The sequence below is a fragment of the Molothrus aeneus genome, chromosome 17 (genome assembly GCF_037042795.1).
Source record: "Molothrus aeneus isolate 106 chromosome 17, BPBGC_Maene_1.0, whole genome shotgun sequence".
In the NCBI taxonomy this organism is placed as follows: Eukaryota; Metazoa; Chordata; class Aves; order Passeriformes; family Icteridae; genus Molothrus; species Molothrus aeneus.
In genome coordinates, this window is record NC_089662.1 from 1,242,309 (window position 1) to 1,296,297 (window position 53,989).

Below are 53,989 nucleotides of genomic sequence, written 5' to 3' on the forward strand. Positions count from 1 at the left end.
CAGTGGGGAAAAGTCCTATTCTAGCAGTGCTGCACAGAAACAGTCACAGTCAGTTCAGCAGCTCTCTACATACGTGTCAGGGGGTCCCATTTTAAAACAAACCCAGGAGTCAGTGGCTGGGATGGCTCTCAAAGAGGTGCTAAGGCACAGCAGATGGACGAGCTGCTTGGTCAGCTCCTGGAGCTGGTAATATCACCTGACTGAGAGGCAGTTTTAGCTTGTGCCATGACTGGATGCCAATAGCTTTTGGAGCTTTAATGTTTCTACGGGGCAGAGGACTTAAAATCCTTAGGAATTCTCCTTAGCTGGAGAATCCATAGAAAAATCATTTAGTTGAAGCTCACTGATTTGCTGTGGCCTGTTTCTGAGACATTGCTTCTTTATCCCTTTGCTTTCTTCCCCCCATCCTATGGAAGAGAACATTATCCCCTGCAATGCTCCCTGATCCTGAATTTTGGACAGAAAAAGCCACATGCAAGAAGAAGGGACCCTTGTAGGCAGGGCCACACTTTCAGGTGCCATGGAGACACCTCCTGCCCTCTGCTCTCCCTCCATTCCCCACAAACACAAGGAAGACAAAGGTGAGACCCAGGGAGGCTGGGAATGACCCCAACAGTGAAGCACCCCAGGAACACCTGAGCTGAGTTGGGCCACTTTGCACGTGGATCTTTCTGGTGTCATTGTCTAAGGGCTCTCCAAGAGGAGCTATGGGAAGATGGGAGAAAACCTGCCCATTTTGCCTCTGGAGCAGGCCCCACATTCAGAACTGGGCTCCCAGTTAGAGAAGTGTGACAAGAACAGGGTGATGGGGGAAGGAAATGCAACAGAAATGGTCAGACATTTGACAGCAGCATCCTGACACACCAGTCTGGCAACACACAGCTGGTGGATAATAAATTCATAATTTGCACACTTTAGACTGTTTTCATGAGCCATTCCTATATGGCCATACCTGCTGCTGGAACAGCTGGAGAAAGAACATGAATTCAACACTGAGGGCTCCTCTGACAACAGATTATAAGAAATAATCACAAGCCAAATATTAGGCCCCAACAAGACAGAAAAATTACATTGATATTTATAATGGACTAACAATAAAAGGCCTGGGACATATGAAGCAGGCCTGTACCAGAGCTCTGCTTCATATGTCCCAGATTATGATTAATTACAGATTTGAACCCTTGTAGCAAGAGATCATAGCCTCTTGCCCTTAGGAGGGAAAAAGATGAATGTAATTTCTTCTTCTGACACTCCTCCCTCCTTCCACTGTGGCACAGAAACACCACGATACTCATCTGTCTTCATTTCTCTTAAATGCCCAGGGGAAAGGAATAAAGGCTTGAACTACAGAGTTGCAACTTCCAGTTGTGCAGCTCCAGCTGATTTGGTGGATCAAACCATAAAACTCACAGGTTTGGGCTTTATTCTGAGTCCCAGGAGCACACATCCCTGGGCATGTGAGGGTGTGAGGAAAGCTGTGGATTCAGGGCTGAGCCTGTGCTTGTGGGTGCCAGGAACAGGACTGCCAGTCAGGGCTGTAAAAATGGCAGGGCACACAGAGAGAGGTCAGGCACTGATCCAGAAGGATGGAGATAATTGGATCTTATCTGCATCTGCTCTGAGCACCCTCTGCCAGCCTGCCTGGACTGTGGGAGAGATGAGGTTCACCTCTGGTCACTGTGTCACTGTTTTACAGCCAGTTCTCGTGTTCCAGGATTTCCAACAGACGAAGGAATAAGACAGCACAAGGGTGAGGCCATCCTAATTACAGCCAAGACTGATCAGAGAGGCCCCTAAATGGCCTTGGAATAGGGAGAGGTTTTGCCATTCACCTTCTGGGCCCCAGGCTGGTCCTAATCCAGGACCAAGGTGGGCCAAAGCTAGAGGAAGAAAAAACAATGTGAGAAAGACATCACTGATTGTGGGGGACAAACACTGAAAAAAGGGCAGAGGATGTGAGAAGGAAACATTTGCAAATGTCTTAAGAGGGCACTGGAGGAGGATGTGGTACTGAGTGAGGAGGCAACTTGAACACTGGATTCCTTCTGAAGGACAGAAATGGAAAAACAAAACAAAAGGACGAGATCCCAAAATGAATCCTCCCTCCCTTTCCCCTTTCCTTGTGGTCTCAGCAAATCTCACTCTGCTGCCACCTGCCAGAGGCCTTGAGGTGTTCCACCAGAGACAGCCACCACATTGTCAGGGCCCCTGAAGCCTGAAAGACACAGCAGCCAGTGCTGGTGCATCAGCATCCCATGGGACACGGGACTCCTCATGCTCTGCATATTCCAAAGGGCACACGGGGCCCAGGCACTGATGCTTTGGAGAAAGGGGCTCTGCCTGTGGAGCTGCTGTGGGGCCATGCTGGCCCAGCCCCAGGGAGGTGCCTGTGCTGAGATCCTGCTGGATCTGCTCACACAGGAGCAGGAAGCAGGGAACTGTGTCTCCTTTTCCATCTAGACACTCCCTGACCCAGCAAATGCACTCCTAGTGCTGTTTGTCCTTTCCTGATCTGTCTCACTCTAGTCTTGCTTTGTTGCCGACTGGTTTGGGGGTTTTTCTAACCTGACTTTGATTTTGGGAGTGGGTTTGTCGGGTTGTCTCATTACAGGAGAACCAATTGCCTCGTGTACTTCTGTTTGCCACCACCTGTGGTCCCAGGGTGGGCAGGGCCAAAGCCCAGCTCTCTGTGTGCACAAACCCAGCCTGGAAGCACAGGGCTGTGATCATTCCCACTCTGTACAGCCCTGAGCTAAACAGGCTGCATTTCATCCACCTCCAGGGCACAGCACTGGGATGTTCTCCCCAGAAAAGGTGCTGATGTAAACACCAGCTGAGGGCTCAGAGCTCAGAGGTTGCATGGATAGCACTTTTGCCATCAAGAATTTATTTTTCCCTGTTGGAGCAGGGAAAGAAATTCCTTATACTGAGAGGTAGAGATGTTGAAATGAGCATCATCATCTATGAGAGAGCAGCTTTTATGGGCTGTGAAAACAGCACTGAAGGGCACATATTTGGAGAAAGGCAGTTCCTCAGGGCTCTGGTCCAGAAGAGCATCCATCTGCAGGAAGCCCTTAAAACCAGGCTGAGTTCTCTTCTTTATCCTTGGACCTTAGTCCAGGCTTTCACACTGCTTTCACTGGGCATGGGAGGGTTTAACTGCTCCTGTCTAATGGGGTTGTTTCCAGTGGGTCTCACAGGCAGCTCCATAGGTGCCAGCACAGACAATTCCAGATGAATGCCCCTATCAAGGGTTTTTAAATTTGTGCCAGGGAGTGATTTTCTGGGAGAACAGGAGTGGAAAACAACAGAATCCAGCTATGGTGGGGTGAGGAGCTGTGGGACTAGGCACTACAACCTGTAGTTATCCCAAAGGAGATACAAATTAAATAATGGTTTGGTTTTTTTTTTTACATTTTAAGTCTTTGGTGGAATTCATCCTTAGTTCTGCATGTGCCCACTCAGTGCAATGGTGTTGCTGCCCAGAGGAGAGGCTCAGAGACACTGAGACACTTTAGTAATAAACAGGTTTCCCACTTAGCAGTTTCTAAGAAAGCTCTGGTGCTTCAGAGCTTGTTCTTCTACAGAACAGCTAAATGTGGAAAATCCTGACTGTGAGCTACATCCCAACACTTCCAGGAGAGCTTTTACTTCAGTAGGCTCAGGGAAGATACAACATCTCTTGTACTGTTCCTCTCTGTGTTGGGCTATTAAGGACTTTAAAAACACTTTTTGAATTTTCTATACAGAGATGTGTAATGGCTAAATTTAAGTCAAAATATCTGTATATTGTAAAAACATCTGTATATTGGAAAAAATAATACAGCAACTTGTAAATTACTTGCTGCACACAGAAAACACTCCATGAATGTGTGAAACCAACCAAGCCCTTTCCACTGTAACACTGCCTGTTGCACTCGTGAATTAAGCTTTTATTAAATGAAAAAAATTTAAGAGACTCTCACAGATCTTTAACTCAAACTCAGGAGTTGCTTTGTTACAGATTCACCCAGGGCAACACCCTGGAAGGGAAGGCAGTGGTGGTGCCCTGGGCTGTCACAGACAGGGATTTTCCAGCATGGAAGCATGAGCTGAACACAAGCTGCTTTTAAAGCAGCTGGGAAAAATCCTGGAGTAGAACTAAATGTGGCCTTTTTACTATTTTGATTATGTAGTATAAAATATAAAAATGTTATCTGCATTAGAATAGAAATGCTTATATAAAATATAAATATTTAATGTAATACAATATAATAATTACATTTATAGAAGTTTGGCTCCAATATACAAATCATAGTGTACACTACAAATACTTTGAATATAAAGCCCAGCAGACTGTAACAGTGCATTTATCTACATATTGAGAGGATTTTTATCAACAGATTGGGAGAATTTTCCTAATTCAGACTCTTAAAGGGAAATCAGGACACACTCTTGGTGACTCCAAGCAGATGTTTGGGATTCTCCTGTGCAGCCATGCCTGGAAGGGACTCCACAGACAGAGCCCTTGGAGCAGCCCGGGCTCTCAGGTGGCTGTGACAGGGCTCTGTGGGACTTTCTCAGACTTTCCTTCTTGGCTGATCCTGTCTCTGGAGGAGAAGAACCAGTGCCTCAGAATGCTGGAAGAACAGAACCTGACACTGAACAATCAGGTGTCTGGGTTATTTTCTGCTCTTAAGCAGGCAGAGCTGCTCCGTTCTCAGCAGAGAAGAGAAGTGCAGGCAGTTAACAACCAGGTAAGCTGTGCAGTGGCATCCTCTTCTCCAGGGACACACAACAGCACCTTTGCCTTGGAGGCCCCAGCCTCTTTCCCCTGCCAGCAGCATCCACAGCTGCCGTGTTCTGCCCAGGGCTGCTGCTGCACCCTGAGGCTGAGCCTGGATCTGGTGTCAGCTGCAGAAGTTTTCCCCCATCCTCTCCCGGGTCCCAGCAGGAAATGTGGGAGGAGAAGCAGCAGCAGACTCCTCTGGAGCTTCTCTGTCCCTCTGTTGGCAGTGTTGTCCCAGACAGAGTCGGTGCCTGTGCCAGGCACTGAGCAATGTGGGGACACAGAGGTGGCTGTGGCAGGCTGGGCAGGGCACTTCCAGCACAGCCAGTTCAGCCGCTGTTCAGAGCTGCAGCCCAAGGATGCCCATTGCCTCCCTTTCCCTGTTTTCTCTCCATTTGCCTCCATTGCAATCTTTGCCTCTGTGCCTTCTGGGTTTGGCTTGAAGTCATTTCTCCTTCGTTGCTCTCCCTGCGGCCCACTCTGCTGCCTCAGGAGCAGCCCTGTCCCTGAGGCTCTGTGCATCCATCTTCCAGATCCGGGCCCTGCAGGACGCAGTGCTGCAGATGGAGGCTTCCCAGGCAACTCAACAGAAGCAGCTGCTGAAGGAGCTGGAGGAGTCTCGAGCAGGAGAACGCTCTTTGAGGGACTCTGTGCACGTGCTGCAGGCTGAGGTGTCTGAGCTGCGTGTGAGGCTCCAGAGCTCTGATGACAGAGCAGAGGCCTTGGCCATACAGTGTGAGGCTGTGGAGCTGGAGCTGAGGAAGACACAAGCTCAGAGAGACAACCTCAGAGCCCGCAACCGGGAGCTGCAGAAGGAGTTGGATGAAATTGAGCAAGGTACAGCTTCTCCTCTCCCACTCACTGCCCCATGCTGTCTCACCAGCTGAGGAGCTGTAGGTGGATGCCTCAGCTCCATTCCCCCCAAACTCCAGGCCCTGCCTGAGCCTCCAGGCTATTGGCCTCTCTGGAGCAGGGCTGCACAGGCATCCCCTGTGCTTTGTCTCTCTTGAGTTGCTCACTCTGCACAAGGCCAAGAACAAACACACTCTCCTATCCCTCTGAACCTTTGCCCCTTTCATTCCTGCCTTTTTCTCTGCCTGGAAGTTTCCTTCATTTCTGTCAGCTTTGGAGCCTTTGTGGGCTTAGGGCCTGGCAACCACAGGCAGGTAGAGAAGACAGTGCTGTTGTCTCTGCAGGATGCACATCAGTTTGCCTTTGCTTTGCTTTTCCCCTTCCCATTTCCCCTTTTCTTTCCCTTCCCTGCTGCAGATTGTGTGCAGGCAGAAGCCAAGCACATCTGTCTCCAAATTGCCCTGGAGAAGGAGGCCACTGAAAGGCAGGAAGAGGCTGTGGCTCTTCGACAGGAGGTGGCATCTCTGAGGAGGAAATTGGAAAAGCTGGAGAAGGAAAGGAAGGATGTGCTGGTGAGATTGGCAGATGCCACAAAGGGCCATTTCCTAGCTATGTTTGGACCTTCTGTTATTAGTTCTAAAGAGCACCTTTTCCCAGTTTAACTTTTCTAATTGCATTCTTCTGAATAAGGAGGAGAAGATGTTGTAGTCATGGCAAAGCCAGTTAATGCTGAGGCTGCTGATTTTCCTCCATGCTGGGCTTCTGTGCCCTTGAACCTTTAGTTCTCAATGTCCTCAGTGTCCCTACTGACATTGCATGGTTTGGGGAATTCCTGGTGTCCAAACCCATGTTCAGATTTCTAACTATCTGGATCTGGAAGGACAGGGGAGAGTCCCAAGTTTGCTGTTAATAGAAAGGTGTTTGACCTTGGCCATGGGAGAGCAGCCAGTGGGGAGAGAGGAGAGGAAAGCCAAGGTCTGATCCCCAGCAGGACGTGTGCCTGCAAGGGGAGAACTGGTCCTGAGTGGCAGCAGAGAATGACAGACTGATCTGGCCATTGCTGCTGCCAGAGAGGGCAGTGGGGCTCTGGGGCATGGAGCCATGGGAACTCTACACAGGAGAGGAGGAAAAGCACTGCTGTCAGCCCAGCCCCAGGGAATGAAAGGCTGCGGCTGTTTGCTCTTCCCTTCCTCCCTGATGGAGAGCACATCCTCGTGGCACTGCCTGAATCCTGCTTAGCGGGCACTTGAAATCCTGGCTGCAGTTCTGGCAGCTCCTCTCCAAAGGAGCCCTGGAGTGGAGCTGCAGGAGGTCAGGCAAGGGCAGAAGGGAAGCTGGGAAGGGCTGAGTGAGCTGGGAAAGATGCAGCATCAAGGGGGCCCCAGCAAAGCTCTGCAGCATCCCGAGGAGCAGAGAGAGAGGGGCAGCCTGTGCCTGCCCCTGCAGCAGGAGTCTGACCCCGGAGCTCTCTCGGATTGATCCCGTGCCGCTGTGGGATTGATCCCGGTGTTCTGTGGGACCGATCCCGTTGCTTTGTGGGGCTGATCCCGGTGCTCTGTGGGACCGATTCCGATGCTCTGTGGGACTGATTCCGGGGCTCTCCTGGATTGATCCCGGGGCTCTGCGGGGCTCGCCCCTGGAGCTCTGCGGGACTCAGCGCGTAGACGCCGCGCGCAGCTCCCGCACGCCCACCGGACCCCGCCCGCGCCGTCGCGCGCGCGCGCAAGGCTCAACCACCGCCCCCCGAGCACGCGCAGCGGCGCGGTGACGTAAGCGCGCCCCGCCTCCCACTATAAATAAGGTGGCTGGTGGTGGGCGCCATTGTGGTGCGCCAGGCCCGGCCGTGCGGAGCGGGCCCGCAGCGCCTCCGCCTCTCACGCCGCCAGCGCTCTCGCTCCTTCTCTTTCTCTCTCTCTGTCTTTTTTCCTTCCCTTTCCTCTTCTTCCTCCTCTCCTTTCCTCTCCCTCCCCTTCTCCCCCCCCTGCCGCGGACATGCCGCGCGTCTACATCGGCCGCCTGAGCTACCATGTCCGGGAGAAGGACATCCAGCGCTTCTTCAGCGGCTACGGCCGCCTGCTCGAGGTCGATCTCAAAAACGGGTGAGCGCCTTCCTCCGTGCGCCCCTCCCGAGGGCCCTGGGCCGACCGGGCCCGTCCATGTCGCGGCCGCTGCCGCGTGGCGCCGGCGCAAGATGGCGGCCGGGGGGGAGCGGAGCGGGGGGGCCGCGGCATCGTCCTGGGGCCTCGGTGTGCTCCGGGGACCGGGTGATGGACCGCGGAATGGACCGGGAGCCGCGGCGGGGACCGGGGACCGCGGAATAGATCGGGGAATAGACCGGGGGCCGCGGCGGGGACCGGGGAATGGCCTGGGAGCCGTGGCGTGCCCCGGGGACCGCGGAATGGACTGGGGGCCGCGGCGTGGACCAGGAACCGTGGAATCGATCGGGAAATAGACCGAAAGTCGCGGCGTGCACCGGGGACCGTGACACTGTGCCCCCGCCTGACCGGGCCTTTCTCTTCTGCCCAGCTACGGCTTCGTGGAGTTCGAGGACTCCCGCGACGCCGACGATGCCGTGTACGAGCTGAACGGGAAGGACCTGTGCGGGGAGCGGGTTATCGTGGAGCACGCCCGCGGCCCCCGCCGCGACAGGGACGGCTACAGCTACAGCAGCCGCAGTGAGTCCGGGCCCGTCCCTCCCCGCGGGGCTTGGGGCGGCGGCGGGCAGGGCCGGGGGCGGGCAGGGCTCGGCTGGCACCGAGCCCCGGGCTGGGTGGGGAGGGTCGTTAGTGGGGGTTACCCGGTGCACCGCTGGGGCTGCAGCGTTTTCCTCGGCACCAGCGGCGCCCTCGGGTATCCCGGAGCAGTTGTGGCTGCCAAATCGTGGCCTTCTAGAAAGGGTTTGCTGTGCTAATTAACGGCTCCGGTATTCCTGGGAGCATTTATATGTGACAGCGATGTTGCATCAGTAATGTTAGTGTATAAATATCGTTGTGTAACTGGGGGAGAATCGCTCAGCTGTGAACTTTGATGTGATTGATTCAGTTGGATATATGGGAGGGGCGGGGGGAGGTTTTGGAGCAGGAATCTGTTGTGCTGAAGGGGGGGGTATTGTAAATATTTCTGTGCTCGGCTCGCTCGTGTAGCTTCTTGAGCTGAGCTGTGTAGAGCTTGAACGGCCTAGTACTGTAACTAAAAGTACTAAGGTTGATTTTTCGGTGGTGTTTGGAATCGTGGTGTTGGGGGGGTGGGTTTCTGTCTTTTTAAAAAAAATCAAATGTATGTTGTTTTAAAATTGTTGCATGTTCAATTCAAACTTTTTAACAAGTCCTTGATGTTTCAATTTAAAAGTGACCAGTGGGGCTGAGGCTGTGTCCACTGAGGCTAAGATGACTGCCTTTCCTGGCCATGGCTTTTCCATACATTGTGTGACCCTTGCCCTATGACCCTTTGGCTGACCTTACCGGAAGCCATGACGACAGCAGCCTTTTGCCATTAGACGCAGGGTGATGGTGAGGATTCCAAGGGTTAGACAAAACTGGTTAAACTGAACTAGGTGACTGTTACCTTGCGTGTTTTGTGGCCAAACCACCACCAAAAACCTCATACTGTGATGTAAGTACTTAGTGTAACTAGTAAACGTTTTTGTAAAATGTAGAAATGCATGTAATCAGTTAAGTTTTATATTTTACAATGTTCTGTAAAATAAAACTTAGCAAGGTGAATCTAATAAGGAGCAGTCACTCTCTAACAGATCTTAGGAGCACAGACTTGTAGGATGTTAGTCTGTTTGATTTGCCATTAATATAGATCATGGCAAAATTGCAAAGTTTATTGGAGGCTTAGCGAAATAAAGTCCTACTCCAGTAAATATGACTGTTAAACTAACTTTTTCAGAACATTGAGCCTCCTTTGTCTAGGAGACAACCTAACTTTGTTTCTTTGTACAATCAAGGTGGGGGTGGTGGCGGATATAGCAGTCGGAGACAATCGGGACGAGATAAATACGGACCGCCCGTTCGTACAGAGTTCAGACTGATTGTTGAGAACCTTTCCAGTCGCTGTAGTTGGCAGGATTTAAAAGTAGGTATTGATGTTTTGTGTGGAGTCTGTTGTGAATATCAGGAAGGAAAAGCTTCCTTAATAGCAATGTTGATTTTGTTGCAGTAGAATAATTTAAAAGTGCTTGTGCACATTGAGTGCTGCTTGCAGATCCCCTCCATTCTGTAGCTGCCCTGTGCTCCCCGCAGGATTTCATGAGGCAAGCTGGGGAGGTGACCTATGCAGATGCCCACAAAGAACGTACAAATGAAGGAGTGATCGAGTTCCGCTCGTACTCGGACATGAAGCGTGCCCTGGACAAGCTGGATGGCACAGAGATAAACGGCAGGAAGATCAGGCTGGTGGAGGACAAGCCACGCTCCAGCCACAGGCGATCCTACTCTGGCAGCAGGTCCAGGTAACTCAGGGGACACACTGCAGCAAAAATGGTGACAATCAGCATGGGGATGGGTGCCCTACCTGCGGCAGTCACCTTCAGCTGATGGTTTAGGAATAGGAGGAGGCCTCAGTGTAGAAGGAAACATGTTACATGAAACAGCAAAGCCAGGTCTGAGCACTTTTCCACATGTGAAACCTCAGATGTGATTCACTGACAGTATGTTAAACCATGGTGGGACCACCCTTGCTCTTGAGAAGTTCTGTAGCAGCTTTTCTATGTTAGATTATGCTACTAGATAGCACAGTGTATTAGATGCAATCAGGAAGGTTCTTCCCTGTGAGGGTGGACTTCACAGAGCAGCTGTGGCTGCCCCTGGATCCCTGGAAGTATCCAAAGCCAGGCTGGATGAGGCTTGGAGCAACCTGGAATAGTGGAAGGTGTCCCTGCCCATGGCAGGGGGCGAAACACTGTGATCTTTAGGATCCCTTCCATCCTATACTTGATGCTGGAGGGCACAACCAGACAAAGAGAGAGGGAATGACATCTTGCATGTCTGCAGGTCACGATCCAGGAGACGGTCTAGAAGCAGAAGTCGGAGGAGTCGGAGCAGCCGCAGCAGATCCCGTAGTGTCTCCAAAAGCCGTTCCCGGTAAGTGCCCCAGAGTTAACACTGGTTAACCCTGCCAGTGCAGGAACTGCCTTGCTGACAGATGTTTACAGCTGCTGGAAGTGCACTGCAGGCCATGCAGAATAAACTCTCTCTCTCTTTGAAAGATCTAAATCCAGGTCACGAAGCAAAGACCGCTCCCGTTCCCGATCCAAAAGCAGGAAGTCCAGATCAAAGAGCAAATCCAAACCCAAGTCTGACAGGGGGTCGCGCTCACACAGCAGATCCAAGGAGAAGTCGGAGAAGTCCCGGTCCAGATCCAGGTCCAGGTCTCGATCTCCCAAAGAAAATGGTAAAGGGGATGCTAAGTCCAAGTCCAGGTCCAGGAGCAGGTCTCGCTCCAACTCTCCGCAGCAGCAGCCGTCTGCCAAGGCTCGCTCCGAGTCACCGCCCAAAAGAGCCGCCTCCAGGTCCCGCTCCAGGTCTCGCTCAAAGTCCCGCTCACGATCAAGATCCAGTTCAAGAGATTAGGACTACAACTCTCCTCTCACCTTGCACACTATTATGGAACATTTTCCTACCTGTCAGGCCATTAGTGTTATGTTAGTACTTCAGAAGTTGGTTTTTTTCTCTTGCAGGAGTGAATGGCCTAAGAACTAAGGCATAAAGGTTTAATTTCTATCCCAGATTTGACAGTACCAGGTGGAATAGTGGTACAAAGCAGGAAGAGTCCCCATTTTGTAGAAATTGAGCTGAAAGTTTGATTTTATAGCATTTCTGCAGGAGTAACTTAACTACTCTTAAATGCAAAGTGGTTTTTATATTAAAAATAAACTGAATATAAACAGGCTTAAATATGGGCTTTTTGAAAATATCCTTTTTTCGTATTTTTTTTTTCATGACATTAGAACTATGGGTGTCATTAGTTTCATAAGTTTCAGCTTGCTGCCAAAGGCAGGATTGCCTTGCTGGGCAGGTCACACAGTTTATCTTAATTTTGGAAGGAGTCAGCAAACTGTATAAACCAGTAACAGTACTAGGAAGATTTTAGACCAGCAATAAACTCAAGTTGGAGGACTTAAGTTGTACCTTGACTTGCCAAAAGAACATTCCCCCTATACTGAGACTGTATTAAAGGTGACAAAGGTACTCTGGAACCTGTATCCTACAGTATTGCTAAAAATCCCTTTGTTCCAGACTTGAAAGAATAAAAGCTTTCTGACATTTCTTGCTTGAATCTCAAGTGTCACTGTTGTCAGACATGAAGGTGTCTCTTGGCTGTGGTCCAAGTCCTTAGTATGCTGTATGGTTTGTCAGCCTCTGAATCCCCATTGGACATGAAACCCAGGTAAAGAAATCTGTCTTCCCTCCCCTTTGACTCACTTATGTTAACGTTTTGCTTCAGACTAGGAGAACTATAATCCTCTTGTGTGTAGGTCCGAACTTTATTGGAAATGTAATCTCTTGGAGCTAGAGTTCTAGTTTTAACAAAGGCTTTGCTAAACCACAGTTGCCAGTTCACTTAAATTGTGGAATAAGACTCATCCCAAAAAATCCCCTTTATAGTTAAATTGATTTTTGTAACATGCAGTAGCAAACATTAGAACTGCCTTGTACTCTTTATACAACGTGTAGTTTGACTTGTATAAAATTAAATTGGTGACTCAAACTCTTGTGTTCATTGCACTGAAATGGGATTCTTGCTCTGCCTTGTGCTGGGGAAATCACAAGGTACCCTGCGTTTATGGAGAAAACTTCTTTGGTTTAGTGAGAGACTTGGTAGCTCTTGACAGGCTCTTGGTGGTGAACTTGAAACCAGCACAAGCTCTTTGTGTCCCAGTGTGTCACCTTGTCCTTTCTGCAGGTGTGGCTGGGTGTGACAGCTGCACCTCTGGTCCCAAGTTCCACACCTGCCCAGAGGAATTGGGTCAGCACAGTGCACATGGGAAATGTGACTTGATGCCAACTTGTCTTTCCTGGAATTTCTTTGTGCTGTAAACAATTCTGAAATTTAGTATCTCACCATTTCCTGATGGTCTCTGAAAAGCTGCATTTTGCCTGTTGCAGGTGAGTATCCGTGCTGGGGTCCTAGGGAGCGTGTTCAGGTCTGAGTTCACCTTCCTGGAACCTGAAGTGGTTCTGTGCCTGGTGTTGCCATAAGATCAGGTTATCAGCCTGGGTGTTGCAGTGCTATCTGCACCTGACCCTGGTGGTAATTTGTGATAAGGAGTTCTTGGGTTAAATTGGAGCTGTTTGCTGAGGGTGGTGTATGTTAGCATGAGTACAAAAATGGTGTTGCAGTGTTGATTCCTGCAGGGTCTCAGATGGGAGGGGTGTACTGGGGGGCTTCTTTCAGAATTCACACTGGGCAAGAACAGTTCAGGTTTACAGCCTAAGATACACCTGACGACATACTTGAGATAAGCTGCTTTGGTTATACTTCTGATCATGGAGTAGGTCAGCCTTGAGAACTGCTCCTCTTTGTAAAGCAACTTCACAGAGAACTCTGATAAAATACACATCACACTCCTCAAAAGAAGGCTTGAACTTGGAGCTCAGCAGGTTGAATGTGCATATTCCCAGTATGTGTGATACCAAGATGTTGACCATTACTTTTTTGTAGATACATTCCCTTCTTTTTAAATCTGACCCCAGTGCCTGCCCAAGGCTGTCCTGGCCACTCTGGGGCCATGAGCACCCCAGCCTTGATCAGCAATGCAGAGATGGCTCCTAAACAGCTGCACTCAGCTTTCTGATTGCTGTGACAGTGACATTTTGAGTCCTCATTTATGAATTACAGGTCCCAGCTAATCCATGACTCAAAGTGAAATTCATTCACACCACTCGAACTAAGACTCAATGTCTGGGCATGATTCTGGGTGATTTTCTGACTCAAGGGCAACCTGACTCTCATTCACAGAAAGTGGCTTTTGCAGGGTTGTCTAATTTAGAGTATCTTAAATACTCTTTTCATTTTAAAATGAATGCCAGATTGCATTTAACCAATTTACCTGGAACTCCTTTAAATATCAAGATTTCTTTCTGTGTTACTGGAGCCACATTGTCTGTCTCCTTTGGCTGCTGCCCTTCGCTGTGCAAATGAAGCAGGGATTCCTTGGCATGACTCATCCTTCTGCATGGGTTTCCTCTGGAAAGCCAGGAGGATTTTGGTAGTGCCAGATCCTGAGCCAGGCAGTGAAATGCATGGCTTGTGATAATGCTGTAAGGAATCAGCAAAACCCAAACACCCTCAGTGTTCCAGCTTTGCCAGAAGCATTTTTTGTGGGAGTGGAACAATCTGAGGCTGCTGTGTGTTGGTAATCACAAGTGTGATTATTCCTGAGATCTCTTTTGGGTGTGATGAAAGGGGTTGGGATAATTCTCCATACAAGAGTAAAAGGCTACAGGAACTGCATGTGGTTTGCTTTGCCTGCAGTAGCAGCAATAGTTTGATGGGGAAACCACCTGACCTTGTCATAACTCAGTTTATAACCTGACCCTGGACACAATCTTTTGGGGATGTGGTTCAGAATTGGGCTACCCGACTTTTTTTTGTTTGTTTGTTTTGGTTTGCTTTGGGTTTTGTTTTTTGTTGTTGTTGTTTTTTTTTTTGTGCGGTTTTTAGGATTTTTTGGGTTTTTTTGCATTTGGTATAATCAATATTAATTTGTCTTTAAAGATACAAAAGAGAAGCCTGCTTTCTCATCAAATGTGGGGTGCAGGATTGACCAAATCTAAGTGTCCTGTAGCAAATTGTGAAAGCAAAATCAACACTACAGTTAAAAGTGAAATTTAGAATCTGGGACCGTATTTGCAGTCTGGTCCTGGCCTTTTCCTGTATTTGAAAAAGCATCCTTCCATGTATTTTATTTTTTGACATAAATGCAAGTTTTGTCCTTTAATCATAGAATCCCTGACTGGTTTGGGCTGGAGGGACCTTAAACCCATCCAGTCCCATCCCCTGCCATGGGCTGGGACACCTGCCACCAGACCAGGCTGCTCCAAGCCCCCTCCAGCCTGGCCTTGGACACTTCCAGGGATGGAGCAGCCACAACCTCTATTTGATTCACTTTTTATTTGACTCTATGTCAGAAGAGCTGTGTTTCTGTAAGGAAGGGCACAACTTCTGTCTGATGTACACTAAAATAAGTCTCTCACCTTGCAATATCACTGCTTGGAGCAGAGCTGAGGGGCCTGAGTAAGTGAGCCTCCTTTTTCCTACTATAACATTTCTACCTCTCCATTCTGTGGTTTCAGATTTTGTTTACAACTCGGAGATGACTCTGTCCCAGTGCTGATTGTAACCACCTTTAGATGAGCAATGGGGAGGAGCATTTAAAACAATTCTTGGATTTCTTCTTCACACATGGAATAACTTGAACTATTTCCAATTCCTACTGAAGTCTAGTTTAGGTTGGCACTGTAACATCCACAGAGCAATTTCATACATCAAAGAGCAAAAGTCGTGAAAGCAGGAACTTGCCTGAGGAGCCTGGAAATCCCAACAAATAGCTGAGGTGCTGGGAATGTCTTTGAGAGGTGATGCAAACCCTGGGATCATTTGAAACATTCATCATTTGGATGTGGTTGGTGATAAAGTTTTTCCTTTGGGTAAGAACTGAGTACAGTGATTTCGGTCCAAAATACCAAAAACAGTGCAGGGAAAGCTGCAGGTGGCACAAGGGTTGGAAGTGACAGCCTGTGCTGGCATGTGGATGGAGTGGGGGGGTTGTAGATTTGTTACTGGTGTGTGCAGCTCCTGGAACAGGATCATCCTGCAGATGGGAATAAGTTGTTAGTGCTGTTAAGCCAGCAGGTGTCCCGTGGGTCACAGCTCATGGGCCTGGTGTGACCACAGTGCACAACTGCACCCAGGAAGCTGCTGGGGCAGTATGGGCTAAGGTGCAAAATGCTTTCACAGCTCTTGTGCTCCTTGTTCTGCTCAGCATCAGCACGAGAGGAAAACAGCAGAGTCTCTTGTGATCACAGTGGTGACAGGGATGCTGTACAATTCACCTGGGGGGTGCCACAGCAGCTCCTGTTCTGCTCAGCTCTGGTTCCAGCATGGAGCACGTGCTGACAGTAACAGGAGACACAAGAAAAGTATTTCTGAAAGAGCCTCTTCTATTACCTTGTCTGGGTCTATTTGCTGACAATTAAAACCAGTTGCTCTGTGACACTGAAAGTGTAATCCACCACTTGCCATCATTCAGGTGTCAGCTGTGTACATGTGGCAGCCCAGACCAGAATTGTTCTATGATTCTTCACACACAACATCCCCCTAGAAAGCATGAAACTGATAGACAGCATTGCAGCGACCTTCCCAGTGGGAATAAAAGCTGTGGATGGCAGTGGCTTCCTGGTGCTTCATGTTTTAGGCTTTGGGACATGACTGTGGGTGAGGACAGGAGTGACAGGCACTGCCCCATGTGTGCTGCCATCCTGTAAATAGCAGGATGTTGTGGGGATGAATCCCAGCAAAACAAGTCCCAGAGCAGCACAGCCCTGCACACATTGGGTCTCGTGGGACTAATGGACCAGCAGAGTTGAAAAATCCAGATCAGAATAAATTAAGTCATAAAAGCATTACAAAGAGATAGGTTTAAGTAAACAAAAGTTCACAGAATCCCAGAATAGCTCAAGCTGGAGGGAATCCATAAGGATCATTGAGTCCAAAACCCTGCTCCTGGCAGGAGCACCTACAATGAAACCATAGGGACTGAGTGTTGTCCACACACTCCCTGAACTTGGTGCTTCCCTGGGGAGCCTCTTCCAGGCACTGAGCAGCCTCTGGGTGAGGAACCTTTCCCTAATGTCCCACCTGAAGCTGCCCTGAGGCAGCTTTGTTCCATCTTCGGGTCCATTGCTGGTCCCAGGAGGAGGAGATCAGCACTGCCCCCGGGAGGAAGGTGCAGACAGCAATGGGGTCACCCCTCAGCTTCTCTCCTCCCGGCTGAACGGGCCAGGTGGCCTCAGCTGCTCCTCCCAAGTCCTGCCCTTGGACCTTTCACCATCCTGGTCCCCTCCTCTAGACACAGCTCCAGCTCTCAGCTGTCCTTGGTGTGTTGAGGGGCCCAAACTGTCCCCAGGACTGGAGGTGAGGCTGCCCCAGAGCAGAGCAGGACAGTCACCCCCTTGATGTCCCCTAGGGCAGGGCTGGCCCTTGGGGCTGCCAGGGCTCCTGTTCCACTTGCCCTCAGCCCAAAGCCCCTGAGCCCCTTCCCCAGGAGAGCCCCCCGAGGCATCAGTTCAGATCCCTTCCAACACAGGTCACAGAAATGGATGTTGAGGCACAGAGAGGGAAATGGCCTGATGTTTCATCAGCCAGAGGGTTCACTGGGAAGCCAAAGTTGTTTCCTTTTTTTTACCTAATGTAGCTGTTCCCTAGGAATTCATCATTCTCAGTTCCTGATTGTTTTTTTGCAGCAAGCTTAGCCAGGAACAGGGAACTGATGGGCTGCTTTTCAACTAACTGAGTTTCACTCTGCTCCTGATTCAAATCTGTTTGACCTTCCCTCTGCAGCATAAAAGGGTTGATATGGGAAAATCTTTTTCTACACTGTGCCACTGGAGTTTTATTTGAAAATGGGAAAGAAGGCAGTAGCAACAGAGGAAATATATTGTTACTTCCCTCCTGATTTGCAGGATCTGTTGCTTCATCAGTCTGACTTAATATTTTTAATGTGGTAAAAATTTTGGAGTACAAAACTCAAGGTGGCAAGGAACTAAAGCTGTGAGGCTGTTCCTACAGTCTCCAAAGTGAGCAGGAACACTCAGTGCCCTGGGTTTGGAGCAGCCAGAGCTGGCTGTCAGGGTGAGCAGGCAGACACCTCTCCCCAGCCCATCCAAAACACAGCAACGGGTCTTCTCAGAAGCTTTTAGTACATTTGGTCCTTGTGCTTCCAGCCTTGGTTCCTTCCACTCCTGCTTTCTGCAGGTAAGTGGGACAGACCTTGTGTAAGTGTCTGAAGACACTTCTTGTGTGGCCACAGAATACTGAAGGGTGGCAGGTGAGCAGCCCTGGGTTTGAGCAGAGCTGTTTGTTTGGAAGTGCTACTGCAGTGTGTCCATCCTGCGCTTCCACCTCAGGACCAGTCAGAGTGATCCTTTCACTTCCCAGGGATCTTGGGGATGTCACCTTAACATCCCCCTGGTCCCTCTCTGGGGCTGTGGTTGGAGTGCTGGGGAGGGGATTCTGCCCTGGCACCAGAGCCAGACAAAGCCTGGGGAGCTGCTGTGGAGGACATGTCCCCACTGGTCTTGTGTGATTCCTCTCAGAGGGGTGCTTGGTTAATCACACAGTCTTAGAACGGCTTGGATTGGGAGGGACCTTAAAGCTCATCTCATTCCACCCCCTGCCATGGCAGGGACACCTTCCACTGTCCCAGGTGCTCCAGCCCCAATGTCCAGCCTGGCCTTGGGCACTGCCAGGGATCCAGGGGCAGCCCCAGCTGCTCTGGGCACTCTGTGCCAGGGCCTGCCCACCCTCATTCCTTCCCAAAATCCCATCTAACCCTGCCTGCGGTAGTGGGAAGCCACTCTCTGTGTCCTATCCCTCCATCCCATGTCCCCAGTCCCTCTGCAGCTCTCCTGGAGCCCCTTAGGCCCTGGCAGGGGCTCTGAGCTCTCCCTGGAGCCCTCTCCTCTCCGGGTGAGCACCCCCAGCTCCCAGCCTGTCCCGGAGCAGAGGGCTCCGTCCCACCCACAGCACCGGTGCCTCAGCGGAGCATCACCCGTGCCTCTGCGCCCCCGTCCCGTCCAACCGCGGCCCGGGGCTGCCCGGCCGGGCGGGAAGGGGATGGGGGGGGGGGGGGGGGGGGGGGGGGGCTCCGCTGTTGCCATGACGACGCCCCCCTTTCCCGCATCCCCCCGAAAGCTGCGGCGGGGCTGAGCGCGGCCCTGCGGATGCGGCCCCGCGCGTTTCCACGGCGACGCCGCGGCTGAGCCGCCCCCTCCCCGCGCTCCCCGCGCACACTCGGACCGGCCCCGCGCCCCTCCCGCTCCGCGCCCCCCGCACCCCGGGCCGGGCCGGGCCGGGCCGGGCCGGGCAGCGCCGCCGGGGCTCGCAGCAGCGCCCGCCCGGGTGCAGGTAAGCAGCGCGGCCGGGCAGCGCCGCGTCCCCGCCCGGCCCCGCCGCAGCCCGGTCCCCGCACGGGCGAGGCCCCGGCCGGGCCAGCGGGGCCGGGCCCGGCGCTGGGGGGGAAAGCGCCGACATCCCCCGAGCTGGAGCCGCGCCGAGGGGCCGGGGGGCCGGGGCCGCCCCGGAGGGGGGCGGCGGGGCCGGGCGGGGCGGGAGCCCCCGCCGTCCCCCGGACACCGCCGCGCTGAGGGCCCGGGCCGGGCTCGCGTCCCGCCGGCGCTGCGAGGTGCGAGGCGCTGCCCAGCCCTGCCCAGCCCAGCCCTGCCCTGCCCTGCCCTGCCCTGCCCTGCCCTGCCCTGCCCTGCCCTGCCCTGCCCTGCCCGCGGGGACTGCGCTGCCCCGGGGGAGCCTCGCCGGGCCGGGCCGGGCTGGGAGCGCCTCGCACGGGGGACGCCCGGCCGCGCTTCTTCGGGTGTTTGTGAAACAGCGGGTGAGCAGCGCTGTCCCGGAGCCTGCAGTGACAGCGCTGCAGCCCTGGACAGGGCCCTGCGGCGTGCACAGCTTTGGTCCAGCCTAGCAGCGCACAAACAGCCCAGGCTGTGCACAGGTCCAGGACAGGTCCTGGATTGATTTTATTAGTTTTTACGTGGATTTCTTTACTAGTTATAAAAGAAAATAAAACACTGGACTGTTAGAAATATTTTGAGGTCAGGTATCCATCCTGTTTAGATGTTTCCATCTGTGTGTGGAAAAACATCCAAAGTGTGCAGCTGTGGGTGGTGAGCGGGGCTGGTGCGCTCAGGGGCAGTGGGAGGTGGGTGTGACAGTTCCCATTTTGCCTCTCAGAAGTGCCCGGATTTCAGGCTGCCTGCTGGCCTTGGACAGTGTCACCTCGACCCCTTTGGGCTGGCACGTGGGATTGCTGGTGACTTCTCATCCTCCCCACCTGTGGGTCTGAGCATATCCACAAGCCTGAAAGCTGGTCCTGGTGACAGCGAAACTCCTGGCGACAGCAGGTGACAGCCAGCCTGAGTGTCTCTGCTTTGTCCTCGGTGTTTGAACCTAAAGCTGAAGGCGGCTTGCTACTTTATTGCCCTTCTCCCTCTGATCTCCATTTCCACAGAATCTATTTGCTCTTTTGAAATGTGTAACATGAACAGCCTCTTACTGCACAGAGGGACATTTCATCTGGTTTTGAGATGTTGATAAATACTGTGGCCTGCTCCAAACCTCCCCATGCTGCTCAAGAACCCAGGAGCAGAACTTTCTGGCCCATGGTTTGTTCCAGAGCAGGCATTTGCTCCTGGCTTTGGAGCAGCAGTCATATTTGGAAGGGAAGAAGTGTGTGATTGTCTTTCTCCACTGGGCCACCTGCCTGTGCCAAGTGTGTTCCTGAGTGCTCCTGTGTGTATACAAAGCAAATATTTTCTGCAGTGCCATTAGTCTCCTAAACACCTGCCCTGGGCAATGCCAGAAGTCAGGGGAAGGTCCAAGGGAGCAGCTCTCAGCCCCACAGGTCTCTGTAGTGCTCTGGTGTGCCACTTGCAGTTTTAGCATGATCCCAGCTGCTGGTCTTTCTTAAAGGCTCAATTTTGCCACTGGAGATAATTAAAAATCCATATCTCAGCTCATGGCAAGGATGGGGAAGTTCTCTGTTATGGCTGAGGAAATTCCTGAAAAAAGTAATTTACAGAATCTCAGGCTGGGGGAGGCTGGAGGCACCTCTGGGGGTCACCTGGCCCAGCCCCTGCTCCATCAGGGCCACCCAGAGCCGGCTGCCCAGGATGTGTCCAGGTGGCTTTTGAGTCTCTGCAGGGACGGAGACTCCCCCAGCTCCCCGGGCACCTGCGGCAGTGCTCGGCCACCCTCCCAGTGCAGAAGTGTCTCCTGAGCTCGCAGGGCCCCTCCTGTGGGTCACTTTGTGCCCGAGGCCCCCGGGGCTGTCCCTGGCCCTGTCCCCTCTTCAGCCTCCCCCTGGCTTTTCATCCACAGGGATGAGATGCCCTGAGCCTGCTCTGCTCCAGGCTGGGCAGTGCCAGCTCTCTCAGCCTCTGCTCATGCCAGAGACGCTCCAGTCCCTCCATCAGCTTCATGGCCCTGTGCTGGACTCTGTCCAGTCTGTCCCTGTGTCCTGTCCTGGGCAGCCCAGCTCTGGGCCCAGCACTCCAGGGCTGGCCTCACTGGTGTGGAGCAGAGGGAAAGGATCCCCTCCCTCTGCCAGCTGTGACACAGCTCCCAGTGCAGCCCAGGACGCTGTTCTGCATTGCTGCAGGAGCACATTGCTGGCCCATGGGCATCCTGGTGTCCAGCAGGACCTTTCCTCCCAGCTGGGCAGCCCCCAGCATGTACCAGTGCAGGTTTTAGGAATATTTAAAATTCTGAAAAGCCACTAAGTGAATACCTGTCAATATTGTTTGAACCAGAGTACTTCAAGCCAATTTTGTGATGAACAGGAGCACCTCTCTGGAGCAGATCATGCTTTCTAAGCACTGTCAGGGCTGTGCAGCAGCTCTGTGCCGGGAGCTGCTCTCTCCATGTCCTCTGTGCCCTGTTGCACACAGCATGTCCCTCCTCTTCCCAAGGAATGGATTGCTCCCTGGTTCTGCCGTGGTATGAGAGGGTGAGTGTGAGGGTGAGTGTGAGGCTGTGCCAGGGCTGGAGGCTCGTGTGTACAGCAGCCCTGGAGATGCTCTGCCAGCCCCAGGGTCGCTGCTCTGCAACGTGGCTGTGCCAACACCCAGCGATCCCTGCTGGATGAGCTAAAGCTCTGTGAGCAACAGGGCCAGTGATCCTGGTAGCCTTTAAGTGTGTGTTTTGTGACCTGTGTCCCTGGTTTGTGTGACTGTGTGCACAGGCTGATGTCCCCAGCTCTCAGGTGCTCAGGGTGCTCAGACTCAGGGGCCCTGTGCTGATGCCCTTCCCTGCTGGGCCATGCAGGGACCCCTTTTCTCTGCTGGTGCTTTGTCTCCTGAACCTGAGAGTTTGTGTCTGACAGAGACAAACTGTTCAGAAGCACTGATCCTGCTGTCAGAACTGGTAGGAATAGGCTGGTGGGGTCTGGCTGCAGACAGGCTCCATGTGCACAGCCCTACCCTTACATGGAGCACGGAATTCCAGGAGCAAAGCAGGAAGGAGCAAAGCACTCCCAGATGAGAAGTGTCTTGAAAAATTCCACCCTCCAACAGCACATTGTGGTGTTCTCTGGAGGGACCATGTGTCTGTGTGTGGGGGTTTCTTGGGGTGGCTTTCCTCCTCCCTGGCTTTTCCAGCCAGGGATCCTTGGCTGTCCCTCAGCAGAAGGCAGAAGTGAGGAGTGGATGTGAGGAGTCCTTGAGGATTGGATGGGCAGCTGGCTGAGGAGTGGGGCTCACCTGCACCCTCTGTAAGATGTGGAGTTACACCCAATACCAGGAAAAATGGAGAGCTCAGGGCCTCACTGTTTGGGCCAAAACAGCTGCAGCTCCACTGTTGCTCTTTTAAAAGCTGGTTTGGGGAGTGGGGGGTTTCAAGGCTGCTGAGCAGCCTGATTCTGGTTTGTCTGGGTGGGCAGAGCTTTATCAGATGCCACTGGGACATGTGTAGGCCAAAAGCTTTTTAAGACAACAGCTAAAAAAAAGATAAATAAAGCTTTTGTTCAATAGCTAGGGCAATCAGCAGAACAAATCATAGAATATCCTGAGCATAAGGATCCTGGTCCAACTCCTGGCCCTGCACAGACACCCCAGCAATCCCACCCCATGCCTGAGAGCTTTGTCCAAATGCTCCTGGAGCTCTCCTGGGGAGTCTGTTCAATGCCTGACCACCCTCTGGGGTTAAAACCCTTTCCTAACACCCAAGGAAAAGTGTGAGTTTGGCTTGCTAATTGTTGTGCTAATTTGCAGATTTGCATTCTGGTAGACTGGATAAAGACCAGGCTGGATAAAGACCAGGCTGGGTAAAGACCAGGCTGGCTAAAGCCCTGAGCAGCCTGGTGTGATCCCACCCTGCTGGGAGCAGAAGGCTGAATTACAAACCCTCGGGGTTCCTGAATTACCCTGTGATGATCTGGGTCGCTCCAGGGCTTGCAGGATCCCCTGAAGGGATCTCTGGGGCAGTGGTTCCTGCCTGGGCTCTGGCTCCAGGGGCTGAGCCCACCAGAGCTGTCTGAGCTCTGGGCACCCCCTCCATGACCTCTTCTCTGCTCCCAGAAGGAGCAGGGTTATCAAAGTGCCTTTCTCCTGCTGTGGCAGTGGTGCTTGGGCAAGTCACAGCTTTTCCTTGTGTAGCACTCCTGACCTGGGATACTTCACAGCAGGTTGTTTTTATGACAAAAATTAGTGAATTTACATTATATAAGTAATATATTAGTAGTAAGTGTTTGAAGGGGTTAATATTTTTTAAACATTTATGTAATATTAACAATAGCTATGATTTATTGGTATTACTTATAGAAAGCAGAAACAACAGTTATGAGTTTATTACTAACAATTTCTAAAACTTTGAATCATTGGGGAATCAGCTGATGACTTTGTAGATAGAATTTGATTGACATTTTTAAATGTTTTGTTTTTAGAGAGATTTTTGGTAGTTGAATTATTACTAATACTTGTATCTTTATATGGTGGTTTCACTCATTGGGAAACACTTTTTACAGTAAAATATTTGTGTTTATATTTGGGATAGTACTGATTAGTATAGTGTCCTTCCAAGGGGTTTTATACCAGAATTTAAAAAACTGTGAGCTGCAAACAACATCTCCAATCCTGATTCTCAGTCCTCCAGGTGGGGATGGAGCTCTGCAGCCCAGGTATTGTGCCATGCCCACACATGTGAGGGTTACCCCAGGAATGCTGAGTTAAAACTTTACCAGTGTGTGCTATGGCTGATGGGAGCAGTGTTGGTGGGAAATTCCTGTCTGACACCATGGAAGCCCCTGGCAAGAGGTGGGAGAGCCCTGGGAGCTGCTGAGTTTCAGCTGTGGCAAGAGTGTGCTTACAAGTTCACACCAACATTGTTCTTGCTGCTTATGTGTGGCCTTGGAACAGTTTTGGGCTTGGAATAGAATTTGTGCTCCACGTGTGCTCAGAGGGCAGGAGTTGGGACAAGGAGTTAGGGAGAGGTTTCCACCAGCACCACAGAAGTTGCTCCAGCCAGGGGTGCTGGGGAATGCACTCACACTTCTGCTGAGGGAGCAGGAGGCACAGTTGGTGGGAGAATGGTGGCATTGTTCAGGTTGTAGAGGACCTGTAAGATCACTGAGTCCAACAGCAGGGCAGGGCCGTGGGCTGGATGGGCTCCTCTGCCTCTTGGAGGGCTCCCAACCCTCTGAGCTGGGCTGCCCCAGTGCTGGGACGTGCCCTTGGCTGCAGAGAGGCCTTTCCCAGGAGGCTGCTGGAGGAGGGCTTGTCTGGAGGTTAAGGTCTAAATCTCAGTTGTTTAGCTTTTCCAGTTTAAAGAGCAGCACCACAATCTCTAATCCAAATTCATTCTGTTCACACTGAGCTCACAGTGTCCACAGCATCAGCCTAGTCCTGTAAGGATTTGGAGAGTGAATCACAACCACAGAATATCTCAAGCTGGAAAGGACACCTAAGGACCATCAAGTCCAACTCTCTGCTCCTGGCACCCAAAATGAAACCATAATGTTGACTACTGCTTCACATTTCCTGTGCAAGTATTTGCTTTTGTGTTCACATCAGAGACTGTGAGAAACTCAGGTGGAGCATCATGAACCTGAACACTGGATCTAGTTCTCTTCCTTTCTAGGCATTTCCAGTCCCAAGTTCTGTTTGAATTTAAAAAAAAGGCAAAAGTTCCCACAAAATGAAGAGTTGTCCTTGAAATATTTGACCCAATGATGAATCAAGGATTGACTGGATTTAAGTGCCAAAAAAAGCAGATAGATTCCTACTGGGTATTAGGAAACAGGCTGGGTGCTAAATCCATTTTGACTTTCACTTGGAGTCTGTTGTCCAGATTAGTTTTTCAGTTCCTTCAGCTGTTTTGACACTTAACAGTGCTTTTCTGCACCTGGAGAGCCTGAAAGGTCTGTGCTGTTTGCCAGTTGAGCATCGGGTGTTTCTGGTCACAAACCTGACAAAACTGGGAGAAGTAGATCCCCCCCTCAACGTGATCACACCTTCCCACTCTGTGCCCTCTGATTGTAACACCTTTATGTGAATGCCTCAAGTTTTAAAATTCCAGACTTTGTCCTTTGTAGCCCAATTCTTAGCTAACCCTGCTTCACTGAAATGAGTATCCTGTTTTCCACATGGATGTCTTTCCTTTCAAATGCAAATTGCATCAGGAGGGGCCAGGACATGGCTGTGGTCCTCTCTGTGGCCCTGCCTCCATCCTGGCAGCAGGTGCTTTGGAGAGGGGGCTGCTGACACGTGGAGCCCCTGGGCCCATGGCTGGGGGCTGCTCACAGCCAGCCAGGGCCAGTGGTGCCCTCGAGGCCCTGACATTTTGCTTCCTCCTTGAGATTCATGGCTAGACAGTGTCTTGGTTTGGAAAGGCAGGTGCCTGCTAAGGAAGGCAAAAGCCTCCCCTGAAATGGAGAATGTGAATCCCCCCACCACCAGGTCCGAATTGTTGTCATTTTTAAATTAAGGGGCTCTCGGGCAAAACATATGGGAGCAGAAAATAACAGTTCTTTAATAGGGAAGAAAATAAAAGCATAAAATAAACAATGCACTAAACTAAAACAATACTGACAGGGTCAGAACACCCTGTGGGTCAGGGTGTTGGTGGCAGTCCAATTGGAAATGTGGCTGCAGCCCTCCTGCAGTGTCAGGTGTGGTTCTGTTGGAGCAAGGGGGTCCTGTAGAGAAGGACGTATTCTGCCTCTGAAGATCCAGTGGAAGAAGAGGCAGCTGCTGTTCCTCTGGGAAATCCAGTGGAGAAGCTGTGCTGGTGTTCCAGAATCTCCAGATTGTATCTGGGTAGCAATGCTTGGCTCCTCCCTCTGGGCGGAGCATCTCCCACTGGGGTGCTGTAGTTCTTCTCAGCCATGCAGTGACATTCAGTAGCTGTTATCAGCAGATGTTCCTCCTCCCCTCCCAGAGGGAGGAGTGGGTGTGGAAGAGATAAGGAAAACTACAACTGCCCAGTTAACAGAAGACAACTGCCATCCAGATGGCAAATAGAATACGTCACCAGTCCCATGAGAAACTCAGGTGGGGTACAGGGACATCAAGTTCCCCCCAGTAAGTCACACCCCCAGTAACTGCTGTCACTTGTGAAATTCTCTTGCAGCCAGTTGCAAGATCAAGGTGACACTCGGACGGGAGAACGGGAAGGGGATCTGCCGGGAGCTCTGCCTGCTCCAGGGTGGGATTTGGCAGCCCTCAGTCACAGTCTGTCATTGTGGGCCCCTGTGGGAGCCAGGAGCAGCTTGTGGTGGACCTGTGCTCGTGCCATCTTATGGTGGTGCCAGGTGAGAAAAAACCCACAGCATTTGCAGGCTCTGAGCTGGGACCTCACAACAGGGGCTTGCATGGGGCATGCTGTGACCTTCATGTGGGTTTAGTGGACCTTGAATGCATCTTCCAGGGGTTTCTGCTGGGAGAGACCATCCTGTGCAGTCACTTTCTCGCTCCTTTGTTGTGTTTATACTGGTACCCAACTTGATTTCTTCCCTGCTGCCCTGCAGGGCCTCGCTGTGTGCCCAGGCAAGGTGATGGACAGCAGGGGGGAGATGGAGGTGGTGAGGAGCTCCAAGGGCAGTGCTGCTGGGGAGGTCAGTGTCCACGTGGTCACCACTGAAAGCACGGTGCAGAGCACCCACCTGCCCACCACTGCCTTCATCATACCAGGTATGTGGAGCTGTGCTCCTCCCAAACCTTGGGAGGCAAAGACAAGCTGCTGTTGCCATCTTGGATGTTCTCTGTGGCTATCCCACATCACTTGGACTGTTTGTGGTCAATCAAATCTTCCTGAGCTTTAAACTGAGGCCCTGATGGGAGGGGTCCTGAGCCAGGGCAGTACAGTGTGCTGGTGCCTGCTCTGCAGGGCTGTGGGCTCCTGGGCTGCTGCATTAGCAGGGAATCCCAGAATAGCTGAAGCTGGAGGGAATCCATAAGGATCATTGAGTCCAAAACCCTGCTCCTGGCAGGAGCACCTACAATGAAACCATAGGGACTGAGTGTTGTCCACACACTCCCTGAACTTGGTGCTTCCCTGGGGAGCCTCTTCCAGGCACTGGGCAGCCTCTGGGTGAGGAACCTTTCCCTAATGTCCCACCTGAAGCTGCCCTGAGGCAGCTTTGTTCCATCTCCTCGGGTCCATTGCTGGTCCCAGGAGGGGGAGATCAGCACTGCCCCCGGGAGGAAGGTGCAGACAGCAATGGGGTCACCCCTCAGCTTCTCTCCTCCCGGCTGAACGGGCCAGGTGGCCTCAGCTGCTCCTCCCAAGTCCTGCCCTTGGACCTTTCACCATCCTGGTCCCCTCCTCTAGACACAGCTCCAGCTCTCAGCTGTCCTTGGTGTGTTGAGGGGCCCAAACTGTCCCCAGGACTGGAGGTGAGGCTGCCCCAGAGCAGATCAGAGCAGGACAGTCACCACCCCCTGATGTCCCCTTGGAGCTGCCAGGGCACTGCTGGCTCCTGTTCCACTTGCCCTCAGCCCAAAGCCCCTGAGCCCCTTCCCCACAATAGCTCCCCAGTCTTGCTCCCCAACCATACAATTTTTCAGGATTATCCCATCCTAGGTACAGAATAAAGGTGTTACTCTGGTTTCATGCACATGGTGGTTGGATTGCCCAGCTGTCTGGTCTATCCAGATCTCTGTGTAAGGCCTCTCTACCCTCAAGGGTGTCCACAGCTCCTCCTAATTTAGTATCATCTATAAAATTAGTTTATGGACATTCTGCATCCAGATTATTTATAAAAAATCCATAAAAAATTTCGGAGCACTGGCCCTAAACCCTGAGGAGCCCCACTGGTGATGGCCACCAGCCTGATGTGCACCCAGTTCCTGTAAGGCTTTGAGCCCAGCTGCAGGAGAGCCATCATCCAGTTGTTCACCCAATGGACAGTGGACTGGATGAGCTCTGTACTGGACACTTTGTCCAGAAGGCCACTGTGAGAGGCAGCATCAAGGTTTTGCTAAAATCCTAAAACTCACATCTATTGCCTTTCTTGGTCAGCTTAGTGGGGTGACCTTTCCATAAAGGGAAATTCAGCTGGTTAACCAGGTCTTCCCCTTGTGAACCTGTATTGGCTGTGACCAAGGACTGCCTTGTCTCTCCAGTGTTTTTCAGTAACTCCCAGAATAACCTTCTCCCTAATTTTACCAAGCACTGTAGTGAGACTGACAGGCCTGTAATTATCAGGGTCATCCTTCTTACCCTTCTTGAAAATTTGGACAATTTTGAGCAGCTGACCAATGTCTTTGAGGAGGTGTTTGAGCAAAGCATGGTTGTGTGTTGGGTGAGATCAGGGCTGTTCTCTAGAAGCAGATCTCCCAATTTTTCCCGGTGCCTCAGTTCTCATTGCAGAGAGGCCCTGGGTTGCACAGTGTGTTCCTTTGAAATGTAACTAAACTGGAAGCTGCAGTGCAGGAGCAAACTGCTGTCACATCAGGCACAGAAACAGTCTGAGATCAGGCTGAAGTGGAAACCCTTGAATGGGGATTGTGTTGGGTGCCTCCCCCCCAGCATGAGCCATCACCGGCTACAGATTTTTTTGCGTCTCTCTGCTTCCTTTGTGCTTTGGCCCACAGCAGAGCCCTCACCTGGGAGGCCATGTCCTCTGGGATCCTGGGCTGCTTTTGAGCCTTGTTTGCATCAGTGAAGTGTTCTGTGTATGCCTCTGGTTGTTTGTCTCCTTTCTTCCCTTCTCAAGCAAACGCCACTGCCATCAACCTTCCCACGAGCACCTTAGAAATCCAGCGATTCCCCCGGGAGCCCCAGAGGAGCACAGGGGCCGAGAGGCCAGACAGGGGAGCAGGGAATGAGCCCATCACTGCTGCTGTCATTCCCCAGATCAGCGGGGTGCAGACCTGCAGCACAGTCCGTGTGCTGGAGTGGAAAGATGGAGTGGCAACTTTGCCTGGGAGTAACCTGCGGGTAAGTGTAGCCCTGGGCCGCTGGGTTTGAGCCTCTGCCTCTCCCCACAGCTGCTTGTGCTCATAAATCCTTCAGCCTGTGCCAGGCAGGGAGCACCAGGATGTGCCCTGGCCCCCCTGCATCCCAGCTGGAGGATCCCTCAGCTGCCCCAGCTCTTCTCCTGCCCCATCCCTGTGGCCCTGCCATCCTGGCAGCTTAGCACAGAGCTCACAGAGGTGCCTGGGGGCTGCAGCAGCTCTGTCCTGCACAAGGAGGCACAGGAGTGCTACGTGCTGTGCAGGACATCTTCTCTTCCAATCTATACTGTGGGCTTGGCTCTGCCCCAGCTCCTGCCCTCACCCTGGGAGCAGCAGCCTTGTGCTCATCTGGCAGCAGGTGCCTCAAGGGTACCCTCAGTGCATGACAGCTTGCAGAAAATGCACCCATTTCTCAGCTGTGGCTCAGCCTCAGGACACCTCATCCTCCAGTCCCCCACCTGCCAGCTCCAGCTGAGTGCCCAGCACAGGCTGCAGGCAGGGCACCTTCACAGGGCCTGGGGTGCTGTGCTCACGTCTGTGCTCAGAAGAGTTGTCCTCTAGTCAGACACACTGATGACCATCCCTGTCCCTCATTTGCAGAACAACCACCAGTTGCATGTCTGTCCTGCTGAACTCTTTCCTTGCTTTTTGTTCGTTGCCAGTTCCGGATAAATGAGTACGGCACGCTGAAGGTGGTGAGTGCTGATAAGCTGCCTCCTGTGGAAGCTGTGAAGGAGGCTCACACAGACAAAGATGGGGACTCCGAGGTGGCACCGCCCAGCAGAGACAATCCTACTGTGGCTCAGGGTAAGGGCACCGTGGTGGCACTTGTGGGGTGGGTACCAGCATCCAGCAGATGCTGCCTGGTGTCTCCGTGGGTGAGGCAGATGTCTGTCTGTCTGCTGTCCTTCGGGGTGGCTCACTGCTGCTCCTGCTGTCGCAGACGTGCCCGAGCAGCCCGCGGCAGAAGGGCTGTGCCACTGCGATACCTGCGGCCGCAGACACGTGTGGGACGGCGCCCGCGAGGGCAGGGGCTTCTGCAGCGAGCACTGCCACCAGCAGTTCAAAGAGAGGTAAAGGAAGGGGGCTCTGTGCCCTGTCCATCCCTCTGCCCTGCCCCACATGCTCCAGCGAGGGATGGGAGCGCCTCTGGCAGGTGCTGGGGGTCCTGCGTGTTCCACTTAATCCTGGAGGCAGGCTGGGGGAGGAAAACTTCCCAAGGGAGCCAGATTTTCTCCTGCCCAATGTGTGGCCTTGTAAACATATATCTGCTGGAGCTGGAGGTTGCTGCAGTGGCTTCCAGGCTGAGCAGCAGTGGAAGGTCACAAGTCACAGGGGCATTTCCAGCCCTACTCCTGACCAGCGTGTGACTCTCAGGACTTGTTTTCCAGGATCTCTGGTGCAGCTTAGAGCCCTGCTACTAAACTAGATCCTTGCTACTAAACTAGATCCCTTTTGATTCATCCCTGGGTTCAGGTTTCTAACATCCAAGTGTGTGAGGGTGACTCTGGCCTGTCCCTGGCTCTAACTCTTGGCAACTTGTGTGCGTACATCCCCCCACAGCAGGGGTGGGGGCACGTATGAGTAAGAAATGGGGGGACAGTGATTGTCCAGCAGCCCCTCCCTTGCTGACACCCCAGGCAGTGTCACCGTGCTGCACTGGCTGCAGTGCTTGGACCTTCCTCCCTCTGTGCAGGTCTGTCATTGTGGAAAACTCTGCCAGCAGCACCAATGCCACTGAAATCCTCAAGCCTGTGAAGAAACGAAAGAGGAAGGACTATCAGAGCCCCTCAGAGGAAGAATATGAGTCTGAGCAAATGGTAGGACAAAGACAGGGAGGGGGTGGGTGCAGCCAGTGTTCAGGGGGCTGGAGGCCAGCCCTGTGTGCACAGATCTCATCATGCTGCTCAGGGCTCTGGCAGCTGCAGGTCAAAAGGGAAACAGGTTGGCCAAAATGCCAAAAAGACTTGAATGTGTGGAGATGAGGGCTGGTTGTTTGGCATGTGGAGCACTGAGGCCTGGGCAGTGCCAGACTCTCCAGGCTGGGCTGTAGGCACTGACCCCTCTCAGCTGCTCTCTTGAGTCCAGGCCACCACAGTAAGGGTTGCAGTAGGAGAGTGTCTGTCTGTGTGCTGGGTGTCCTGAGGAGGGGAGAGACTTTGACAAGGTAAGGAAGCTCTGCTTGCCAGCCCTGACTGTAGCAGGTCCAGTCCAGGTGTGATTGCTGCCAGTGAGCCCTGCAAGCTCCCATCACCAGATTCTCTGGCAGTCCATCTCTGGGCCAGGCATTGGTCACACTGTGGATCTCATGGGGGTGCACTATGGCCCTGGGCACCAGTGTGAGGATACAGCACACAGCCAAAAACCTCTGGGTTCTGTTCTGTCTGTTCTCATGTCAGGAGGAAAAGCAGGAAGAGAGGAAAAGCTCGGTGGAAGACTCTGCCATGAGCAATGTGGAGGCTGAGGCGTGGAACGGGAGCCAGCACGGTACGGAGGGCGGGGTGGCTGTGGGATGAGCACTGCTGCTGGGGCTGGGGGTCCCCCTGCAGGGTTGGACCCCTTTGGTGCTCCTGCAGGGTCAAACACCCACTGCAATGCGCTGGCACGTGGTCCTGAAGGCTTGTGAGCTCCTCTGCTTGCTTGATCCTGCTCTCTCTGTCTCTTTCCGTTTCTCTCCTTTCCTCTCTCTCTCTCCATGGGAAGGGGGCACCCCTACAGACACGGCACTGGCCCCTGCTGGACAGAGCTTCCTGTCCCTCCCCTCGGGAGCTCAGTTTGTTACTGGCTCCTGGGCACTGTGTTTGCTCCCAGGGACACTGTCCTGAGCACAAACAGGACTGCACCACGAGTGGCTTTGCCCTCCTTTGGGATTGGCTCACAGGGAACTTCCCTCCTGGCATCAGGAGCTCACAAGTTTGCTCATGTAGGTGCAGTGCCACTGAGGCCATGTTATTTGGGGTTGTCTCATCCTGTGGGATTTATTCTGTATCAGAGATCTCAAAAGCAGAGCTGTCAGCATGGAAGGAAAGGAGACAAGCTGAGGGATGCAGTGTTTGCTTGGCTGTTTTTTTTTCCCTGCAGTGTGAAGGAAAACTTTGGGAAACATGAAAATAAACATTTATGGAAAATAGACATTTATTTGTCTTTGAATACTGAAAGTCATACTCAAAGTAATATTAAAATTAAACCGTTCCAACTTCATAGTCCTTGCCATAACCAAGTGCAGGGACAGTGGCAGGGGCCAGGTATCATTAACCCCTGATGTTACAGTGAGTTAACCACCATTACAAAGGAATCTCAGATATCATACCTGCTTCTCACTGATCCCTGAGTATATAACCTTCCCTGCTGCATACAAGTAAGCAGTGATGAGCTTTGTTACTTCAGCATTTTATTTTCTCTTATTTTAGAAGTACTTCAGCAAACAAAATACACACCTGGATGCCTCAGTGCAGCAGTCAGTGTATGCTCTTACTCTTGGCGTATTTGTCATTCCCCAGAAGTGCAGAACTTGTACTCACAGATTCCCCAGCCATGCCTGGCATTTTTTCTGTGTCCTAAGGAATAGTAAAAGTGTTTTTCACTCTGAACATGTCAGCAAAGCAAGGTCAGTCACCTTGCTTACTTAAGTCCACCTTTAATTTCTTCCTTAAGTTTCTATTTTTTTTTCCATTTCCTCTTCCCCTAAGCCCAAGGGAGGAAGGAGTTGGTCTGTTTTTCCCCTGCATTTCTAGCCTGCCCTACCTGAGGCTGTCTGCCATGGCTTATCTGTATCTGGGAATTCCTCAGCACTGGAATAGACACAGCACCCCTGGAGTCCCTTCAGCTGCTGCAAATTAGGGAGACAAAGAAGCTGGAGAGCAAGAGACTTGGGTTGTGTTTCACAGGTCTTGGGCAAAGCCTTTGTGGCCTTCTCAAAGGCATGAAGGGTCACCTCCCTGCCTATGAAGAGACAATGCTGTCTTCTTTGTCACATGGGCAAGCTCACCTCTAGGGCATCAGGGTGGCCTTGCTGTGCCACGAGGCTCAGGTGGCTGTCTCAGAGCAGAGGATGGCAGAGCTAGGATGTGAACCTGCTGCTGCTTTGACTGTCTAGGAGCCCCTTGCAGCTGGGAACGATTCCCAGACCTGTATATGGATCCTGCTGGCTGCCACAAATCCATCCTGTGTGGACATAGCAGATGTTCTGGCTGGAAGAGGGTCTGGTCAGGTTCTGATGGCTCGTCCTCATGCTGCCTGGAGTCCCAGGCTCATTGGAAGGGACCTTAAAGCCCATCTGGTCCCACCCCCTGTCATGGGCAGGGACACCTTCCAGTAGCCCAGGTGCCTTACTAGGACACGGTTCAGGACATTTGGGTCACGGGGGGCTCCTGGCTCTGCCCCTCGTGGTGAGGCCAGCCAGGTTCGCTGGAGAAGGGGCTCTGGCAGGATGGTGCTCAGCTGTGCAGGGATGCAGGACCCTGTGTGAGAGTGGGGCAGGGCTGGAGCAGCCCCTCAGCAGCGTTTGTGTGCGTTTGTGCTGCGCTCAGGTGCCAGTGAGGAGAAGAAAGAAGGCTGGTCTTGGGCGTCCTACTTGGAGGAGCAGAAAGCTGTCGCTGCCCCTTTAGATCTCTTCCAGGATGTGAGTTGGGATTTTCCTGTCTTTTTCCCTCTTTCATCTTCTCTTTTCTTTCCCTTTTTTTTCCCACCCCTCCTCCTTCTCCTCTCTTCCTTGCTTCCCTGTTTTGCGGGACTCTGAGCAATAGCCAAGCTCCCGTTGTCAGCTGGAAGTGCCAGGGCAGCCTCCAGTTTTGATTTGCCCAGAGTCCCACTCCCCAGCAGGTGCTGGCCCCATCCCAAACACCCCACCTTTGCCTAGGACACTGCTGTGACTCTGGCAGGGTGGTGGAGCCTTTCCAGCCCTTCCTGGAGCAAGGTGGGCTCTCCTGAGGCTGTGCTGCAAACAAGTCAGGCCTGTGTCCTGCTCCCCCTCCTGCAGCTTTTACCCCAGGGACACCTTGCCCTGCCAAAAGCAAGAGATGTAAATCCATAAGGAGGTGTAACACTGTTTTTTTTTGCTATGGGAAAAAATAAAATTTGGATGACAACATAATCTGTGGCCCACAGTCTCTTGGTCCCAGCAGCTCCCATTGCCTGGTAGATGCTCCCCTGGTGGGTTCTAGACCCAACTCCCTGTATTGGTTTTACATTGTAGTTTAATTTTTGTTTCCAGTACCAAGTAGCTTCCCAGCACAAGAATGGCTTTAAAGTGGGGATGAAGCTGGAGGGGATCGACCCACAGCACCCATCCATGTACTTCATCCTGACAGTGGCTGAGGTAAGGAGCCTCCAGTGCCCCTGTTCCTTGGTTCCTCCTGGCTCAGCCACAGGCTCTGGGGCAGGGGAGGTGCTGCCAGCTGGCCCGTGGAGGAGACAGGGCCTGTCACTGCAGGAGATGAGCTGCTGCTCCAGCAGCTCAGGCAAAAAAGCAGGGAGTTCCCTGCCAGCTTGGAGGGACAGGACACAGCACTGTGGAGCTGTGTTGGTCTCTGTCACCCTGACACAGCACAGGAGGAGGGATTATGATGGCAGCAGTTGATGTCCCTAAGACAGGTCTGAGCACTTGAGATGGAGGGTGTGGAGGAATACCACTGCTCTTCTTGTGTCCATGCAGATCCACTTTCCACTCAGCCACCTGGCAGCTGGACCAGCCTTGCCTTGCAGAGCTCCCTGGGGAGCCAGTGTGGCATTTAGCCAAAATCCCTGCATCAGCAGCTTGCCAGGCTGCAGAAAAGGGAGTTTTTGTGCTTGCTGCGTCCAGCAAGGTTCTCCACCATGGCATTTAAAGCACCAGCCTGAACATCCCTCCTCTGGGCTGGCTTGTGGTGCCTTTGCACTGACCTTGTTCCATGCTGGTCACCCTTTGAGTCTGGTTTGTGCCTCCCAGTTTGGGCACCAGTCTGTGATTGACTTTTGGCTTCCCAAAGTGACCCGTGCTGAGCTGGTGTGTTGGAGGGGGTGTGATGCTCAGCCAGGGACAGCAGCAGGTCTCCATGGCCCTTTCCTTCTCCTCCCTCCCCCTTCCTGCTGGCAGGTGTGTGGCTACCGCATGCGTCTCCACTTCGATGGCTACTCCGAGTGCCACGACTTCTGGCTGAATGCTGACTCCCCTGACATCCACCCTGCTGGCTGGTTTGAGGAGACAGGGCACAAACTCCAGCCCCCCAAAGGTAAGGAGTTCATTCAGCTCAGGTGGTGGGTCCTGCTGAAGGAGGGGGATGAAGAGTGGGCCAAATGTAGAGCTTGAGGTGGGGACAGGGTGGCTCCATGGGGCCATCCCACGGAGGGAGGCTGCTTTATTGGTGGAGTTCCACAGGACAACATTTCAGGCACCCATCTCTGCTTGCTCCCATTTAGTGGCAAAGCCCTGTTGCTCTGGACCAGCTGTGCCCCAGGGCAGGCAGGACTGGAGGAGGAGCTGTGCTCTGGATTTCCACTCCACTGCTCATGTTTCCTAACACCCCTTCAAAAGCACCCATCAGCCCTCAGCCATGGGCTTTGGGCATCCCAGGGCTGCTGCAGATCCTGTCTGCCCACAGCAGGATATGCTGGCAGGGTGACAGTGGCTCAGGGATGGCCAGGTTCACCCTCACATCCTCCTGGCTGTGAGCTCACTGCTCTCATTTCTCTTCCTGAGGGGTTGTAGGTTATAAGGAAGAGGAATTCAGCTGGACAAACTACCTGAAGTTAACAAAAGCTCAGGCAGCTCCTAAGCACCTCTTCATGGTCCGAAACACTGTGAGTAGCAGCATCTCCTTCCTGCCAGAGCCTACAGGTTCAGGTGTGATTCTTCCCCTCCAGCTGAGCAAAATGCTTCCACCAGCACTGGGCTTTGCTTGGTCCATCCCACACCCCTCAAGCCCACAGTGCTCAAGAGCCAGGAGTATGTGGCACACTTTGTTGCTCAGGATCTGTAGCTTGGGCACTCATTTGATATGCCCAGAATTGGTGCTGATCTGATTCTATTTCCTCCAGGTTGATCTCATGGACAATTAAATGTGAAGTATTGATGAGAAGTAACTACTATTCTCAACAATTATTTAGCTAAAATATATCACCTAATGTTTCATAAGTATAGTTCCTTTGTCTCTTTGTCCCTTTGTTGGTTCTGTGTCTGCCCATTTTTTTTCACATGGAAGCTTGGGTAAGGAAAGTGGGAATATAGGAGAATGAAAATGCTGATTATTCCTTTGTCAGCTGCAGAGGAAACTCACCCTACTGGCAAATCAGCCTCTCCAAGTTATTTATTGTGTCTGAACCCTGCTGTTCATTGCTGCAGCAACCCCACCAGTGTGTGTGATTGTCCTAGGGTGACGTGTGGGTTTACTTTCTGGAGGGGCCCCTTTTTGGAGGTTTTCTCTCAAATTTGCCCTAAACCAGGACAGTGATGCAGTGTTTTGTACAGAATCTGGATCTAAGAAATAAAGGCAAGGAAGGGAGAAGTGCCCCATCCCATCTCCTCCTGCCGTGCCTGAGGCATTGGTCACTGCTGACTGTGACCACAAACAAGTGTTTTGGGACAAAGCAGAACTAGTGTCAGTTTTCTTGGAATTTTCTGGTTATAGAACATCCTGAGGGTCTGAAGATCACTTTTCCTCTTTCTTTGTGTGGCCCAGCTGAGTTACTCACCCACTTCCTCTTTCCTTGCAGGGCAGCACATTGCCCATCCGGGAGCCTGAGTGGCCCCAGGCCTGTGTGGAGGCCAGACAGGGTCTGGTTTTGGGAGGGTTTGGGCAGGTGCCAACTTGCAGCAGGCGTGGGCAGTGGTGAGGAAGGAGCTGGGGCTGCAGCTCTGAAAAAGCCCTGCCCCTCTCTCCTGCCAGCACGAGGCTTCTCCAGGCTTCAAGGTGGGCATGAAGCTCGAGGCCGTGGACCGCATGAACCCCTCCCTGATCTGTGTGGCCACAGTGACTGACGTGGTGGACAATCGCTTCCTGGTGCACTTTGACAACTGGGATGATACTTACGACTACTGGTAAGGCCTTGGGGGGCCAGTGCTGAAGAGACACCCACAGAGGGCCCTGTGTAAGAGCTTGGTTATGTTTTCTAGGTGTGATCCCAGCAGTCCATACATCCACCCAGTTGGATGGTGTCATGAGCATGGCAAACCCCTCACACCTCCTCAAGGTGAGTCAATGATCAGTCAGGTGCAGCCTGGGAGTGCATCCCCTTGGGAACAGGCTTCCCAGCGTGACATGGGGGTCCTGGGGACACAAACTTCCTGCCAAGGCTCCTGTACACATGTTCAGGTGCAGCATGGTGCTTGTGTTAGGCCAAGTCTCCACTCAGAGATACGAGGGGACCCCAGCTGTCTGTGCACACCCAGCTGTTTCTGCTTCCTTGCACTTTGGGTTTCATGGGCCATGAGAAAATAGCAGCACTTCTTGGTGTCTCTCAGGTTCCTGTGTGCCCAGCAGACTTGGGTGGCCCTCAAAGGCAGTGGGGCATTCTGGGGTACTTTCTGACTTCCTGCAGGCCTGTCTCACCTCCTGCATCTTCCCCCTCCCAGATTATCCTGATCCTGACAACTTCACCTGGGAAAAGTACTTGAAAGAAACTGGAGCATCTGCTGTCCCAGCTTGGGCCTTTAAAGTGGTGAGTGTCACATCATCTGCTCCACCCCACCTGGGCAGGAATTTGGGTTTTCTTCATTGTCAGATCTTTGCTTTTGTGACAAGTCCCGTGATGTTGTGTATTCTCCTGCCACAGGCCTAGGCCAGGGTTCAGAAGTCAGGCCTATCCTGAGCAAAGAGTTCAAAATTGGGAAGAATGAGGAGTATGACTGTGCTCTCAGCTAAACAGGAGCTGAGTGATGGAAAATAATTTAGGTTTGCTTGATTAGTTTTTGTCTCAAACTGCACCACCAGCAGCCGTGTCCAGCCAAGCGTGGTTGCAATACAGATCCCCAAAATGTGTCTCTTAGAGACCTTCTTCCCTAGGGCACATGTTGTTAAAGACAGCTCAAATGCAGAGGGGGCTGTTTCTGGTTTCTCCTGTTGCCACTGTGAGCTGGGATGGCTCTTCCCTGGCCAGGCCAGGTCTGGGAGCTGGGCTTGAGGAGGACACAGTGCTGGGAAAGCTGCCGAGGGGGCAGGAGCCTGAAGCTCCCTGCTCCCCCTGACTGGGCTCTTCCAGCGCCCGCCCCACGGCTTCTTGGTCAACATGAAGCTGGAGGCAGTGGACAGGAGGACTCCTTCCTTCATCCGAGTGGCCAGTGTGGAGGATGTGGAAGATCACAGGATAAAGGTGGGTACTGGAGCACAGTGAGCCTGTGTCCAGGCACTGTGCTGGCTCACTCCTGCCCTTCCCCTCACTGGGAGTGTGCAAATGGGGGCAGGTCCCAGTGCCTGGCCCCAGGAGTGCCTTGTGAGCCTTGTGCTGCACTCCAGCTCTACCCTGCTGCTTGCACTCAACTAGGAGGGCTCCAGAGCTCCTCAAAGATGTGTGCTGGCCTTTGAAGGGTGACCTCTCTAGTTGCTTCCTCAGGTCCATTTTGATGGCTGGAGCCACGTGTATGATTTCTGGATTGATGCGGATCATCCGGACATCCATCCCATGGGCTGGTGCTCAAAAACAGGACACCCATTGCAGCCTCCTCTCAGTAAGTGCTGCTCCTGTGTCAGCTCCTCCCCACAGGGCACAAGCACGCCAGACACTGTGTCACTGCCACCTGCCCATGCACAGAAACGGGAGGGCAGGTTCTGGCTGAGAATGGGCAGGGAGGAGAGGCCACTCCATGGATTTGTCAGTAGGAAAAGCCCTCCCTGTTTGGTGCAGGCAGGGAGCCCAGAGCCCTAGCTCTGCCTGCCTCTGCTTGCAGCCTTAACAGCCTTTCTCCTGTTCCTCTCCTCTGCCTGCAGGGCCAAAGGAACCAGCCTCCTCTGCCCACGGGGGCTGCCCAAGCCTGGGCTGCAAGAGCATCCCTCACTCCAAGAGCTCCAAGTACAGCTTTCACCACAGGTGAGCTCCCTGGCAAAGCCTGCAGGGGCACAGCTTCTTCCCTGCCAGGCTTGGCCAGCTCTTCCTCTGCTCCTCCTCACCTGCCCCCCCACCAGCACCCAGCCTTTCCATGCACTCACCCACACCTGGCTCTGCCCCCTGCTCCCCTGGGCCCCAGCTGGAGTAACCCCTGTGAGCCCCTCCTGTGCCTGTCCTGCAGCCCCAGAGCCCCTGAACGTGTCCTGTGTGCCCATCTACCACAGGCACCTCTGGGCTGTGCAGAGGACAGTGCAGATGCTGTTCACTGACACCAGCTATGAGAATGCTGCTCCCTCCACCCCTCCTGGATGCCTTTCCCTGTCAGGCTTTGAGCAGGCAAGTCCCAAGAAGGAGCAGTGCATGGTTCCAGCTCAGGCAGTCACTTGAGGGACCCTTTCCAAGGGAAGCCAGGCTGGGTCTAGTGCCAACCCCAGCACTAGGCTGGTGTCAGGAAGAGCCAGTGTGGTGGAGTATCTGTGAGGATGGGGAGGGCAGGTGTGCTTCCTGGGGGTTTCTCTGCTGGCCACACTCCTGGCACACACTTACTGCTTGCTCTGAGGCTGGTCTGGATGCATGTGGGGGCCAGGGAAGATGGAGACTCTGGGAGCCCCAGTGAGCTGCTCAATCAGCACACAGGGTCCTTGCGCAGGGTTGCAGGGATGGCAGAGGGCCAAGGTTTGTAGCTGGAGGGACTGGCTGTGCCCTGCTCCTGCCCCCAGCAGCCTGGCCACGGGAATTGGCTCAGCACATCTTTCTCTGCCTTCCATGGCCAGGGCAGTGGCTGCCCGTGCTCAGGGGCAGAGGGGTGGCCCCGCTGGCTCGTCCCCAGCGCTGCTCCAAGCTGGGCCCAACGCTTGTGTCCCCTCTGTTCTCCAGGAAGTGCCCCACGCCGGGCTGCGATGGCTCAGGCCATGTGACGGGGAGGTTCACAGCCCATTACTGCCTCTCAGGGTGCCCGCTGGCAGAGAAGAACCAGGGCAGGCTGAAGGCCGACTTGTCTGACACCGAGGCCTCGACGCGCAAGAGGAGCCCCATGGGTTTCCCTCAGAGAAAGAAATCTCGGCACCACGGGAGGTAGGGGCACAGCCAGCGTGCGGGGAGGGCCCCTGTGCCACCACTGCCTGCCCTGCAGGGGCCACCAGCCCCCAGAGGCTCCTTGGCCTCGCTCCTGCCAGCTCTGCCGGGCACCTCTGTCGCTTTGGCTGTCAGCCCTTTGGGTCAGGGCCCTTTGGGTCCCAGGTGTGCTCTGGGCACTGGGGAGGAGGGCCCTGGGCCAGTCCCAGCCCAGGACATCAGTGTTCCTGTCTCTTTAGAGGGAGACCTCCAAAGTACCGGAAGATCCAGCAGGAAGACTTCCAGAGTAAGTGCCATCCTCTGCCATGGTGTCACTGCAGGGCAGGGCTACAGGAGCTGGGGTAGGTGGGGGTACTGGGCGTGGGTCTCCCTTGGCTCCCACAGGTCTGCCCCAGTGAGGGGCTTGTGGTCAGCTGCCATGGATAAGGGACGTCCCTGCCTTGTGCCATGGCTCACAAAGCTCCCTTGATTTGGCTCTGGGGTTATGCCTGGGAGTCTTTGAGTGCTTTAGGGCATGGAATTAGGATCCTCTCTATGGCATGTATTTTCTGTGGTGCTTTGTCCTGTTCAGACAGGGATAGTGGGAAGTTGTGCCCCAAAATTTCAGTGTGGTTGAGAACTGCCAAATTATTGCTGCCACACAGAAACTGATGCTGGACAGTTGGCTTGGCTCTGATTTGGTTCTGATGCAGACAAGCAGATGCCTGATGTATATTCCATCCAGGATCCCTTTCACCATGGGCTGTCCTGCCACCTACCCCACCACTGGGGGTGAGATTAAAAGTCATAAGAACAAGGCAAAGCCAAGCTTGTCTCAGCTGCTTTTCCCCTCATGGGATGTTCTCATCTCTTACCCCGTGTCACACGTTGTGCTTTATCCCCAGCTATTTCCTCAGACAACGTGCACCAGTCGCTCTTCATGTCCGCCCTGTCCGCCCACCCCGACCGCTCCCTGTCCCTGTGCTGGGAGCAGCACTGCAAGCTGCTGCCCGGGGTGGCTGGCATCACAGCAGCCACGGTGGCCAAGTGGACCATTGATGAGGTGAGGTGCTTTGGACGGCTCTGTGCTGGCCCCTGATGTGCCAGCGTGGCTGAGAGTGCCCTGCCTGGCTGCAGCACCGTGGCACAGGCACCAGGCACTTCAGTGGCCATGTCCCCTGAGTTAGCAAGGAGGGGTCTGCTGGAGACATTGTTACCTTTGTTCACTTTGTTAGACAGCCATGGTGACCCCTGTTAAGGCCTGAGTAGGTGGAGGAGCTCAGGCACCAGCCCCAGCAGCCCCTGCCTGCTCTCAGGCACTGGCACAGCTGCCCAGGGCAGTGATGGAGTCACCATCCCTGGAAGTGTTCAAAAGCTGTATGGATGTGACACGTGGGGACATGGTTTAGTGGTGGCCTTGGCAGTGCTGGTCAGTGGTGGCCTCGATGATCACAGAAGGCTCAGCCAATCTTAATGATCCCCTGATGTCCCCATGACCCCTCTGGGTGCCCCTCTCAGGCCAGTGCCTGTGCCTGGGGCCAGGGGTGGGCTCTGGAATGGGAGGGCAGAACAACTGCAGCCTCTGCCCCTGTGGCACCCTGCAGGGCTCAGAATGTGAGGATGTGGGCTCAGGGGGGTCTCCAGCCAGAATCATTGCTCTGTCTTGACATTTCTCTCATTTATTCCAAGGTTTTTAGCTTTGTGCAGACTCTGACGGGTTGTGAGGACCAAGCCAAGCTCTTCAAGGATGAGGTGAGAAGGGCTGGCACATGAGAGCAGGTGGTCAAGGACAGCTGGTTGCCACCAGGGCTGGGAGGAATTGGCCACTGGCCTTCCTGCTGTGGCTTGCTGCTGGATGCTGAGGGTACATCCAGCACCTGGCAGTGGTCCTGCCCTGCAGCCCCACTGCGTGGGAGGGTGCAGCTGTCTGGCTGTGTCCCTACAGGGCAGGAGGGAGCTGTGCTGCCCCGTTCTCCCAGCATGCGGGGCATCCCCTCTGAGGGGATGTGGATGGGGGACAGGAGGAGGATGGTGCTGCAGCCTGAAGAGCACCATCACCTCCTGCAGGGAGCTGCTCCTCCTCACCCTTTCATCCTTCCCCCTCTGCCCCTCTCACCAGCACTGCTGCCTGTCAGGGTCGATGTTTTTGGGCCCTCTGTGGGCAGATGTGGTGAGGGTGGCTCTGACACCCGGGGCTGATCCTGGGCACCCTGGCTACAGCCACTGTCACAGCCTGTCTGGGAATGGCCCCTGTGCTTTAAGGGTGCTCAGGCAGGCAAAGCTGAACCGGGACAGTGTCCACAAGTGCTGGTCCCTGGAGCAGGAAATGGATGGCTGCTTGCCCAGAGCAGGTTGTGGTGGCTCTGTGCTGTGCCCATGGGGCTCCAGCACAGAATCCCAACCTGGCTGCAGTGTGGGCTCCTGGGATGGCCCCTGATGAGCTTCTCCCCCTCTGCCCTGTCCCTGGGCACATCAGCTGCCAGCTGGGGTTTCCCTGAGGAGTGCTGTGGATGGGCTCTGCCCTGGGCTCTGGGGTCACCTGTGGCTTCTGCCCAGGTCATGCTGGTTCTGGCTGTCCCCAGGAGTGCCAGCCCGGGTTTGCAGTAGTGCCTTTGTCCCTGCTCTCCTTCCCAGATGATCGATGGCGAGGCGTTCCTCCTGCTGACGCAGGCTGACATCGTCAAGATTATGAGTGTCAAGCTGGGCCCGGCACTCAAGATCTACAATGCCATCCTCATGTTCAAGAATGCTGATGACACCTTAAAGTGACTTCTCTTGGCCCAGCCGGGACCCTCCCTCATCACTGGTGCTACCAAACTGTCCGCTCAGGACAGAGATTTCCCAGCCGACCGCAGCTTGTCCCGTCCTGCTCGTGTCCTCCCGGTGCCACACGTCCCCTCCCCAGCCTCCCTCTCCCATCCTGTTCCCTGCCCGCTGCCCTTCTGCAGCGCTGGGCCCAGCCCTCGGGGGCGGTGGCAGGGAAGGAGGGTGGAGGTGGCACTGGCCCATCTTGGTGCCACAGCTGCCCCCACTGTGTCCTGCTGTGCCTGGGTCCCTGTGCCCCTGTGCCCGGGTCAGGGGTGCTGAGGGCCGGGGGAGCCCTGTGGAGGTGTCACAGCAGGGGCTGGCACCCACTGGAGTCACCCAGGCAGGGAAGGGACTGCCTGCCTGCAGCCATGCTCACACCCACTTAAAGGCTGCTCTCGCCTTTGCTCAGCAGCTGAGAGAGATTTGGGGTTTTTCCCTCTGTGTGATCCTCTGGGGCTACTTGTGCTAACACCGTTTCCAAGGAACATTATTGAAGAGCTTCTGCTCATTTTGCCTTTTTCTCTGAATTCTTTTGACTTTTCCTTTTTGAGGCCAGTTGATGACTGCTTTGCCCCTACACTGCACTGCAAACCAGTGGCCACCTCTTGCCCCTTCAGGGGGCAGCTGTCCTGGCAGCTGCTCTGCCCATGACCAGCACCTGTGCTTTCTTCCTCTTTCCTGGAATTCAGCAGCCTCAGGGCCCTGCCAGGCCAGGGCTGGCTGGGTGCAGAAAAGGCTCCACTTCTTCTTGCACTTCAGACTGTTTTGTCCAGCTCTTCTCTGGGAGAAAGGATGCTTGGATAACTTGTTCCCCCTGCACCTATTAATGAGTCCTCTACAAAGGAAGTTGGGCCCTCTTTGGTCCTTGTAATAGGAGCAAGGTCCTCTCTAGGGTGGGGACAGCTGCCAAGGACAAAAAGCATCCATTGCTCCAATAGGCAGATCCAGAGTCACTTCTGAAGGCATTCCTGAGTTGGCTGAGTCAATTCTGCCAAGCTGCCTTCTCCCCACTCTTTACCCCCACAAGGCACCCAGGTTTTGCTGCCCGAAGAGCGGGATCTTCTGCTGTCCCTGGATCCCTTACCTGCAGAGCTGAAAGAAGTCCAGCACTTAGCTGGTTTGTTTCTGTCCTTTTCAGAACATAGCACCTTTCCAACAGGGCCACAGGCAGTTTGGGAATGCTATGTAACACCATCCTTTGTGATGGAGGAGGGACTAAAGGGCTGCAGAGCCAGAAAAGCCAACATTCCTGGGGTTCCTGGCAGAGTCCCAGCAGCTTTTGAGAAGCCCCTGTGCCTCCTGGCAGGCCCCACACTGCTCTCCATGGTCCATCACCCTGGCACACCTGTGGGAGCTGTGGGAGCAGGGGCTGGCCATGCAGTGCTGGAGGATGGCCACCTGCCCAGATGGCCACATGCCCAGATGGCCACATGCCCAGGGGCCCAGCCCAGGTCCGCTTCATTTTCCTTTCCCAACAATGACATTCCAGTAATAAAACAACTTCCCCCCCTTTCCCAGTGCCCAAAGACAGGGATGCAGAGGTGTGAGCAAGTGCACCAGCAATGTGTCCTGGAGCTGTGCTGCCTTGGGAGCTGCTGTCACATCTGGGTCAACCTGTTTGAGGCGTCCCATGGAAATGTAGCATTTTGTCTCTGTTATTGAATATTTGGGGTCATGTTTGACCTGCTCTTGAAACGTCTGCTGCTTGCTCTTCCACAGGACTTGCAACTTGTCCATGCCTTTGTTTTGTCATTGCTTGGGTTTGATTTAGGCAGCTTTCCTTCTCCTTTCTTTTTTTATGTCCTTGCATCTTTTCAAGCACTGCAGTGTGGCCAGCTGTGGAGAGAGGGAGTGGGAAGGAAGAGCTGTGTCCCTAGTCCCAGAGTCACTCCCCCAGCCACCCTTCCTCTGCAGGAAGTGGTGTGGAGGTTGGTCTCTTCAGCTGATGGAGAGTCTCTTTCTGGGCAACTGTGTGCTAGGGCAGAAGAGGAGGAGGCCTGGGACCTTCAGCCCAGGCTCTGAATGGTGCTGAGACTTTTCCAGGTGTGATCTGGAATGAAAAAGCTCCCTCACACTGGACACAGCCCTTGAGCTTGCAAGGACCCATCTTAGGAAAGCATCCTGTTCTCATCTGCTGTATTCCCATGTGTGAAGTCATTCCTCCTGCTGGGGAAGGGACTGAGCACCATCCCAGGGTGCTGGGGGAGGAGCTGCTACCCAGGCATCAGATCTGAAACTGCTGTGAAGGAGGGAGAGCCCTGTGTCTCACAGGGCTGCCTGGGAGAGCAGAGGTGGTGAGGAGCTCAGAAGATCCTGCTGAAGGGAAGAGGAGCCTTGAGCCAAGCCCTGGCTGCCCTCCAGGGCTGGCTACAACCAGCACCACTGGCTCTTGCTCTGCTGCTGGGCGCAGCCAAGCCCTGCTCTGCCTGGGCACCAGCCACGCTGGCAGAGGTGCATCCCCACACTGTGCCAGCACAGCACTGCCTGCCCTGGGCTCTGCTCACCTCCCTCTTAAAAACAGACATGACCTGGCCCGGACTGCAGGGTGCTGCCCCTCATCTGGCTGCAGAACTGGAGCCCAGGTGTGAGCTCTGTGCTGGGAGCAGCTGTCAGGAGCACCAGTCCCATTGGAAGGGTGGGGGGAGCTGTGTCACACTCCTGCTGGATTGAGCATCCTCAGCCTCTCAGGCTGATGTACCTGTTGGGGTACAGAGCTGCTGGATTTGTCTGGGTGAGGGAGTTACAGGGTTTGTAGGTGGTCAAGGGCTATTTACTGTTAAAACTTAAAACCTTCTGTGTCCTTTAAACCAAACCCAAAGCATTGTGTACATGTGGATGGGTGATTGTGGGAGTACCATGACACCATTCCCCTGCTGTTGGTGTGTTGCTGTTTTAGGGTGGGGGTCTCTGGGGCTGTGGAGGCAGCAGACACCCATCCCAGGGTCTCATGTGATGTGTCCTCTGTGAGCAGTTGTCCCTGGTCCCAGCAAGGAGGAAGGTTTGCTGCACCCCTGGCCTTGGTAGGTCCTTCAACCCCACAGAGCATTGAGTGGGAGTCCCCCCTCAGGGACTGTTAAGGACAGCTGTGACCAAGGCAGAAGCACCAAAGTTTTCTGTCCTTCCCCTGCTGCCTGACCAGATTCCTCATAGGGACATTTACTGCCATGTCACTAAGAAGCCAGAGAGGACAGTGGGCTGTCCTGACCCACAGGTTTTCCTCTGGGGCCTTTCTGAGAGTTGTGACTGCAGCCAGCATTTCTAAGTCAATGAAGAATTCTTTAAGTCGAATGTTTTTCTGAGTGGAGGTCCCCAAGTCTCTGTTTCTGCCATTCCTGCCCCTGCAGCTGGTGTTGGCAGGGCTCAGCTGGAGCCATGGGAGAAGTCCCACTGCGTGCTCCAGCCTCAGCTGCGGGTGTCTCCTGGGGGCCTGGTCTGACTCTGGGTGCGGGGGAGCAGTTGGAACCTCTTGGGAAACTTTTCCTCCTCCCAGTGGAAATGGGCAGCACTGGGGCAGTGCGAGCCAAGGTCTCCATTTCCATGAGAGCAGCCAGCCTGGAGCTCAGCAGGGAGGGCGGCCGTGCCTGCCCCACCAGAGCACAGCTGCCTGCCCTCGCCTTCCTCTGCTGCTCTCCATGGCGATCACAAGCACTTTCAGAAGAGAAAAGCACCCTGTAATGGTCTGGGAGGGCTGGGGGCTTCAGGCAGCTGCTGCCTGCAGGGGCACATCTGGGCCGGTGGGAGTGATGAGGTTGTTGGAAGAGGGAGCCAGGAGAGGGGTGTGATTTTGCCACTCGGGTTCCTCACTCCTCATCCTCCAGGAGAGCTCCTCGATGCAGAGAGGGAAAGACAGATGGGCTGCAGCCAGGCTCCCTTCTTGCAGCCTAGCCCTTCCCTCTGGGGCCTGAGGCTCGCTTGTACTTGGAGGGGGGAATGGGGACCATATTGTGGAGGGAGTGTGATTATGATAACAAAAGCTTTTTTGCACTTTCATTCATTTTGCACTCTTTCTTAATTTCTTTTTTTCTGTGTTTTTGATATTGGCGCCTCCTCTCTGTGTTTTCATAATGAAAATCCTTCTGTTGTAGCCAGTGCAGCTATTCTGGAACTGTGTGTCCTGAATGTACAGAGATTTAAAGGCTCTATATATATAAATTTATAGTGGTACAAAGATAAATTTATATATATAGATGATGGTGTGATGTGTTTTGTCAGTGTTTTAAAATAATAAACGAATGTGAGCAACAGAGGCCTGTGAAGCAGGAGTGGTCACTGTGCTGCGGGAGCAGTCACTGCAGGGCTGGAGCAGCCACTGTGCTGCAGGGCAGTGGGAACAGTCACTGTGCAGTGGGGTAGCAGGAGCAGTCACTGCGTGGTGGGAGAGGTCAGGGCGCTGGTCACTGCGTGGGTGCCACTCTGCATGGCCAGCAGGGCCACTGTGCAGCACGGGAGGTCAGTGCAGTGATCACTGTGTGCCCGGGGGATCAGAGCAGGGGGCACTGCAGTGGTCAATGCAGGGGTCGGTGCAGGGGCAGTGCAGGGACAGTGCAGGGGTCGATACAGGGGCAGTGCAGTGGTCGGTACAGGGGCAGTGTAGGGGTCAGTGCTGCGGTCCCCGCTCCGCCCGGGGGCGAGACCCCCGCCCCTCTCCGTGTTCCCGGGTGTTCCAGCGCCCGCCCGCCCCGCGGGACCCCCGAGGCACCCGAGACAGGGACCGGGACAGGGACCGCGAGTGGGACAGGAAGCAGGACGAGGACGGCGGCAGGGACGGCCCGGTTTATTCATCCCAGCGCGGTTTCTGCAGGGCAATGAGCGCGGCGGGGCCCGGCGGGGGCGGGCGGCTCCCCCAGCCCCGGCAGCAGCGGCTCCGCGCCGCCTCGGCCGCGATCAGCCCCAGCAGGAGCAGCAGCCCGGCCCCCAGCGCCAGGCGCACGGCGTTGCACAGCGTGTAATCTGCAGGGACAGAAGGGATCGTCACTGCGGAGGAACCCACTGGGACATCCCAGTCCTCCCACGGGGGCAGCAGGGGATCCAAGGGGACGCACAGGGCAAGGGGACACCCCGGGGAGGTCCTCGGCTAAAGAGACACAAAGGGAAGTTCCTAAGGAGCAAAGAGAGCCCCGAGGGGGCCCCCTATGCACCTCCCACATCCCTGTCCCCTGGGACACCCTCTACTCACAGCCTCTCACCTGTGACCCCACCAAGTGGCACCAAAGATGGAAAGAAGGGAAGAAACCTGGAGCTGGCCCTCAGATGCCACTGCCAGTGAGATGGTGACACTGAGCTGTGACAAGATGTATGACTGTCCCTTGGACTGGGAAGTGCAGGGAGAGCTGTCCTTTGAATCTTATCCCCACCTATCAGCCCATCAACCCTGGTCTCTAGGTCATCTATAGGGTCCCCGAGGAGCTGGCCAGGCTCAAACACAGGTGAAACACCCTCTGCTTGGTGCAGAGGCTCAAACATCCCCTGCTTGGTGCCCTCATACAGCTGCTTTCCTGCCCTAAATCCTCTTTTCTAGTTCCCCCAGGATGTGACAGATTGCACAGGGCGGAAGAGTGGAGCAGGATGTGGCTGGGGGGATGTCTCACCTCTCACCACCAGGTCCAGGGTGTTGCTGACAGCAGACCATTCTCTCAAAGCATTCAAGGTGTAGCACTGGCAGCTGTAGCGGCCGCTCTCACCTTTCTGCACGAGGGAGAAGTTGTGGTCCCCTTGTTCCCTGGGGAACACCTGGGCTCGGATCTGGCCCTCCAGGTACAGGTAACAGCCGGTGCTGGGCTGTGTGGTGGTGCAGAGGAACATCACCTCAGCTCCCGCAGCCACCTCGTGCCCAGGCAGGACAGAGAGGTTGGGTCGGGGCAGACGGAGCTCTGGGGGGACAGGAGAGGGAATGAGAAGGTGCAGAGGGCTTTGACGTGGTGCCAGGAGCACCAGGATCTCTGTGAAGCCACCAATGGCTCAGGCAGAGGTGAAGATGGTCCCCACCTCTCCAAGCCAGGGAAGAGGAGAAAAACCTTGTCCATCATGGAAATGGTCACAGGCATCCTGGTGTGCCCTGGGGCGTGTGACCCCACAAGAGGGGAAACAGCACATCCCTCACCTTCCACAAAAACTTCCAGTTCAGTGCTTCGAGCCAGTACAGCGTCTCCCTCCAGGTAATGGCAGATGTAGCTACCTCTGTCCTCGTAGGTGGCATTAGAGATGGAGAACTCGGCCCTGCCACCACTCTGCTCCAGGGTGGGGACCCGGTGGCTGCCCTTGTACATCATAAACTTCCCATTGCTGCACTGGCAAATGCAGCAGATGGTGGTGGAGCCTCCAGGTGGGATCACCCCTGGTGGCTTCTGGAAGATGGAGATTGTGGGGGCACCTGCACAGGGAGAGAGATGCTGCCAGCCAGACAGGGAGCCCCAAGTAGCTGCCCTGCTGTGAGCCCGGGGCTGCCACCAGGCCCCATCTCTACACAAGGGTGAGTTTTGTTCCAGGGGGCTGTGGAAGAGCCCTGGGAAATGGGTAGGCCCAGAAATGTGTCCAAACTCCCCATCTACCTGCTCAAGATACTCACTCGGTGTAGCCTCGCCCTGTGACACCAGCCAAGCCCCTGCAAGAGAAGCAGCTGTGTAACACCTCCATGGAGTGTCTGGGCAACACCTCCTGTCACCCTCTGGGAATCCCCACAGCCTCTGGCACTCACCCAAGGCCAGCACACGGGTCACAGGCAGCATCATGTCCCTCTTGGCTCCCTCAGTATTCGGCTCAAGCAGGACTTCTTCAGAGGAAAGCGTTGGCCAGAGGCACCGAGCAGCTGTGTGGCTCCTTGTGGCTCCTGATACAAGTTCGTTGTCACAAGCCACCTCCTGTCCCACGGCTTGGCTTTCTGCAGCACGACTGCAGGGCTGGGGTGCTTGAACTGGAACCACAATGTCCAGTCACATGCCAGGGCTGGGCCCCTGTGACAACTTAGGATCCGTCAGACCTTGGGGGAAAGGCTATCGGGACTTTTTGTTTCTCTTTCTTAGATCCGGTCACTTGATGGTGAAATGGTTTCTTCCCTGCCTTATGAAATAGGGGGTTGTTTTGCAACCACAAACCCACAAGTTTGGTGGCTCAGCAGATTGAAATAGGAGGGAAGGAACTTGACTTCCTTTTTGGTCCTTTCCTGGGCTACAGGGTCCGTCTTTGCAGGAGGGACAGCAACACCTCCCACCCATAGGTCTGGGTGCATCCCACAGCATTGGTCCCACTCTTCATCCATCCAAACCCTCTCAGTCCCACACTGGAGCAACCCATGGTCCTTACTGCAGACAGCTGCTCCCTTCCACCCACACCTGGAGCCAGGTGCACCTCAGCTGCATCTTCTCTGGGTTGCCAGTGATGAACACAGAGCTCCCTTTGACAATAACGAAGGGCTAATGAAGCAGGGACAGTGGCTTGCACCCCTGGATGTGGGAGAAGGGAAGGGATGAGTTCTGGCACTGGAGCTGTGTGGGACACGTGCAGCTTGGCCAGGAGTCCTGCTCTGAAGGTGGCAGTGTCTGCAGCTCCCTGTCCTCCTGTGAGCTGCAGGCAGCACATCCTGTCCCCTCTGCATCTGCAGCCTCTGCCACAAATGGCCCCTGCAGGAAAAACAGGGAAGGCTCAGGGCTGGGTGGGTGGGGGTTATATGGGTGTAAACCAGGGGGAAAAGGCAAAGCTGTACTTCTTCCAGACCCTTTTCTACCCTTTTCCTTCTTCCTCCTTCAGCCCTTTTGGTCTCCCTTGGAGATTCCATGGGCAAGAAGAAGTTTTGGCAGCAGGGTGCCCTATGGCCTCTTCCTGTTCTGGGCACCTCCTCTGGCCCTCTCTTCTGTCTAATCACCCTTTGCCTTCCCCAGCCTCAGCTGATTCTTGGCATTGATGACTTAGTATTTGAGCTTTTATATTTTTCATATATTTGCAATCCTGCCATTCTTTAGTGTATAACTCTAAACTCCATATTCAGTGTGAGCTGCTGCTTTCCCATTTTGGTCAGACACAACAATTCCTCTCCAGGCCTGGGAATCAAGGACTCCTCACTGTCTCAGGCCCCAAGAAATGCAAACAAGTGAGTTGGGGGGAGCAAAGTGGGGGTAAATGATTTCATTACCTGAAGCTGTAATTGGAAGATTAACCCTCAACAGGCAAATGGACCAATCTTATAAAAGTCATAAAACTATGAAAACCTGTGAACCATTGTCCATTTAGGGTGTAGCCCCTGAGGGGCTTCGTCTATCTGAAATAGACAAAGCCTGAAGGCCCTTCAATAAATAGAACTGCTTATTATTTCCTTAATTTTATCTGGCCTCTGTTTTTAGGTAGCCCCAAAAAGGCATCAGTATCTCCTTGGAGAGCCTCCTTTCAGCCCCACAGCCCCCAGTGGAAAAGAGATTTCCCCCTCCATCCCCACTGCTGGGAATTGCCTGATCCAGCAGCCTGAGACAGAGGAGGCTGGCACAGCTCCAAGGCCCCGGGTCCAAGCAGTTGTGAGTCCCTAGAGGACAGGTGGGGTCACACAGGTCTGGACAGGCACACAGGGCCTCCCACAAACAGCACCAACAGGATGTGCCCCTCATTGTATCCCTGCAAGTACATTTGAGCTTAAATTTCAAAAGCTTTAATGAACAATGTACTGTCAGGGTCCCACCACCATAAACGGTTCTACAGGCAGTATTGAAAGATGTGGCTGGAGGCAATTCCTCATATCCACTTCAGCAACTTCGAAGAACTGCCCTGTGATCTGGGCTTCACCCTCAGCTACAGCTACACCTCCCTCTACTGCCCAAAGGTTGCTCCTCAGCAACTGCATTGCCTACAAGACGAGGATGTCACCCTCTGACAGGAGTCAATGTCCCCAGCATTCCTGATCCCAGCCAGTTTAGCCCTTTCTACATTCTCACCTCAGAATCACAGAATATGCTGGCTTGGAAGGGAGCCATCAGGATCATAGAGGCAAACTCCTGGCTACAGTGCAAAAATGTGAATCAGTAGATTCTTCTTTTTTTGGCCCTGAAGGAAACCATTATCACTTGACATTTTCCTTTCAGTTATCTACCTTCCCCAGTTTAATTCTGCAGCCTCAAGTCACTGGCGAGAGCAGATGTCCATAATAAAAAAAAAAAAAAAACAAACAGGGAAGGATAAAGAAATACAAGCTGTTTCCAAACCATGCAAATATCACAAGAAACCACCCCTGCTGCCAAAATCCAGCAACTGCAGCAGTGCTCCGGCTCAGCAAAGCAGACTCCAGCAATGATTTGGTGGGACCATCATGTTTGTAACCCCTGAGCCACGTCTCCCCATAGCCCCGCTGGCCTTGGCTGTCTCTTCCCACCTGGATTCTCCCTGGCTCTTGGTGGAGGCCTTAATCACACAAACTCTCCACAATGCAGAAGCATCTTCAGACAAACTAATCATGAAACAAACTCTGTCTGCCTGTTCACACAGCACCAGGTGAGCGTGCAGCCGCACTCTCAGCGTGCAGCCAGAACCAGCCTGCAGCAGACTTCCCAGGAAAGGGCTTCACAAATGTCAGGGCAGACTGCACAGCCTTCTAACCTGCCTCTGCTGAAGAGAGGCAGCACACTCGGGCTCTCAAGGCAAGCAGCAGCAACCCACAGTTCACTGAAGTACACCCTAAATTCTACATGGTGCAATATTGACTACAATTTGTGCCACAGACATTTTTAGATTTTAACCATTAAGCTAAGCCACAAATGGTTTTTTACCTGTCACAGAAATTTTAGAACTGTGATTAAAAAAAGCCAAAAAACTTGTTCAAGATAATGCTGCTCAAGAAGACAAATGAAAAGACATTCCTAAGATTAAATTACAAAAATATTTTATGTAAATGATATTTTTATATTCTTTTTTTGGTTAATTTTTCACACTTTACACTATGCATTAATTCAAATACTGCGATAAAAGCATCATCTTGAATTATAAAATAGTAAAATATTCTTCTTGAAAATATCAACAGGAAAATGTTTTTTCCACCTGAGTTGTTTCAGATTAGTTCAGAATAATAAAAACTGATTCTTACAAGCAGGTTTTATTGGTTTTTCAGTGAACCTGCATTTTCCAAAAGAGAAAAAAAAATTATTATGTCAGACTTGTTTTGGGTTCTACTTTCTTTTCTTATTATCTACCTATTTTTGCCTTTCATTTTCAGTTTCAATTCTGAGAGCCAAGATGCTGGAGAATAAATGTCTCATTAGATCACTCCCTGTCCCTCCTCTCTGAATGCCAGTGTTTGTCCTGGCTGTGCTATATCCAGAGAGAACTACAAAGAAGACTTTGCTCCAGACATGCAAAACTGCTCCAAACAGCCCAGGAGGTACCTCAGCTTGCTCTGTCCACCTCTCAGCCCAGCAAATGAGAAAAAGCAGGGAAGAGAAGGGTTAGTTTTATTGCACCTATCAAGGGAAGGACTCATTTTACTTACCTTCTGTCATGGTATAATCCCAGACTACAACTGAGCTTCACACATGATCCTTGGTGGGGCAGTGGAGAGAATCAAGTGGTCAAAGTGAAAAAAACCCCAGTGGTTTGAGGTAAAGGTGTTTAATAAGGGAAGGAAAAGCTGCACATGGAAGAAAAGCAAACCAAGGGATTCATTCCCCACTTCCCACTGGCATCCCCTGAAATTTGTCCTACATTTGCCCCAAGTCACCGTGTCCTGCAGGTTCCTTCTTCACACATTCCAAGTGGTCTCATGTCTCCGTGGTCTTTCTGCCTGCACTCTGCAGTCCAAGTAGCCTCAATGTGGTGTCGTGTGGTCCCCACATGGTCTGTAACAGTCCATGGGGCTGAAATTTGTCTTATGTGATCTCTGCAGTACAAATTATCTCCATATGGCCCCATGATCCATTAGACAGAGCCCCTTCACCCAGGACAGTTTGGGTGTTTCTGCAGGCCAGTCTGAGGCAGGAGACCAGGCCCTGATGGCCCTGGGCCCACAGCAGTGTCCCCACATAGTCACACACCACATCTCTGCAGCCATATCCCCATGTACGCCCACATCACATCCCTGTAGGTGCATCCCTACATTTTCCATATCCCTGTAGCCATATCCACACGTGTGGGAAATGGATTTGTAGAGAGTTCTCAGGGCCTGACAGAAGGCTCACACAGTATACATCCATATGCAAACTTTGAGATAAGAAATGCTGACTTAGAAAAGCCATGGAATAGGACAGATATTGGTGAGAGACAAATGGAGCTAGAAACAAGTTTCAAAAGATGGCCTTGCAAATAAGACTAAATACTTTAGAGAAATAGAACCATG

At 53.3% G+C, this 53,989-nt stretch overlaps 3 protein-coding genes across 4 annotated transcripts; 2 read left to right on the forward strand and 1 right to left on the reverse strand.

The window, feature by feature from the left end:
• The first annotated feature begins 7,436 nt into the window (after window positions 1–7,436).
• SRSF6 (serine and arginine rich splicing factor 6) lies at window positions 7,437–12,334 on the forward strand. Its single transcript, XM_066561333.1, has 6 exons — window positions 7,437–7,719; window positions 8,147–8,295; window positions 9,573–9,700; window positions 9,868–10,076; window positions 10,618–10,707; window positions 10,833–12,334. The coding sequence occupies exons 1-6, from the start codon at window positions 7,613–7,615 to the stop codon at window positions 11,194–11,196; spliced, it is 1,047 nt and encodes a 348-aa protein (XP_066417430.1). The 5' UTR covers window positions 7,437–7,612; the 3' UTR covers window positions 11,197–12,334.
• A 6,335-nt stretch (window positions 12,335–18,669) lies between these two features.
• Window positions 18,670–46,931, forward strand: L3MBTL1 (L3MBTL histone methyl-lysine binding protein 1). 2 transcript variants are annotated; one of them, XM_066561361.1, is made up of 23 exons: window positions 18,670–18,754; window positions 25,982–26,162; window positions 26,379–26,541; window positions 28,569–28,792; window positions 29,472–29,616; window positions 29,753–29,882; window positions 30,506–30,629; window positions 31,209–31,296; window positions 33,339–33,430; window positions 34,022–34,126; window positions 34,883–35,018; window positions 35,486–35,586; window positions 36,672–36,823; window positions 36,899–36,975; window positions 37,358–37,443; window positions 37,984–38,094; window positions 38,335–38,449; window positions 38,709–38,808; window positions 39,703–39,900; window positions 40,140–40,186; window positions 40,785–40,942; window positions 41,569–41,631; window positions 42,514–46,931. In XM_066561361.1, exons 3-23 carry the CDS (start codon window positions 26,406–26,408, stop codon window positions 42,646–42,648), a joined length of 2,523 nt encoding a protein of 840 aa, XP_066417458.1. In that variant the 5' UTR covers window positions 18,670–18,754; window positions 25,982–26,162; window positions 26,379–26,405; the 3' UTR covers window positions 42,649–46,931. The 2 variants fall into 2 exon arrangements, with proteins under 2 accessions (XP_066417458.1, XP_066417459.1); XM_066561362.1 differs by having other exon boundaries at window positions 35,495–35,586.
• Window positions 46,932–47,461: 530 nt separating this feature from the next.
• Window positions 47,462–49,561, reverse strand: LOC136564078 (osteoclast-associated immunoglobulin-like receptor). Its single transcript, XM_066561847.1, has 5 exons — window positions 49,382–49,561; window positions 49,253–49,288; window positions 48,788–49,057; window positions 48,276–48,557; window positions 47,462–47,637 (listed from the first exon to the last, which is right to left on the reverse strand). Exons 1-5 carry the CDS (start codon window positions 49,413–49,415, stop codon window positions 47,462–47,464), a joined length of 798 nt encoding a protein of 265 aa, XP_066417944.1. The 5' UTR covers window positions 49,416–49,561.
• Between the last annotated feature and the right edge of the window lie 4,428 nt (window positions 49,562–53,989).

Bases quoted from the DNA above. Each gene is read 5' to 3' on its own strand.
- LOC136564078 (XM_066561847.1), bottom strand. From the start codon at position 49,415: ATGATGCTGCCTGTGACCCGTGTGCTGGCCTTGG. The intron at 49,289-49,381 runs GTGAGTGCCAGA...CTTCTCTTGCAG, and splicing joins GACCCGTGTGCTGGCCTTGG to GGGCTTGGCTGGTGTCACAG. The intron at 49,058-49,252 runs GTGAGTATCTTG...CTCCCTGTGCAG, and splicing joins ACAGGGCGAGGCTACACCGA to GTGCCCCCACAATCTCCATC.
- L3MBTL1 (XM_066561361.1), top strand. From the start codon at position 26,406: ATGGACAGCAGGGGGGAGATGGAGGTGGTGAGGAGCTCCAAGGGCAGT. The intron at 29,617-29,752 runs GTAAGGGCACCG...CTGCTGTCGCAG, and splicing joins CAATCCTACTGTGGCTCAGG to ACGTGCCCGAGCAGCCCGCG. The intron at 37,444-37,983 runs GTGAGTGTCACA...GGGCTCTTCCAG, and splicing joins CAGCTTGGGCCTTTAAAGTG to CGCCCGCCCCACGGCTTCTT.
- SRSF6 (XM_066561333.1), top strand. From the start codon at position 7,613: ATGCCGCGCGTCTACATCGGCCGCCTGAGCTACCATGTCCGGGAGAAG. The intron at 7,720-8,146 runs GTGAGCGCCTTC...TCTTCTGCCCAG, and splicing joins GAGGTCGATCTCAAAAACGG to CTACGGCTTCGTGGAGTTCG. The intron at 9,701-9,867 runs GTAGGTATTGAT...TGCTCCCCGCAG, and splicing joins GTAGTTGGCAGGATTTAAAA to GATTTCATGAGGCAAGCTGG.